General features: G+C 46.7%; 1 protein-coding gene across 1 annotated transcript; it reads left to right on the top strand.

Annotated features, from left to right (window-relative positions):
• The first annotated feature begins 9,041 nt into the window (after positions 1-9,041).
• Positions 9,042-53,244, top strand: Gypc (glycophorin C (Gerbich blood group)). Its single transcript, XM_057788872.1, has 3 exons — positions 9,042-9,264; positions 49,276-49,326; positions 51,403-53,244. The coding sequence occupies exons 1-3, from the start codon at positions 9,225-9,227 to the stop codon at positions 51,597-51,599; spliced, it is 288 nt and encodes a 95-aa protein (XP_057644855.1). The 5' UTR covers positions 9,042-9,224; the 3' UTR covers positions 51,600-53,244.
• The last annotated feature ends 18,845 nt before the right edge of the window (positions 53,245-72,089 follow it).

Here is a 72,089-nt window from a genome sequence, read left to right on the forward strand (position 1 = left end):
ACAAGGCAGACTTTTCCAAGATTCCCAAGCCACTGCAGACACCGAGGACCTCCTCCTCTGTTAGTAGTGGATTCACTGCTGTCCACACATTTGCCTGAAGGGCACCATTCACAGGACGCCTCACCATAATGTTTCAGGAGCAGAGACCTGCAAGTAAACCAGATAACATGGAACAATTTCGGCAGGGGACAGAGGGGCTTTTGGATGGACGAACATCTTCGCTTGTTTTATTATGAAATGGTTTAGAAAACATTTGATTAAAATTAAAATACTCTATAGACATTTGCAAATATGATGACTTGCATAGAAAATCCTAATAAGGCTGGGGAGATGGCTCAAGCAGTAAATACTGGAATTAGAAGCACAAGGCCCCAAGTTTTAGACAAGTCAGGCATAATGGTACTGTAATCTTAGCAGTGGAAGGGGAGACCGGTGGGTTCTGGGGTTTTGCTAACCAGATGACCTATTTGACAAGCTCCAAACCAATGAAAGGCTGTCTCAAAAGAGATGGATAACATTTCTGAGAGTAACATCTAGGTTGCCCTCTGACCTCCACATGCGTGCATATACACTGCTTTATGGAAAACACACACACACTCACACATACTTATACATTCACACAGATGAACTTATTTAAAAAGTCAAAAAAATAAAGAAAATTGTATTAAAACCACAGAATCAAAATTATACTGAATTTTCATATCTAATAAATAATTGAGCAGGGTTATTTGCAAGCTACAAGGGCACACCAAGGAATAATTTGGCTTTCTGTGAAAAGCAATGAGCAATTAGAAAAGATGAAAATTTAGCCTTTGTCAAAACATAGTTAAATACTTAGGAATGAAATTAATGAAAAATACAGTGTAGTCCTCAAGGATAAAATATTCTTCAGAAAGGAATAGAGGGGCCATGTGAAATGATAATGCCTGAGAAATATTAGTAATTATGGACTGGCACCAAGCTGTCTGTCTAGCAAAGAGAACACCAAGGATAGATATATTACACACAGGTTGTAATAGTCAAAGATAAGCTACTGGCAATCTGAGATCTCAGACGTGCTAAGCAGGTAATCTGCATCCCCGAGCTACATCCCCAGTCCTCTTTACTTTTTATTTTGAGGTAGGTTTTGCTAAATGGCTTGAACTGCCCTTAAACTCCCCCACACACACTTGTAACCCAAAATGACCCAGACCTTGGAATCCTCCTGTCTCAGGCTCCAGACAGGAACTTCTCAAAAGAAATCACAGGAGAGACACCTTGTCTGTAGAGGAACAAAGATGAGGATGACATTAGGCTTCTCTCTAGGAGTGAAACCATCAAGAGGGTGTGAGGTCAAGATGCTGAACCAGCTGAAGAGAAGCACCCATCTGCTCAGACAACCGTACAAATGCAAAGGAGCAAAGGATATCTCTCCATAAACAAAGGCTGAAGGATGGCATCACAGAAAAACAAAATTCTTAAAAGTATTCAGAATAAGGAAAATCAGAGAGATCAGAAACATGATAGTGTTGGTGATAAAAAGATGTCTTGGAGGTTAAGAGCACTGACTGCTGTTGCAGAGAACTGGAGTTCAGTGCCCAGTGCCCAGTGCCCAGTGCCCACAGGACAGATAACAACCATCTACAACTCCAGCTCCAGGAGCTCTGATGCTTTCTTTTGAACCCCATGGGCCATGTACATACACATTGGTTCATAAATAAAATAAAAATACATTTTGGAAGAGTGTTAGAGAAGAGAGCTAAAAGGATGTTTTCTATATATTCACATTCAACACAGAAATACTGACCAGAAACATGGATTTAATCCCAACCCAGGTAACTCTCCAAGTTCCTGCACGCTACAGCTAGCTGTCCCCAATTCAGCTTGATTCTGCTACTTCCTGGGGAGTACAGATTCCACAGCAGTGTCTCACAGGACCTACTTCAGATGCTGGTCAGTCCTAGGTTGTTTCGAGACTGCCCACCATTCCTACCCAAATTACCTACGAATCAGTGGTTTTCATAATTCTCTCTTGGGTTCAATTATTTTCTAAAGTAGATCAGCCATTGTCCTAAGACTCAGCAATCAGCCAGCCAGGCAGGTTGGTATAATACAGCAACCCCAGCATGGTGTGGTTGACAGAAAGAGAATAGGGAGCTTGGAGACAGCTTGGGCTATGTGGAAAGCTCAGGTCATCCTTGGCCTTTCAGTAAGACTGTCTCAGTCACAGAAAGCCAAAGAATGGGAGAAAAATAAGAGGCATGGTTTAGTCAGTAAAGTGTTTGCTTTGCAAGCAGAGGGACCTCAGGTCGATGGCCAGAAAATACATCTTAAAAGGCCAGGTGTGGTGATACACTTATGGAATGCCAGCTCCGGGGAGGTGGGACAGACAGAGCCCTAGTGCTTGCTCCTTGCTCAGACTACCCTACTTGACGTGTTTCAGGTCAGTGAAAGGCCTTATCTCAAAACAGAGGTGGACACACTATAATGTCAGAGAGTACACACCTCACACTAATGCACACTAACATGTCAGAGTGCACACAGTGCACTGATGCATGCTAACATGTCAGAGTACATACCTCACACTAACGCACACTAACATGTCAGAGAGCACACAGTGTACTAATGCACACTAACGTGTCAGAGAGCACACAACACACTAATGTACACTAACATGTCAGAGCACACACAGCACACTAATGCACACTAACATGTCAGAGCTCACACAGTTCACTAATGCACACTAACATGTCAGAGCCCACAGCGCACTAATGCACACTAACATGTCAGAGCCCACAGCGCACTAATGCACACTAACATGTCAGAGCACACACACCACACACTAAGTCAGAGAGCCTACACAGCACACTAACGCACACTAACAGCTCTGAACACCCACACACAAGCTGGAGTCTTACCAGAGCTCCCTCCCCCATGAGTCCTGAATTCCTTTTTCTCTCCAGCCTTAAAAAGAATGCCATTAACTCTTTTCAGACTCCCCAGCTGTGACTGTCCACAAGCAAAAGCCTCAGCAGAAAAACCGATGCCAGTGTCAGCTCTTCCTGTCATCATCTCTTTCTACAGAACTGAGCCCCTCAAAATTGCCTGCCTTAATAATTCTCTATACTGTAAAGCCGATTTTCTTAATGTTGTGCCTGTCATAATTTTTTACACTTTATGTATGCACATGTGATGTATATATGCTGTGCATGCTTGCGTGTGCTCAGGCACATGCATCCCATTGCACATATAGAGAGGTCATAGGACAAGCTCAGACATGGTCTTCACTTTCTATTTCCTCTAAGTCCAGCACACCAGATTAACTGGCCCACACGCTCCTGAGGCATCTCACGAGGACTTCCTTCTTGCCACAGAAGCCCATGGGTTGACTTGCACTTGCTATTGCATCTGGCTTTATGTGGGCTCTGAGAATGTGAACACAAGTCTTCACACTCTGTGAACAAATGTTTTACCCACTGGACCATCTTCCTGGTCCCTCAAATTGGGAACTCCATATGCTAGAAAAGTCCAAAATGAAAATTACCAGTTGTCAGAGAGCTCTCAACTATTTCAAGTTTATCTAGCAATAAACTTCACCTAGCAATCCCATGTTCGATTGTCTTTCTGAAGTCCCCACAGAAGTACGTGAAGATGTGCTGTTATTGCAAACATGGTTGAGATGCCACTATTTGCCAGACATAATTCTTCGTATTTTGTATGAATTACCTCATCAATTCTTACAGTGACACAGAGATAGTAGACATATTCCGCTGTGGACTTCAGTTAAGAAAGGCAGCAAAAGCCAGAAGAGGACTAGGTTATGGGACAATGTGCTGTTGCCTCAGATGCTCATCAGTAGAGACTGTTTTCTGCTTTGTTTTTTAATGTAAAAACAATTTAATATAGACCAGACATAGTTCAGAGGATTGGTGTCTTAGTAAATCCTGTTGTTGCTGCAACAAAATTCTCAACAAAAACAACTTAAGGGGAAGGCTTATTTAGGCTTACACTTCAGGGGGTACAGCCCATCATGGCAAGGAAGGCATGGCCACAGGCGGGCACGGTGCATCCACATGCCAGAAGCAGAAAAGATGAAGGCTGGTGCTTAGCTACCTTTCTCCTTTTATGTATTCTGAGATCCCAAGCATGGAATTATACAGCCCACTCTAGGGTGGACAGTCCCTCTTCAATTAGCATCAGCAAGACAATCTCTCTTTTCTGAGAAGTCACTATCTCCAGTGCCGACTCTGTCTGTGTTCAAGGCAACTCTATATTATTCCTCCTTTGTCCTCATGAGTGCCCTGGGTTGCCCATGAATAGCTGCCGAATAAATGACTGCAGGGTAAGTGTGTGGACAGATGAGTGAATAGTGGGTGGGAGGGAAAAGAACGGAATTCTTCACAGCTCGTATAAACGGTTTCCTTATATGTACAAAGAATGCCATCTATAGTTTACTGTTTCGTAAATATTTCTATATTCACACCCAGCTTGTCTCCATCCTTCAAGACTCTAGTCTCGTCTTCACACTTCAGGTGTACCAGTAGCCAGAAAACTATGGCTTTTATCCAGTCTTTTTCCTTTCAGTGTCATTGTCTTCCTTCAGAGCAGAAATACCTTTTGTATTGATTGTCCCATGCTTCAGAGAAAACAAACACTGTTTTCTTCAAAGAAAAACTCATCATAGGGATGAGCGTCTAGGCATCTGTCCACAGTCAGATCCACTCTTTTTTTTTTTTTTTTTTTTTTTTGGTTTGTTTTTCGAGACAGGGTTTCTCTGTAGCTTTGGTGCCTGTCTTGGAACTAGCTCTTGTAGACCAGGCTGGCCTCGAACTCCTAGAGATCTGCCTGCCTCTGCCTCCTGAGTGCTGGGATTAAAGGCGTGCACCACCACCGCCTGGCTGAGATCCACTCTTACCAGAAAAGAAACTCCACTTCATAGTCAGCAGTTTCTACTATTGCTGTAGACAATAAAATTAAGATATGTCCCAGAATGTCATTTCCAGCAGGTTCTGATGAGCAACACACAAGTCAGAACGGTGTAGGCTAGGGAAAGCTGAAGCAAAGGGCCAAGATCCTCTCCACGCCATGAGAATATTCCAGGCTTCGGCTAGATGCAGTGGCAGGGAGAGCCTCTAATATTCCTCCAAACACAGCAGATCTCTGGCAGGACTGGCTGGCTGGCTACAGACTCATGCTGAGGACAGGAAGAGGACATATTTGTTAGATGATATAACAAACCACCATGGGGGTTCATCCAGCAGGGAACTCTCCATTAAGCCTGACACTCACTGTTCCCCAGAACTCTGCCAGATTACTCTGACTTGGTGGGTTTTTTTTTCCATCAATGAGTAACACCACAAAGCAAAAATCAAGATAATAATAAGCCCCCACTTATCGAGTACCTTCAGCTTCCAAGCCACATTCTATGTGACACATTCCAAAAAAAAAAAAAAAACTGTATACAGAAGAGAGAAAAACAACCCGAGTATCAGCACGTGAGTCCATTCCTGTCCTGACTTCATTTCTGACCCGTGATTAAAACAACCTGACAAAGGTCAGCTTACACTTGGATTACAGTTAGAGTTCATCACTGTAGGGAAGCCAAGGCAGGGACGCAGAGAAACTAGTCATATCACCTCCAGGAGCAGAGAGAGGGTGAATGTGCGCATGCCTGGAACTAAGCTAGACTTCTCTGCTCTTACTCAGTTCAGGTCCCCAAGCCAGGGAATGGTGCTCCCTGTGCCAGTTAGGTAAACAAGATAATTCCTTAAAGACATGTGTACAAGGCAACATGATCAAGAGAATTACTAATTGACACCTGCTTCCCAGTTGATTCTCGGTTCTATCAAACTGGCAACTAAACTAGCCACCACAATACCAAAACCCAAATTCCTCAGTCCGTCTAATAGCCCAGGATACCATTTTGATCTCAAGTCCTTCGCTCACCTCATTGGGCATGTGACCTGACAGGTATCAATTTGTGCCAAGTTAAGACCACAGTGAGATGCTCCACTACCCGACATAGTCAGAAAATGTAAAAGAACCAAAGGAAAAAAAAAAGAACCACAGTACCAAATATTTGGAAGATAAAACACTGAGAACCCCATGCGTGTCTCACGACAACAGAAACTGATACATATTGGAAGACAGTCTGGTATTATCTAATAAATTCCATTTGCCTCAGCTGTAGTTATAGCAACATCTCTGAACTGGAATTACCCTAATGAACTCATTAATAAAAACAAGGTTGAAACTTAGGGTTTCTGCCCAGCCAATCCCCTGCTTCCAAAAATAACAATAGTGGAAATCCCCTTCAGAAAGCCTCTCCTGGGGCTGGGGGGATGGTTTGGTCAGTAGAGTGTTTGCCTTGCCATGCAAGCATGAAGGCTTGAATTCAGCACCCAGCACCCACGTGAGAGCTGGGTGCAGGGCCACAGGCTGTGATCCAACTTGGGGGAACCAGAGACAGGAGAATCACTGGGGCTTACAGTCAGTTAGTCTAATCAAATCAGCAATCTCCGGGGTCAGTGAGATTCCCTGAGAAACCCTGTTTCACAAGTGACTGAAGAGGATACTCAGGGTTGACCTCTGCTTTCCATCCACAGACAGACAGACAGACAGACAGGGACGGAGGGAGGCAGGGAGGCAGGGAGGCAGGGAGGCAGGGAGGCAGGGAGGCAGGGAGGGAAGTCTAACACCCTGTGCCTGGGTTACAGCTGATGTCACGGGTGCATTCAGAATTGTGCCAGGCTTCTTCTGTGGGCCTTGGGATCCACACTCACGAATTCAGGTTTCAACCACCAAGCAACATCTCCAGCTCCTCTCACACCTTTCTGGCTATTTGCTTCTTTTCTTTCTTCACTTTTTCTTATTGGAGAAAAGCAATGTAGACATCATCACGGTTCTCAGGCATGTCCTACCTCATAGTCACCCAGCTCATCTCTGTAGTGTTCTTTTGACTTCCTCCTAGGAGTTGATCAGTCTTCTAATCGTCCAGCCTCTGGTACTGAATTAGAGCCCTGCATTGTCTTCAGGCCTGGCCACAGTGGCCTGTACCATGGGGTTCTACCCTTTGACACTCTTCATCTTTACTGCATCCTGGCCTGTAACAGCTTGCTCTGTGTGAGAAGCCGGCATCTCTATCTTAAATCTCCAGAAAGAGACAGGAGAAGACCTGTCCTAGCCAAGTTATCCCTTAGTCGGGTGTAAGGTTTAAGGATCAACATCATCTCTACGTGCTGCCGCCACCCTCCCGGCTGTCACTTTGAGAGTATTATTTTGTTGGGATCTAGCATAGCATTATTATTGATGAGTTCCCCTGTAGGATGGTTAGTGTCAATCACCAGCTTGATACAGTCACCAGGAGACGGGCCTCTGAGCATGCCTGCGATAGAGTACCTAAGTTAGGTTAATCAGAGGTGTGGAAGATCCACCCTAGGCAGCACCATCCTGTGGGCAGAGGTCCCGAGTGGCAGGAAAAGGAGAAAGTGACCTTAGCACCAGCATCATGACTCACTGGCTTCCAGGTTGCTGATCCAGTTCCCCAGGGGGCCTGGTGTTTTCTCCAGCCACTGAGGCTTTCCCAGGAATGACTGTGTCTTTGAACTGAGAGTCCAAACGAACCCTTCCCTCCTTAAGTTGCAGTTGTTGGGATGTTGTATCACAGCTACAGGGACAGAGACAGATGCAGCTACAATCGTTTCTTATCATGGAATTAAGACCAGTCTGAAATTTAGGGTTTAATATTGGGAAGAGGCTCCAAGGCCACCGCTGGTCATCTTGACTGGAACTTGAATGACTACAGCAACAGCTCTGAGCACATCAAAAGTCGGAAACATCCTTCTAACCCTGATGCGGCCATGCCACATGTGGGGTGACGAATTAAGGAAAGATGTGAGATAAAGGGATTTCAGGTCACATGGGGTAGCGTGTGGGGGTCAGAAGTCAGCCTCAGCTGCTGGTCCTTAGATACCATCTACCTCGGTTTTTAAGACAGGGTGTCTCAATAACCTGGAACACACCAAGCAACCTAGGATAGCTGGCCAGCCAACTCAAGGAATTTACCCGCCTCCACTTCTCCAGTGCCAGGTTTACAAGCCTGTGCCACTACATTTGGCTTTGTTGTTGATTAGGCTACCACCTGTGAGCTGAGTATTAGCATCCCCCGCCCCCATTCTGCTTCCCGATGTAGATGCCTCAAGCTCCCACTGCCATGTCTTTTCTCAAATGATAAACTGTACCTTCAAACTACAAACCAGAATAAATCTTATTTCATCACGGCAACAAGAAAAGTAACCAAGACACTGGAATTGAACTCTGGTCCTCCTCATGCTTGCAAGGTGACAGCACTACTTAGATAATGATACATGCTGGTGACACTGTCAGGTGACACAGAAGGCCTTCCACCCTTCACAGACGTAAGAGTGATGTAAACTAAGCCAGACACAGAGCGTCAAGCACAAGTTTTACCTGTCTTGTAGAATCTACAATGTCATCTCAAAGTAGCAATTATTAGTGGCCAGTGACATGCAGGAAACTAGAGCAAGATTGGGTAAGTGGTACTAATACACACACACACACACACACACACACACACACACACACACACACTGAGCTGGATACCTCCAAAAGTAAAAGAGAGTAAGAAATGCTAATTGACCCCACAGCCTATGTACGCCCTGAAATATTGTGCCAAACCCTGTAAATATATACAACGATTAACGTTAATTAAGAGGAATCATTTTAAAAAGAAGAAATGTTTAGGTTGGTTCCGGTTGTACAGAACCAAGCATCCAAGCCACGCTTGAAACGCTTGTCTGCCCCTATTTGGATAGTGCCCAGCCAGGCCACCGGGTCTCACGTGGGACTTTTCCAGTGCTCACACGGGGGTGGGAGCGGGGGGGGGGGAGTGGGGAAGGGCTGTCTAACCCCAAGCTTTCTGATAGTGGCAGATGGAAACAGAAACACCGCGAACTGTGAGCTTTGAGCAGAAAGTTAGAGCGCAGAAGAAAACGTTCGGAAGTGGGCGGGTGTGTGTTTAAAAAAAAAAAAAATGGGTGGGAACCTCATGGCCAAGTTGTAGAAAAAAAAAGTTGAAGTGTGCCTATCTTGGGGCGGAGCCCCTCCCTTCTGCTCGCCGCGCGCGCGGAGTGGGAGTCCCGGCTACAACCGAGAGGCAGGTCCAAGGAGCTGGGGACCCCCGCCGCCGCAGTGAGCCCACCGCGTGTCTCCCCCGTCGCGTGGCGATGAGCAGCCCCGAGAGCACGCCGCCTCCCGCGCACCACGGTGAGTAGCGGGACTGCCCCGGATCCCCGCCTGACCCGGGGTGCACCGAGCGCGCGGGGTCCGAGTCCAGGAGCCGCAGGCATGGTGGCTGGCCCCCAGCCCAAAGAGGCCACGAGCCCTGCGGTGGCGCGCTGTTTCTTTGTGTGGGGTTTGGGAAGGGTCCGGGACCCGAGAGAGGGAGAAGCCTAGCCTTTAGCAACCAGGCACCCACCACACACTCCACCCCCAAGCGAACTCCTCACCCCCACCCCAAGGCAAGTCGCCGCGGTCTGGTCAAGTTCGCACCAGAGAACCCGGGCCAACTCCGGGAAAACTCCAAAAATCTCCAACAGTTCTTCCTGGCCCAGGGACAGGCACAAAACTTTGCGAAATCCGCTCTCCTAGACTCTTTGGGATTACGAAACAACAAACAAACAAAAACGGCCGTCTTTTTAAAGGCTTTAACTTCTTGGTGAGAAGAGCAGTCAGTGAGAGTCTCCGGATGTCGGAAACACTGATGGGCCTCTCCGTGCCTGCCCTCCTCTGCTTTGGGGCTCTTGCAACCTAAAATGTTGTTTTTAAAAGAACACAACTGTTTATCTGTTTTACCCCTTACCTCAGAGGAATTACATGGCATTCTCTAGCACAATAATAAGACAATAAGGGATAGCAGAGGCCTTTTAAACCTTATTTATTTATATTTTTGAGGCAGGGTTTTATGTAATCCAGGCTAGTTTGTAAATTGGACCAGGCCATGTAGTCAAAGATGTCTTTAAACTTCTGATCCTCCTGCCTTCACCTCTCAAGTATTGTGATCACAGACATGTGGCAACACAGAGTTTATGCCATACTAAAGAAGGAACTTTGTTCTCCGTGCATACTAAGCAAGTGTGCTACCAACTGAACTACACCCCTGGTCTGCCGCCACTCTTTGTTAAGTCTTGTAAATGTTGGCGATGGAGGCCCCTCAGGGCCCCTGTCTAGTGTGTTTGGATAGGTGACTTCTATTGGTGGTGTGTGGTCTGTGACTGTGTGCTCATCTCTGTCACCAGTACATGCTATCCTGCATGTTGCCTGTAATGGAACTGTGATGTCTCAGCTCCAGTTTCGGCGCACAAAGTGAGAAAGCCTCATAGAGCATTTCTCATTGGATTGTAAGAATGAGATGCATGCAAATGCTTGAGAGTTGAGGCTGCCTAGCACCCAGGTTCACACGTGTTTGTTTCAGTCTGTGGCTGACTCAGGTTCTTGTTTGTGGTTGCATGAGCACGTGTGTTCAGTTTCAGACCTTGCTTGGCCAACAATTGCAAACACTTCTCTTCCAGAGCTGATGGGGTTGCCTTTGCTCAGATCTTCAGGTTACTGTCCCCATTGGATCTGTGGCAGGGTCGCTGCAATGGGAGCCCTATTTCTTGTTGCTAACTCAGACAGGATGTGTCTGCATCCTGTCTCCATGATGAAGCTGTAGCTACTCAGTGCCTGAGGTCGGAGCAGAGTGAATTGACTTCCCTGTGTTGGGTCTGCCTAGATCCAGCAGGGTTTAGGCTTCTTCTTGGCCTGGTTGTCACCATTACCAACAAGTTATGCAGGGCGGTCTGGTGCCTTGCCCTTGAATGAAAGGGGTCACTGCTTAGCATAGAGATGCCAGGTTTGGCAGCTTTATATAGAATTTGCTGTCGCTGACAGAGGCAGAGAGGGTAGCCAGAGGTGCCAAATGAAATTATATCTCTCAACCCTTGTGCAATCCCTCTAGATGCTGGGGACATTGGGAGTCTCGTGGGGCTGGCACAGTAAGCAGCTGGACCTTTCCCAGGGTACCCTCAGTTGGACAAGTATTTTAGAGACTTGCAAAACACTCTGGGAAGCAGAGGGCTGTGGAGTAAGAGGCATTGTGTGTGTGTGTGTGTTTGTTGGAAGTGGGTAACTGTTTTCACAGTGAGTGGGGAGAGGTTAAGAAAACCAAATGAATTTATCTGTGGATGACAGAGCCATCTTTGTATGTGGAGTTTTACCTATATGTGACTGTAAGAGCTCAGGATAAAGTGTCCTATTCCGGGATTTAATCCATGAGACAAATATTTTGTGTGTTTAAAATATTCTTAAATTCTCAGGAGCTGTCCTCCAGAAGATCATGCCAGTTGTGTGTGTGTGTGTGTGTGTGCACGTGTGCATGTGTACATGTTTGTCCGTGTTCATGAGTGTTGAGTGTGCACCTATCTGTGCTGCCATGCATGCAGGCCCGTGTGCAACCTCAGATGTCATTTCTCAGGTCCTTTCCACCTTCTGTTTTGACAGGGCCTCTTGCTGTCCTGGAGCTCACTGAATAGGCTAGGCTGATTGCCCGTGAGTTTTACCTACCTATCTCTGCTTCCCCAGCACTGGGGTTACAAATACGTACCACCACACCCAGCATTTTCCCTTGGGTCCTGGTGATCAAAAGTGGGTTCTCCCTTGTGTAGTTTATGGACTAACTACCTCTCCAGTTTCTAATGCTCGTGACCATTATGAGGACAGCAGTCACCCCCAGACTTGCTCACTCTCACCATCTCAGCTGAATTGATGGGTAGGAAATGTGTATGCCTCTCTAATTACAAGAGACTCTAAGCATGTTTTATGACTGATAAGACACGCTATTACTTTGCGGGGGAGTGCCTGCCAGAGCCTAGTTCATCCATCCGTCTATCTGTCCTTGTGTGGTGTCAGACCTGGGCGTTCACCGGCTTTGGGGGAAATCCCAATATCTCAGGGCTTCAGCTCTCTCTCCCGTTGGTGGGTTTAACAATCAGCCTCACAGTGGCGGCTTGGGGGACAGAAGTCACCTGAACCCATGCCTAGCAGTGGTGGTTTAGGAGAAAGCAAAACTGACTTGCAGATGTGGGTACCCTCACTCAGTCTACAGCAGCAGGTGGCAAGGCTTTTGACAGTGTAGCAATGTTATTAGTGCTTTTATGCCAAACCCTGGTGTGGACCTTGCCTGGATCACCCCCAGCATGCTTGGTATTTGACAAAGGGAACAATGGAGGATCAGGGAGGCCTGCCTGGTTCAGGCTTCCAACTTGCTAAGTACTAAGCCAGGCTGGTGATGAAGGCTGTCAGACACAGGCAGCTGAGGTTCTCCTGTGGAGTCGGTGGCCTGCTGGCGGCGAGCGTGTGCAAGGCAAGGTGTTCTGCTCACTGCAAGGGCTGTATCTGGTTGACCAACCCAGAGCCCTGTGTGACAGCCACCAGGCATGCCACAGCTCCTCAGCCGGGCCTGTGTTCCTGCCATGATCCGTGACCACCTGTTAATACTGTCTCTCCGTTCCTGTGGTCAGACCTGCCCACTGTAGCTGCAGCCTTCCCCGATGGCCCTCATGCGTCTGCCCATGCTGCCTGCCTTTCACCTTCACCCTTCTGACCTGTATCCAGCTCCTAGATGTCCAGCTACCCTCCCCTGAACACATCTGCGTGTCTATCAAGGGCTTGTTTATGTAGCCCAAGTCATTAAAAAAAAAAAAAAAAAAAAAAAACCCACAGCCTTGGAAGTCATCCACCAAACAAACCTACAACGAGGCTACTTGCCAGTCCCAGTGGGTCCTGCATCTGCTCCTTCTCAAGAATCTGACCTCCTGAGTGACTCTGGGCCCACACCCTCCCTCAGCCCCCTATGAATTGTTGAGTGAGCCATTCAGAAACAGGTGGTGATTATATAGAATTGTCCTTGAAAAGTCACCCCTATAGCTCCCAGGCCAAAACTTGATGTATGCTAAAAGGCCAGTAAGGGAGACATTGAAGCAAGTAGAGGGGGCCCCAAACACACGGCATGCCAAGAGCACGATTGAATGGCATTCTGATCTCCTCCTCCCCTACCTCTCAGCTTGGCTTCGTTATATCATCTGACCTTCTGGGGGAGTGCTGGCCACTGCCCTCAGGTTTATAAATTTTAATTTTTATACATTCTTCTAAAACAATGTTTTTTGTACAACCCTCTGGCCCATGTAGTAACAGACAATGGCCTCTTTCCCGCCTGCTGGCTAGAGCCCAACCCAAGGCTCTGGATTCCATCTGGAGGTAGGTGGAGACTGGACAAGGCCTCGCGCCAGCTGCTAGGAAGCCCTGTGCACAGCTGCTTCCATGCCACAGGAAGCCCCCAGCTTGGGAAAGGACCTTTGACCTTTAACCCTGAGGTCCTTGCTCTTTCTCTTGCCTTGATGCCCCACACCCTTATCTCTATTACCTGTCATTCACCTCGCTCTCCATCCCTCTGCTCCTCTCTTCCCCTCTCCTTCATTCCTTCCATGTGTGTGTGCATGCAGTACGTATGCATGCATACCGTGTGGCGTATGTAGAGGTCAGAGTGTGTACACATGCGGTATATATGCATGCATACCGTGTGGCGTATGTAGAGGTCAGAGTGTGTACACGTGCAGTATATATGCATGCATACCGTGGTGTATATGTAGAAGTCACAGTGTGTACACATGCAGTACATATGCATGCATACCGTGTGGCGTATGTAGAGGTCAGAGGACAATGTGGGGTGTTGGTCTTCTCTTTCCATGTTTTTTTGAGACAGGATCTTTCTTGTTGTTTACCAGTTCCTAAGCCACACCCGCTGGCCCAAGAGTTTTCAGGAATACCCCTGTCTCCGCCTCCATGTCCCTAGAGCTGATACTGTCTCTGCCTCCATCTCCCTGTAGCCTCAATGGATTTGCAGACACCTACACAACTGCTTCTGATGTTTAGGGATTTTGCATAGATTCTGGGGATGCTTGACACGCTGGAGCCATCTTCCTAGCCCCTCACTGACACTGTTTGCTGATCCTTTTTTGCAGTCTAATCCCTGCTCATCTCCCTCTGCATTAAATCACACACTCCTCTGACTCCTTTCCAGGGCTAAGAGAAGGAACTTCTATTTCAAGTCTCCTGTGGTGCCCTCGGCCGGCAGCACTGCCCAGGTATCCCCTTCCACCCTGGCACACGCTCATTAGCTGGCCCCCTCTCTCTGCTTTGCCTGGTGGTACTGATAGGCACCTTTCACAGAGAGCCATCACCTAAATTCCCACGTTTCTCCTTCATGTGTGGTGCATGTTCCCGAGGGCCCACTCTTCCAGCTGACCTGCAAGCCCGGCTCCACGGAACTCTAGCCTGGAGAACCATCGCATGTCAGCAGTAGCAAACGGGCACTAGAGTCTGTCACATGGGAAGATAGGATGGCTACCCACACCAGACCTGGTAGAGCAGCTGTGCCTATCTGCCCTTTGTGCTGGGCCCCGAGTCTGCGGCTTCGGTGTCCACTGAGCAGGGAGTTCCCTTGCCAGGTATCCTCCCTCAGTAGAGAGGCTTGCGATGCTTCGCAGGGCTAGAGGCTTCAGATTACGATTCCTCTTCAGCAGCTGAGGCTGCATGAGTGTGTGGGGTTGAAAGTTCATGTAGGTATAAGCGTGTTGTGTATGTGTGTGGAAGCCAAAGAGCAACCTCAAGTGCCGTTCCTTGGGTGCCATCTGCCTTGTCCGCCCCTACCTTGTGTGTGTGTGCATAGGTTAGAAGACCATTTGGGGGAACCAGTTCTCTCCTTTCCCTATGTGAATCCCGTGAGGGTCCAGGTTCAAATGCCCTTACCCAATAGGTTGTCTGTTGGCCTCCACCTTGTTTTTTGCCCCAAGACTTTTCATTGACCTAGAGCCAATGAGTCCAGGCTCTCTGACTAGGGAGCCCTGGGAATCCTCCTAACTCTGCCTCTCTAGAGCTGGAACCACAAGACCTGCCATCACGTCCTGTTTTTCTCTTCTCTACATGGGTTGAGACTGTCAAACTGAGATCAAGCTCCTTGCCTGCTGGGCCATCTCTCAAATTCTCTTCAGTCATTTTAAAAAATACTGTGTAGCCTGAATAGAGATCATCAGTGTGTTAGTGATAAAGAAGTTGGCAGTGGGATTGGAATCTGGACCTGGTGTGAACCAACAACGAACTTAGGCAAGTTGCTGACCTCTTTATGTGACCCTTGCAGTGCCACAAGGACCTGAAGGTCGAGAGCAATGTTCCCTTGCAGTGCCACAAGGACCTGAAGGTCGAGAGCAATGTTCCCTTGCAGTGCCACAAGGACCTGAAGGTCGAGAGCAATGTTCCCTTGCAGTGCCACAAGGACCTGAAGGTCGAGAGCAATGTACTTACTTCCTGCTCTACTCTCTCTGTTTTCTTTGTGTATAACAAGGGGTCCACATTGTCGTGTTGCACTGAGTCCCGACATTTCATAGCTTATCTTGATCTTTGTAAAGGGATAATGATTATCTCTATATACAGGGTATATTCTGAGTACAAAGTATCTCCTGACAGATAAAATGGCCCCTAGGATTGGTGATAAACCATCAGTTAAAATGCTTGTCCTGAAAACATGAGACATAAGTTTGATTCCCCAGAATTCATGCAAAAAAAAAAAAAAAACAGAAAGAAAAGAAAAGAAGGGAGGAAGGAAGAAAGAAAAGAAAAGTAATACATGGTGGCTGAAACTGGGGAGCTGGAACCAGGCATACCTCTTCTGGGACTCACTGGCCAACTAGCCTAGCCTCCTGGATAGCTGATTAGTGGGAAACCCTGTCTCAAAAGACACCCGTGGACAGTGCTTAAAGCTAATTTGTGACTGCCACATGGATGTGTGCAAGTGTGTTCCTGTACACAGTCACAAACAAACAGTTTCCCACAGAATGATGCCAGGGCAAGTTCATGATCGCTCTGAATGAGAGTCTACTCGCTCCCCACACCCCACACCACCCTTGCTTCCCAGCTGTCTTCTGTACGACAGTTTACTGACATCCCGCCTCCAAGGAAAGAGCAAAGACTGTCAGGTTCTGCAGAGCTTCCCCCTACTGTCCCCCTCCTCCTGCGGCATGGCACAGTGCTCCCTCTGAACCAGGAGAGCAGCCCCCCCCCACAGCGTCCCCCTCCTCCCACGGCATGGCACAGTGCTCCCTCTGAACCAGGAGAGCAGCCTATCCCCCAGCGTCCCCCTCCTCCCACGGTATGGCACAGTGCTCCCTCTGAACCAGGAGAGCAGCCTTTCCCCCCAGCGTCCCCCTCCTCCCACGGCATGGCACAGTGCTCCCTCTGAACCAGGAGAGCAGCCTTCCCCCCACTGTTCCCCTCCTCCCGCAGCATGCCCCTTCGTGTTTTTGTCAGTCAGCTCTGTGAAGAGGAACCTTCATTCCTCTGGAGGCTGTCATGAATCCTATGTGACACCCTGCCCCTCAGTGGCCCCGGAGTAGACTGTGAGCAACTGTTGGCTCTGCCTCTTAACCTGCCATCTAACATTTAGGGTGTCTCCTAGCCTATGCACAGCAAAGGTTCCTCCCTGCTCCAGACCTCGAGAACCTCTGCCTTTGAGTGTCTTCTCAAGCAGCATTTCTCTGTTCCTCTGTGTTACCCTCTGAACAGTCCACAGCTGTGGCTCAGACTTTGGCTTCCCTCTCTCCAGAGGCAGGCCTCTTCCTCTCCCTCCCTCCTCCCCTTTCCCCCTCCTTTTCTTCCTTCTCCTCCCTTTGGGAATGGTCACTCTGCCTCTTCTTGAAGAATAAATACATCTTCCTCTTTCCCTTCCTCCTCCTTGTCTTCTTCCTGAGAAATGACACCTCCTCTACCCACTACCCCTCCTCCCCTTTCCTCCTTTCCCTCCTCCTTTTCCCCTCCTCCCCTCTTCCCTCCTCCCCTTTCCTCATGCTCCTCTCCCTCCCCTCCTCTTGTCCACACACCAGGTCCCTGAGGGCTCCTGTGAAGAAAGCCAGGCCTTTGCTTTATTGGCTCCTGCCCTGGGGCTGGTATGTCCTCTGAACGACTCTCCTTCCATTTCTGCAGAACCTGTCATTTTAAGAAAATTAATGTCAGCTATGCATGTCCTTGTTTTCCCCGTCAGTTTCATAATCTCTCTTAGTTTTCGCTTTTCATCCACTCTGTTCCTCTCTTGACCCCTCCTCCTCCTCTAACCGTAACTGGTTCCATGACTCAAAGCAGAGAGGAGACAGCGCCTGTGTGCAGCCTGCGTTATATCTCATGTCACCCCGAGCAGCACGTGTGCAGCCTGAGTTATCTCCTGACACCCCGAGCAGCCTCGGGAGGTATTTTTATCTCCTTTTGTGTGCATGCGATGGCACTGAAACCAGCGAGGTGACAGGGGACTTCGCAGGCAGCCCTGCCTGTCCCCTCCTTCTCTTTTCCTGTCTCCTCACCCACTACATTGAGAGTGTGTAGGAGGGCTTCAGCCAGCTCCACACGCCCCTAGAACCCGGAATTCAAATTCACAGTACTGCTTGAGGGTCACAAAAATCAGAAGGAAGAGAATGATCCATTAAAGACGAAGAGTGCGGTTATCTTTACAGCTAGAAAATATAATCTTTAATATTTGTCGGAAAGAAAAGATCCCCAAGATCAAAGAATTGGGGCCCAATAGTAGGCACCCTGTGGCCCAAAAGCTGGGCTGCCATACCCCACTTAACTATCTGTCTGTCTGTCTGTCTGTCTGCCTGTCTGTATTCCTACCTCTGTGCCTCTGTCTCTATCGCGTTCTCTTTCAGCTTCATTGTAAAGATTTTACTTGTTACTGTTGACTGGAGAGGGAACATGTTACAGCACACATGTGGAGGTCAGGGGACAGTGTGTGGAGGTCAGGGGACATGTGTGGAGGTCAGGGGACATGTGTGGAGGTCAGGGGACACATGTGGAGGTCAGGGGACATGTGTGGAGGTCAGGGGACAACGTGTGGAGGTCAGGGGACACATGTGGAGGTCAGGGGACATGTGTGGAGGTCAGGGGACACCATGTCGAGGTCAGGGGACAGTGTGTGGAGGTCAGGGGACACCATGTGGAGGTCAGGGGACAGTGTGTGGAGGTCAGGGGACAGTGTGTGGAGGTCAGGGGACATGTGTGGAGGTCAGGGGACACATGTGGAGGTCAGGGGACAGTGTGTGGAGGTCAGGGGACATGTGTGGAGGTCAGGGGACACATGTGGAGGTCAGGGGACATTTGTGGAGGTCAGGGGACAGTGTGTGGAGGTCAGGGGACAACGTGTGGAGGTCAGGGGACAGTGTGTGGAGGTCAGGGGACAACGTGTGGAGGTCAGGGGACAGTGTGTGGAGGTCAGGGGACACATGTGGAGGTCAGGGGACATGTGTGGAGGTCAGGGGACATGTGTGGAGGTCAGGGGACAGTGTGTGGAGGTCAGGGGACAGTGTGTGGAGGTCAGGGGACAGTGTGTGGAGGTCAGGGGACATGTGTGGAGGTCAGGGGACATGTGTGGAGGTCAGGGGACATGTGTGGAGGTCAGGGGACATTTGTGGAGGTCAGGGGACAGTGTGTGGAGGTCAGGGGACATGTATGGAGGTCAGGGGACATGTGTGGAGGTCAGGGGACATGTGTGGAGGTCAGGGGACAGTGTGTGGAGGTCAGGGGACAGTGTGTGGAGGTCAGGGGACATGTGTGGAGGTCAGGGGACATGTGTGGAGGTCAGGGGACATGTGTGGAGGTCAGGGGACAGTGTGTGGAGGTCAGGGGACATGTGTGGAGGTCAGGGGACATGTGTGGAGGTCAGGGGACATGTGTGGAGGTCAGGGGACATGTGTGGAGGTCAGGGGACAGTGTGTGGAGGTCAGGGGACATGTGTGGAGGTCAGGGGACAGTGTGTGGAGGTCAGGGGACATGTGTGGAGGTCAGGGGACAGTGTGTGGAGGTCAGGGGACATGTGTGGAGGTCAGGGGACATGTGTGGAGGTCAGGGGACAGTGTGTGGAGGTCAGGGGACAGTGTGTGGAGGTCAGGGGACAGTGTGTGGAGGTCAGGGGACAGTGTGTGGGGGTCAGGGGACAACTCTGAAGAATCAGTTCTGTCCAGTCACACACTGAGGCACTGGCTCTCTTATTTCTGCTCTTTGTCTTCCAGACTAGCAGGTCCAGAAGCCTCCGGGGCAGCTGCCACTCTGCCTCCTGTTTCACTGTAAGGGTACCGAGATTACAGATGTGAGCCACCACATCTGTCTTTTTGTTGATTCCAGTGATCTAAACTTTCCTCACCAGGCTAGGGCTACAAGTACTTTTACCCACGGAGCCATCTCGCCAGCCCCTCCACTGGTTTCCTTTTCTTTTTCTTTCTTTTTTTCTCTTTTTTTGTTTTTGCTGTTCTTTTTTTGTATTTTTTTTATTGATTCTTATTGAGCTCTGAATTTTTCTCTGCTCCCCTCCCTGCCTCTCCCCTCCCACCTTCAACCCTCTCCCAAGGTCCCCACGCTCCCAATTTACTCAGGAGATTTTGTCTTTTTCTACTTTCTACTTCCCATGTAGATTAGATCTATGTATGTCTCTCTTAGGATCCTCATTGTTGTATAAATTCTCTGGGATTATGATTTTTAGGCTGTTTTTTTTGTTTTTTTTTTTTTTTTTTTTTTTTTTTTTGCTTTATGTTTAAAAACCACCTATGAGTGAGTACATGTGATAATTGTCTTTCTGTGTCTGGGTTACCTCACTCAAAATGTTTTCTAGCTCCATCCATTTTCCTGCGTAATTCAAGATTATTTTTTATTGGGTTACCTTCATTCAAAAGTTTGAGGTTTGTGGTTCATTATTCCAGAAGCAATGGTGTTCACTGAAGAATTGTAGGTCAGTGGATGGAAGATGGTGTAAGAGGATTCTCTTCAGGGAAGACAGTGGTATACAGAGATGAACAGAAAGGACTAGCTGGGAATCCTGATGGACAGTCTAGGGTAGTGATTCCCAATCTTCCTAATGCTGGGCCCTTTAATACAGTTCCTCATGTTGTGGTGACCCCCACCCATAAAATCATTTCATTGCTACCTTATAACTGTTTGAATCATAATGTAAATATCTGCTATGCAGGATATCTAATGTGTGACCTCCAAAGGGTTTGTGACCCCCGAGCAACCCACTGGTCCGGAGTTGCACTGATCACTTGCCTTGGGCGTATCATCTAGGGTGTTAGTTACTTTTCCTGAAACTGTGATTATACCTGACAAGAAGTCACTTAAGGGAGTAAGGTCTTACTGGGCTCACAGTTCAAGGTGAATTAGTCCTCACCATTGGGAAGGCATGGAGGCAGGAGGAGAGTAATCACACTGTTACTATAGTCAGGAAGCAGAGCACAAACAGGAAGTGGGGCGGGCTGTAAACCTCAAGGCAGTCCCTCCGAGGGATTTCGCCTATAAACTTTAGGCAGTCTTTTCCAAACCTAAAACAGTGCCACCGATGAGGGACCAAGAGTTTTTAAACACACAAGCCTGTGGGGGACATTCACATTTCAATCACCACAGTGAGAGACAGGCAAAGCCCAAGGCCAGGACCTTAGCCCGTGCACACAAGGGAAGGCAGGGAGTGGCACATGGCAAGGGCCCACGCCGTCCAGCTCAAGGATCCACATGCAGTCCTTCATTCAACCACAAAGTCATCTACATAGAACTTAAGACCAGGTTATCATGGTGGCAGCTGGGGATCCAAAACACCATATCTCCCATGTCCCCCGTGTATCGTCAACACTCCAGCCTTGATGTTAGATGTGTCTCCGCTTCCCCACAGCTTCTTTGGTTAGCCACCATGCTGGGACCTTCTGCTTGGCTTCAGTAAGACACAAGGTCGTTCCCACATTTCCAGAAGGAAAGGCCTTTATTTCTTCATCTTCTCTTCTTTTCTTTGGGTGAGTTGTGGTGTACGTGTGTTTATGGATTCATGTATGAAGGCATGTGTGTGTGCTCATGTGCAATGGAAGCTGCCGGTCAATGATTTCAGTTCTCCTCAATCCTTTCCTATTTATTTTTCAAGATAGCGGCTCCCATTGATCTTAGACTCGATGTGGCTAGACTAGCTTGCTGCAACTGGAGAGCTCTATCTGCTGCATTCTGGTGCCGGGATTATACATGTGCACAACTGGCTTTCTACATGGGTTCTAGGGATCAACACCAAGACCTCGTGTTTGTGTGGAAGGCAGGCACCTTGCAGACCCGGCTGCCTCCTGAACCCTTTTCCTTTCTTGTGACACTGGGATCCTGTGCGTGTTAGTCACCTGCTGGACCCACAACCTTCTTTTTTTCCTTTTTTGAAAACGACAAGGTCTCAACAATTCACCCGGGCAGGACTTAAACTTGACACTCTTCTATTTCAACCTGCCAGGTAGCTGAGACAAGAAGCCTGTGCTACCAGCCACAGTACAAAAAAAAAAAAAAAAAAATACCCTTACTTCGACTTACATCACTCAGGTGCCTCTGTTCCCGTACTCACCTTGGCTTGTCCATCTGTGACCAGCAGTTGTCAGTGCTGTCTGCAGAGAATATACAGTGACCATTTGTAGTTATGTGTGCATCCTGTCAATGAGTCCTAAGGGGGCAGCAGTGGGCAGCTGGCCGCTAGGGTTACTGTCTAGAGAGATGAATGTCCTCTGCTTGTTCCTGGAATACCCCCACGCCAGGGTCACTACGTGCGATGCTCTGTGGCCATGTGTAAGTGTGTGTGACAGCATGCAATGGCGCAGATGTGTAAATCAGAGGACAGTCTCGGGTGCCAGTCCTCACCTTTTACCTTGTTAAGGTCTCTTGCTTGTCTTCACAGTGCATGCCAGGCTAGCTGGCCTCCAAGCATCCAGGGCCTCCTCCGTCTGGACCTTTCCTCCCATTCTAGGAGAGCTGGGCTTGCAGACAAGCTGCGACACCCAGTTTATGTGTGTGCTGGGGATTCAAACGCAGGTTCTCACACTTCCGCAGCAAGCACTTCACTTACTGAACCATCTCCCAAGGTTGAGAACAATGTCTCTGACCCAGTGGGTCCTTTCTGTGTGATGACTGTAGGAGACACGGGGGCATGTGGCTAACCATTGGCCGGAGCCCGGTCAGGAGGTCAAACTCCAAAACCATGAGAGAACCAAGGAAGTCTGTATCACACATAAACAGTTGGCACAGGCTCCCCTACTCCAGGCACATCTAACAGAGTGGCTCTCCTGGTCACATGTCCCTGCAATTTCAAAAGAAATGGCTTCACTCCTGAGGTCCCCATCCAATGTCACAGTCCCAATAATGATGGTATTATTTCAAATCTCCACTGCAATTGTTTCTATTTTTCGTTATCTTTCCAGTGCCAATGGTGGCGATTCTAATCTCATTTTAGTTGATGTAGAGAAATACACAGATTATGTCCATGTGAGACAGCTGAGTAGGGGGTGAGAGGACTGGGGACCACATCTCCTGGGGACATGTCTGATGGCTCAACCCTGAGATGGATGTGAAACTTGTTTCCCAGTACCTCTCAGAGCCAGAGCCATTCCTCATTGTTAGCTTTGCTCCCCATGAAGACACCGTGTGCTTGGATCTCAGCGGAGCCTTCTAGAGAACTGGTTTCTACCATATGAGGCTGTAAAGCGTTTTCAGCGTGGTTCATTGTTCACCTTTTGACCAGACCCCTGTGTGTCATTCTGCCAATGAATCCCATGAAGAAAATTCTTTTTTTTGTTTGTTTGTTTGTTTTGTTTGTTTTGTTTTTTCAAGACAGGGTTTCTCTGTGTAGCCCTGGCTATCCTGGAACTCACTCCGTAGACCAGGCTGACCTTAAACTCAGAGATCTGATTGCCTCTGCCTCACAATTGCTAGGATTAAAGGTGTGCGCCACCGTTGCCTAATTCATGAAGACAATTCTTAACCTCACCTCAGAATTGCAGGTTGAGACCATGAAGAAACTTTGGAAAGCATGGGACTGGTGAGATTGCTCAGTGGTTAAGCGTGCTTGTTGTTCATGCATGAGGACGTGCATGAATGTGTTAGGGTACGCATTCAGGTCAAAGGTGAACCTTTTAGATCCCAGAACCCACATCAGGTAGCCCTTAGCCTATAACTCCAGCTCCAGGATATCCGACGCCATCTTCTGATCTCTGCAGGTACCTGCACACACATGTGCACAGACACATGTGCACACACCACACATAAATGAAACAAAATACATCCATTTTAAAAGTTAAAGAAAATCTGGAGAGTTGAGAGAGGAACTGGATAGAGAATTCTAGGGTGGAAACCATTTATCCACAAATGTTAGTGAACTAGCTCATGCATCCCTACCTCAGAGTGTGCAGAGTTACGTGGGCCACCCTGCCATGGTCCTCCAGGCTGAGAAGTGAAGATAATTGCTATCCCTGCCCACAAAGCAGCAGGTACCCGTTGTGATTGGACTACTACGCATCCAGTTCTGTTGAAGGGCATTCTGTCACAGACTCAGCTTTGGGATCAGATGGTTTACTGTCTCCCTGTGGCTGAGTTCATCGCTAGACAGGAACCCGGGTATTTGAAGAGTGACTCCATGCAGTATACTCACCCAGGTCCCAACTTTAGCTAACACTGGCTTATCCTGAATCTCTTCTTCACGTGATACAGTTTTAACCTATCAGAATCAAAGCTCGGCGTGTGTAGGCTGAGGAGAAAGATCACTAGGGAAAGTGCTTGCTATGCAATACAAGGACCTGACTTTAATCCTTAGAAAAGCGTGATACAGTGATACACATCTGGAATCCCAGTGCTGGGAAAGCAGAGACTAGTGGTTTTGTGGGACTTGCTGGCCAGCTAGCCTCACTCGCTTGAGAAGAGAGTCCCAGGCCAGAAAGAGGCCCAGTCTCAAATGAGGAACATTTCAGGTCACCTCTGGCCTGAAGACATACCCCGACGTGTACATGCACACCCCCACACATGTGTGCTTGACACACATGCACAAATCCCCTTGTGTATAAAGAAACAAGCTTTCGGTTCTTCTATGTTGGTTGATGTTGTAACTTGGAGAATGACTGAAGTCAGGATGAGTTGGAAAGATACCAAACAGGAAAGGGGTTGGGACTGGTATGCCAAGTCCTTGCACTGTGCAGAAGCTGCCTGGCCTCCAGAAACAGCAACACGGTGCCTGTCTTTCTATGTAGTTGGTGGGTGGCACCCTCTGATCGAGCACAGAACCCCTCTGAATGCAGCGCAAACTCCCTGAGTGTCTTTGAACCCCTCCACAACACCAGCCCTCACGTGTGCTGGAAATGAGGTTTAGAAAAAGGAGTTTTCGTTAACAAGATTGAAAGAAAGTTCCCTCACACAAGCTAAGTACGTTTGTTTATGTCCGGCTTTGGTAATAACCTTTGGGTCATTTCCTACTCAAGAATCTCAGATCCTTTAGAGCCAGCTCAAAACAGTCTATTTTTAAGCATTTGGGTGAAATGATGTTTGTTGACCACAGAGAAAACAGACAGTGGTGAAGGAAGGGAAATGCATTTTTGAGGACTCCACAGTCAAAGGCGGGTGAGGCTGATGGTGTCTTAAACACACAGATGCCCCGGGAGCCCTCATGAGCGCCGTGGAGCCTTCATTGACAAGAGTGTATTCCTTCCTTGGAGACAACTAACGTTCTTCCCTCCCTCTGTATTCAGGCTGGTGCTTCCTTACTCTCCTTTCTTCTCTTCCTCTTCTTCTCCCTTCTCCTCCTCTTCCTTCCCTCCTCACCCTGCTCTCTGTTTCTGTGTCTTTTTCCCCCTGTGCTATTTCCCTTCTGCATACAGCAGACTACCTAGTGTTCAAGTTTCCCAGGATTCTCTTGTGTTTACTCCGAATCCCACCTCAAGAACACTGAGGTCGCAAATGTGCTCCGTCTGACTTTGTATGGACTCTAGGGATCCTAACTCAGGTCACCTGGTTTGCATAGCAAGCGCTTAATCCACTGAGCATGCGCCAGCCGCCAGCCCCCGGGGGGGGGGGGGTTCCTCTTGATAAATAACTCTCTCTGATGGAACCCTCCCTGGCCACATGTCACCCGCCTGGTCCCCAGGACTGTGAGAACAGAGGAGCAGCTCTGTGGGCTGAAGCAAGTCTGGTTCTTCCACCCTGCCTTTTGTACTGGGAAGCCCTGAGGATACCCGAAGAAGGCTCTTCTAAGAACTCCCTCCTTGTGGAGCCCTCCCCAGGACAGAGGGGGAGCCCCTTCTGAGGCAGCATACCTCCCACTGAGGATCCCGAGCTCTAACACCTCAGGCTTGGAGTCAGGCAGGCCTGGGTTAAAGATGCAGTGTGAGCACTCTGTTCCGAAGGCATAGGTGAGAGGCCAGGCCTACCACATGGCACATACTCAATGGATGTTACTATGACAGGCAAAAGACAAGGAGATGTGGGCCCAAAACCAGAGATCTCTAAAACTGTGGACCAGGGCCCAAATCCAGCTACTGCCTTGTTTCTTTTGTTTGTGTTGTTAATGTATGTGTGGGGGCAGGTTTGTGTGTATGCTCCTCTGTGAAGGTGCATGTGTGTGTATACTCATGTATATAGACCAGAGAACAGTCTTGGGTTTCATTCTTGGCAATACCTGCATTTCCTTTGAAACAAGGTAGCTCCTTGATCTGCCATTCACCAGTTAGGAAGTCAGCTGGCCAGAGAGCCCCAGGGCTCTGACACTCCCTCTCCCCCAGCTCTAGGATTACAAACTCTGGGATTACATGCATGCACTATCATTTTTGCCTGGGTTCTAGGATTAAACTCAAGTCCCTGTGCATGCAAGGTAAGCCGTTATCCCCAGAGACATCCTCCAGGCCATGTTGCCTGTCTTTGTAAAGTATTGTTAGAGCACAGTCACACTCACTGCTTCACTGTGATGGCTGAGTTCAACCCTTGCCCACACACTGTCCTAGCCTCGAACTGTTTGTTCTCTGGCTCTGTAGAAAAAAATAAAAACAAAAAACAAACAAACAAAAAAACCTTCCAGCTCCTCACCTAAACTAACAGAGGGCTATAACTTCCAAGTCCAGATGCAGCCTGGCCCATTGCAGCTCTCCAAGAAGCCCAGCTTCAGGGACTGGTAACTATGGAAGGGAGCTGAGATTAGGCTACAAGCAGAAGCCTAATGCTGCCCAGGCTACATCTGGCTAATTGGTCCCCCAAAACACATCGATGCCTTCCCTGATCTGCACTGCCCAGGCTGCCAGCCAAGGTCCACCTTCTTATAGTTACTCCTGGACCATCCCATCACCTCCTCTGCAGAAACACGCTCTGCTATTGTCCTTCAGAGAACCCTCACCTCACCAGAGCAGGCTCAGGAGGAACTGCGGAGCAGGGTTACTGCCTGTCAGCCAGGCTCCCCCAACCCTAAAGCTGGGGCTCTGCCGTCCCTCTCCCATGTTCACAAAATAGTACTGGTCACCCCAGGATGGGCAAACTTTCCACATGGAAGGTGCCAGAACAGGGTTCGTTCATGTCTACTACTGAAAGGGACGCCCACTCAGGAAGCAGTCCTCAGACTTGGAAGTGAGGACTCTGAGGTTAAGTGTGCCTGTGTCTGCCAGTTGTCAAATGATGGCTCCCAAGAACAAGCAGGATTCTTCCCGACCCTGAACTGGTCTTGTCTTGCCTGTTGTGCCTGTGACGCCGTGTGTCATCCCTGATGTGACAAGTGTCACAGGTTTATTCATGAGATCCATGCATGGAGACGGGAGAGCAGTCTGAGATAAGACTACCGACGGTAGAACAGAGTGATACTTTGGGGTTGAGGAAAGAGTGAGGGCAGCCATTGGAGGTCAGGAAGTCACTGATGGTCTGGGCATATGTTGTGGAATTTCATCTACAGGTACCACCCTGAACCACACATTAAAGGTGCCCATCTGAAATGTGTGGCTGTATATACACTTGTGTGCAGGTGTGTGCACCTGTGTAGTCTAGGAATGCGACAGCTACCTGCACGGTTACTCTCTGTCTTAACTCCTTCGAGGCAGCGTCTCTCACTAAGCCTGGAGTTACAGTGGTGGACGGCAGTGTAACTGAGGGGACAGGTACAGAAGCAGCCACACTTGCCTCTTAACACGGATCCTAGGATCTAATCTCTGGTCTTCATGCTTGCACTGTAAACACTGTTCCCACGGGTCCGTCTCCCTGGCTGCCAGGATGGATGACTTTTAAAGTCACACAAGGGCTGATGAGATCACTCAATTGGTAAAGGCACTTACTATAAAGTGAAGCCTTATAAACTGAACTCAATCTCTGGTACCCACATAGCAGAAGACAAATGCCTACAGATTTCCCTCTGACCCCCACATGTTCTATAGCATGTCCATACCTACACATAAATAGGTAGACAGACAGGTGTTAGATAGATAATAGATAGATAGATAGATAGATAGATAGATAGATAGATAGATAGATAGATAGATAGATAGATAGAATTACCAAAAAAATTTAGATCCACCCAAGAGCAGTCACTGGTGTAAGTGGGGTAGGTGCGGAGGGATGGTTTAGGAATAAGAGCACATAATCTATTCAGGTTTGCCATCAGTTTCCTTTCTAGTCTCTTCAACCAGCACCAGTAAGCCTGTGACCCAGAAGTCACATATTGAGCACCAGCTATGTGCTAGGCCCCCAAGATGTGACAATGAGCAAACTGGCAGTGATCCTCAAGAAGAGTTAACATTCTAGTGAGCATGGACAGACACACGGTGGAAGGTTCAGTCCATCGGGTCGTGCTAAGGGTTAGAGAGGACATGCAATCCAAAAGAATGAGGAAGATGGAGAAGAAAAGGGATGCTAGTGTGTGTGTGTACATGTGAGTGAATGGTCATGTGCATGCATGTGTATGCATGTGCATGTAGAGGTCATAGGGTGACCTCAGTTGTCTTCCCTCAGGCACCATGCACCTTAGGTTTTGGTTTGGTTGAGTAGGACAGGGTCTCTCACCAGCCTGGTTCTCACCATATAGACTAGACTGTCTGCCTAGAGCCCCAGGGATACGCTTGTTTGCTCCCAGAGCCCCGAGATTACAGGAACACCATCATACTTTTCTTCAAATGTGAGTTCCAGGGATCCAACTCAGGTCCTCACACCTGGAAGCACGCACTCTACCAACTGAGCTGTTTTTCTCCCCAAAGGAGTGCCACTGTACAGAGTATGGTCAGAGGCTCTGTCACCAGGGGAGGTGATGTTTGAGAAAGATCTATCTGAAAGAAGAAAAAGAGCCAAGCACTGGGTCTCCGAGATATAGCATGACCTCACAGAGAGGAGACAGTTGTATAGCTCAGTACACTGCTATAGCATAGGTCCGGGACAATGAGACAACTGACGGAAAACTAAATCTTCCCAAACCTGTGAGTCGGCTAAACCTTCTCTTCAGGAATTTGTGGTAGGGATAAAGGCTGATGCTTGCAGCTCTTTATAAATTTGGTACCACATGGGAGAAGCAAAGAGCAACTGTGGCAGGGCCCCAAGCAATAGTGAGTGGTAGACCTAACAGGAGTTCACGCTTTCCACAAAGTAGGTCACCCACAGGTTGCCCACGGTGTGTGTTCTCTTTCCCTTGGGTCACAGTGTGCTTCAGACGATCTTGTATAAAAGGGCAATTGACTTCATGGCAAGTACCATGCCTGTATCCTTGCTACACATATTTGTGCACACTCATGCATGCACGCACGCTCACACTGTTAAGGAGACTCAGCTGGCTCCACCTGCAGGGCTTGGCCTCTGCTGGGCTTCAGATCCCAATTGGCTCTGAAGCACAGCTACTTCTTGAGTAGGGATGCAGGTGGCATCTTGTCACTTTATCATGAAGGATCTGGAGTGATCTATAGCCGAGTGAAAAGTGAGATGGATCATGCACACTTGCCAGGTGCAGAAGGTAGCCACAGGGACAGACAGCCACCATGCCAGTGTGTGAGTGAGACGGTTTTAGGTTTCCTCAGAGGGCCCTTTTCCCTCCCTCCTTCTGTTGATGGAAGCGGCCCTCCACCTAGGTCTACCACTGATAAGCCTGGAACAGTAGCTGAGCCTCTTATCAGGCAGCTGCAGGGGGTTATAGGGACTCTGCGCTGCACACTGGGCGCTGATAAAGTGGGCCTGGGCCAGACATTCAGCAGCTGCTGTCTTGGACCTGTCCCTAGAGCCTCAGTTCTCAGAAACAGGAGACTCAGACCCAGGAAATCTCTTTCATTTCCTGCACACCACAGCAGGCTGAACTGCTGATGGCCTTGGATGCAGAGTGTGCTTAGGAACCTATAAAGACTTGGCCAGGATCCTTGGTGGAGCAGAGGTACTGAGGGGCTCTTGGGTGCCAGCGTGACATTATGGATGGGGACCCAATGGGATCATGGGGTTGGTTGTGAAGTGTGAACTGTTCATAATTCCTTGTGAAGCTGGCACTACCATCCCCATGTTAGTGCTGAGATGTTAGATTCCTGTAGAGGTGTCAAGGTATTTCACCTACCTGGTCAATTGTTCTCATCAACTTAGACCATGAAACCCAATATGAACAAGTTCAACAGAACCGCCATATACGGGCTGCCCAAGCATGCTTCAGCATTGTCTGGGCATAAATTTCATTTCATTCATTCATGATCAGATTAGATGCCATGTTGGCTGGTCCCCAGGTTGACTTCCCCTATCATAGAAGGCCAACTAGAGTTTTCATTGTCTTTTCATACATACATACACACACACACACACACACCCTGCTTGACAACATCATAGTCTACCTTCAAATTTCACATTAGCTTCCAACCTTCTCCGACTTAGCCCATCTAGGGATTTCAGGTGAACGTCTGTGGGTTCCGCAGACAGTACCGGCACTGAAACAGTCTTGTTTATTTAATATTAAGCTTATCAGGGATCTTGCAACTTCAGCCAGTAGTCCTAATAGGATAGAACCTAGACAGAAGTGTTTGTTTTGTTTGTTGAGTGGTGCCAGGGACTGGACTCAGAACCTCACACATGCCAAACACATGTTCTATCACTAAGCTCCTACGCAGCCCAGCACAGTTGTTTGTGAAAGAGTTCTAGGTAACGTGTGGAGAGCCGGTAGTGAAGAGTTGCCCCTCTGAGTGTGTTGTTCATGGGTCCCAGTCCTGGTCACCAGGCACAGAGCCCCCAGGTCAGGGGAGCCTCCCCGGTAATCTAAAGCAAGTCTCTGGGGAGTATGTCTTATCATCTGTTGAGTTCACTTCAGGGATTGGAGCCCAGGGCCTCACATGTGCTCAACCAAAATTCTCACTTAGTGACACCCCCCCATCCATAGTAATGTATTTCATGTGAATTTGAAAATCTGAAATACCACCTTCATTTTTAATACTTGAAATGATTATTGTGAATTAATAATTCCATTTACAGAAATATAGAATAAGTTATCCATGACCCTCTTGCCTCTCCCTCCTTATGATTCCTTTTACTAACTTCCAATCACAATCCTGCTACAACTTCTGGCCTGGACTCCTGACCTTTCAACAGTGTTAAAGTTTTCCTTCCTGTAGCCTTGACCTCAACATGTGGGTCCTGAGGGTTGCAATCAGGTTTATCAAGCTTGGTAGCAATGCCTTTACCTACTGAGCCATCCTCCTTGACCCTGGAAATATTCTTCCTAATTGTAGTTACCTCTTCTCCAGCATTTATAAAGAATCCCTTTGTTTTAGGGTTTCTTTTGCTGTGAAGAGACACCATGACCATAGCAAAATTTATAAAGAAAAACATTTAATTGGGGTTGGCTTACAAGTTCAGAGGTTTAGTCCATTATTTTCATGATGGGAAGCATGGTGGCACCCAGGCAGGCATGGTACTGGATAGGTAGCTGAGAATTCTACATCTGGATCTATAGGCAGCAAGAAGAGGGAGATACTGGGTCTGAATTGAGCATTTGAAATCTCGAAGCCCACCCCCAGTGACACACTCTCTCCAACAAGGCCACACCTACTCTAACATGGCCACACCTCCTAACAGTGCCATTCCATTCAAATATGAGTTTATGGAGGCCATTCTTTCTTTCTTTTTTTTCTGAGTTTTTTGTTTTGTTTTGTTTTGTTTGTTTTTGTTTTGTTTCGAGACAGGGTTTCTCTGTGTAACAGCCCTAGCTGTCCTAGAACTAGCTCTTAGAGACCAGGCTGGCCTCAAACTCACAGAAATCCACCTGCCTCTGCCTCCCATGTGCTGGGATTAAAGGCGTGCGCCACCACCTAGTCAAACTACTACACCCTCTTTCTAGAACCTCTCTCCCACAACATCTGCTCACTGCTCACATGAAAAGACTCAGCTTTTGTATCTTTCAGGATCTTTCATTGTCAGACAAATGGTAAAAATGTATTAACAACACCGAGCATGATAGTGATAGTGGAATAAGTATTAGGACAAGAAAAAGGAAGGGAGGAAGATGAGCTCGTGGTACTTATGGGTTTTACCATTCGTATCTTCTTGTTCTTTTCTCCTAAAGTCTCAGTTTTTAATTACCAAAACAAAATTCAAAAGTAATAATTTGAAAGGTATAAGATAGAAAATTAATTTGTTCCTGTGTGAAAATATCCATACTTTAAAAGAATACAAGAATGTGAAATCTATTCTGTTTTAGATTGTTTCCCATCAGGAGTCTTTAATCTTGATCGAATAATGAACCCAATCCTGCAGCTGCCTAGTGACTTTCTTGGTAACTTATTTTATTCTTTTATTCAGTTTGATTAAACAAAATCTCATGTTTAATAAAGAAATAATCATGGCAGTCTGTCGGGAGATGCTGTTTCCATGACTCTCTTTCCCCGGAGCGAATGTGTCAGGACTCAAGGAATGAGATCCCTGGTCAAGTGGTGAGGGTTACATCATTGCAGCAGAAATTGTATGAGTCTGCCCATTTCCGGGGGTTCAGATCTCAAGCACACCGCCTTTAAATTCCTAAAGTGAAAGTGGATCTAAGTTTGTTGACTTTCCTCTGACTAGTAGTGGAGCGCCGCGGGGAGTTGGGGGGATCCATCCTTTTCTACGACCGAAACAATTGAGATGGTGACTGGCTTGTGTTATGGAACTTCAGCTGACAGGAGGAAGAATTATATGTGCGTTTGTGGCTTCTTTGGTTTTAAAAAACTAATGTGGGCAAATATAAATCACAAGACCTGGATAGGGAGTGGGGAAGATGGAGCAGGAGCTCGCCAAAGTGACAGACAGAGACAGGAGTTGATAGCGCATTCCATCAGCTAGGGAAAGAATGGGAGGAGGCAGTGAAAGGTTAGCAGGACTGGAATGGGGGAGAGAAATGACCGATCTCTCCTGAAGCAGACAAAAGACAGGTCAGGGGTGGGGCCATGGGCTGGTGCTTCCTGATTCCATCCCAGATACAAAGAGGAAGTGAACTGGTGACTCACATGGGTGTTTTTCCTGCCCTGATACTTAGCAGACAGGATTTGGAGGTGCAGAGAAGGGTAAATAGCACCATGGGAAACACTCAGGAAAGCCGACTGGACCCTATGATAAGGAAGCGCTGGCCCTGAACATCCTGTCATGGCGTTCTCCACAGCAAAAGTCCAGGCTTCTGGTTTCTGAAGCCCTGTTGTACACACGTGTGTATGTGTGTGTGTGTGTCTGTGTGTGTGTGTGTGTGTGTATACTTAGGAACACGTGGGCACACATGAGGAGATCTTGTGTAGTAAGTGCCATCCCAAGGGAGCCATCCTGGATATTCTCATGTTCGTCTCTGCAGACCAGAGCCCATGTAGCTGGGGTGGACAGGGAGTCAAGGCCCCTGTCCCCAAATTGTAGGCTCCCTGTGTCCCCCACTGGAAAGGGCGATTTGATTTGCACATTGCTGTCTTTACCCGCACCCAGCCAATGTGCTCCCAACATTTAAACCCAAATGCACTCTGTCTCCTGCCATACCTGTTTCAAATGCAAGTGTATCTTGTAAGCCAAACTGTGGGGTTGCCCAGAGACGCCACTATGAAAGAAAGCACTGTTTTTTCAAAATGAATTTTCATCTTGAATATTCAATTCTAAAATACCCTAAGATTCTGGATGTTTTTCCTAAGGTCTTCCAGGAGAGCTGAGTTCAACTGAGAAATCTTCGGAGGCATTGGCTTCCAGTGTGTAGAGGTCTGAGCAGTGTGCAGTGTGGAGAACGATGGGTCCTTATCGGTCTGGTTTCCCGAGAGCTGGGCTACAGGCCTAAGAGGGAGTTTTTCCTCTGCACACTCAGCCCGGGTCTTGTAGCCCTGAAGCTCTCTCCGAGCCTCCGGGTCACAGGAAGAAGAGAAACAGTTCAGAAAGGACAGGGAGGACACCCACTTCCTGCTCCCCGGTCTTTCCTTCCTTCCAGGGTGCTTTCCCAGTGCACTTTTCTCTGTTGGGCCACACTCTGCTTTGCTGCCTTGGGGCACTCGGCCCTCCTTTGCTTCCCCAGCCTGTGGGAGCTCTGCTGTCTGTTTTGGACTGTGGAAGCTCAGCCTCTTGTCCTGACGCGCAGTCCAAGGGCTAGGGAGGTCACTGCTAGCAAAGTGCTTACTACAGGAGCTTAAAGGCCCAAGTCTGCTCCTCAGAACCCACGTAGAAAAACTGGCAGGCTTGGTGTACACTTAGAATTCAAGCATGGGAGGTGGAGGCAGGAGGACCCTTGAGACCTACTTACCAGTTAGTAACCTAGCTAGTTGCAGAGCCCTAGGTCTTGGTGAGAGACTCTGTTTCAAAAGTCAAGATGGACAGTGTACTGGGAATAAAACCTGAAAGTGACCTCTACCCTACAAGCCACCCAAATGCACGCCTACCCACATGCACGCACGCACGCACACACGTGCATGCTCGCTCTCTCTCTCTCTCTCTCTCTCTCTCTCTCTCTCTCTCACACACACACACACACACACACGCACACGCACACACACTCATACACACAAGACTGTCTATTCTGCTTGTTATAGACACAGGATCTGCTATTGCCCGGGAAGGAAAGAATACCTCCCGGCTCTCTGCAGAAAATGGGCCTCCTAGAGTTAGTTATCATGGCTAACTAAATTATCATTATTTACAGCTACAATCTGATCAAGGCCATTAATCCACATAATTACGTAATTAGGTGCCTAATTATGCTGAAAATGTAATTCTATTCTTAAGTGAATTAAGTCCTTTAGAGAAGCAGAAAGCATGAGCGCACAAGGCTGGTTGGGAAGCAGGGTGATGTGACTCCAGGCTGCACAGGGGCTGCTGATTTGTACTTGAGTCACATGTATGTGTGTTTAAAGCCCACATAGGCACACGTGCATGAAAAAGACATACCTCTGCCAGTGCCCATGCCAGAGACTTTAAAAATGGCAGTCATTAGTGTCTCTGGAAGCTTAATATTCCTGTGGGCTCTGTTTAGAGAATCCCAGTGTATGCTAAGTAGTTGCATCGGCAGCAGTGGTGATGGGAGGCTCTCTGGGAACCGTTAGAGGTACAGTGTGCAGTGGCATTCATTTGGTCACTGGGCCAGTGTCCGGCTAAGCCATGAAATGCTGCCATTGTGCTTACGGGAGCTCAGAAAGCACAGAGCCTACCGTGAAGCACATGCCCCTGTATGGCATGCACTTGGAGAGGCCAGACGACAGCGTGGGGTGTCATTCTTCAGGAAGCAGATTTGTTTGAGTCAGCGGCTTACTAGCCTGGAAGTCTGCAGGTAGACTAGGCTGGCTGGCCAGTGAAGCCCAGGAATTCCTGTGCTGGAGTTACAGGTATGCATCTGGCTTCTTATTCTTTTAAATATAGATTCTGGTGCTTGACCCCAGTCCTTACATTTGCAAGACAAGTTTTATTAAGTCACCTCCTCCATCCCTACAGAGGGTTTTATATAAACGATTCACTCGGTAAGCTGCAGTCTGTGACCTGGGCTTGTACAGTCAACCAGTCAAGAGCAGCCTTTCCCTTCCTAAATGTTTGTGTGTTCGTTACCCTTACAGCTCTGTAACAAAATACTTGAGAGACACAATTTAAGGGGTGTAAGGTTTCTTTACTCTTGTAGTTTCAGGGGGAGCGGCCCGTGGAGGCAGGGTAGCGGCAGATATGTGAAGTGGACGTTTGGTCATATGACCAGGAACCAGGACTGGACATAACCTTCCAAAGCTCGGTGCAGGAGTTACTAGGGTTAGAGAGCAGGTCTCAGTTGCTACTATACACCAGGCTCTGCCTATCCTTCTTAAGCCAATTAAAGAGGCAAATTAACAGTAAGTGCAGAAAAAAAGGCAATTTCTGTGACAAAGGAGATAGGGATCCAGTGATTCCTACCCTCACATAGCCATCTTCCTCTGGTGATACTTATATGAGGTGCAGACTTAACTTCATGGCAAGAAAAATGCACAACTAAGCAGTCCCGGTCACAGTGGGGTCCTGTACTGACCCATTATTGTCTGGCCTCCTCTCTCTCTCTCTCTCTCTCTCTCTCTCTCTCTCTCTCTCTCTCTCTCTCTCCCCTCTCTCTCGCAAGGTGATCTGGTAATTTGTCAGAACTGGGTGAAATGTTTTCCTTCAAAACAAACTTCTGCTCTGACTGGTGCTGGGCTTCAGCCTTCTTGTTCTCCTAGGATGTGACTCCTGAGGAAATGCTCCCGGGAATCACAGTTTCAGTCACCTGAAAGACAAAGGGAAGGGCACAGGAGTCTCTTTGGACCATCTGCCCTACTTCCCACCAGTTAGGACCCCACTCCCCACATAACTCCACCAGGTGGTCCCCCGCATGAATGTGGGGACAATATTTCAAACCCAGAGTGTGATGGGGCAGCAGCTGTGAATGGGCTTCATGCAAGCTTTTCATGCCGTGCAGCCAAAAGTCAAGGCAAAGCTTTTGCAGGACATTCAGATCTGAATGGACTGAGGAAAGGGGAGAGATTTTCAGAAGTTAAGGTTTCTTCCAAAAACGTGATCGAAATATGAAAAATAGTATAAGAAAATTGACTCTCCCTCATCCACCATCAACTGTCAGCATCTCATCAGCTAGAGTTGGGGCCTCACAAGATTGTACGATGGGGCCTGGACTGGCTTGGTTGTGTTCAGGACTTGTGGAGGCAAGTACAGGTGCTGTGAGGTTACAGGTGCAATGGCCTCAGCATGTCCGGAAGACAGCGTTTAACAGGACTCTCCGTCCTGCAGCTGGGCTCTCACCATCTCTCTACCTTCTTTTCCAGAAGGTCCCCTGAGGCTTGCAAGCATGGGGGACATTAGTAGAGAAGTCACATATTCTCAGTATTCTGACGAGTCTGTGTGTTAGCCACTATCCACTGCAAAAAGACGATTCTCAGATGAGTCACAGTCATCTATGGGTGTGATCATAACTATTTAGAAGACATACGAAAACATGACTGTTTAATAGAACAACAACAGTAGGTTTCCAGGGGCTGATAGCCTCTACATTCATGGGCTTCTAGCCAGGCTTATAGTATACCAGGTATGAATTTCTCCAGTGGTACAAGCTCAACGTCTAATCCTCAAGTGGTTGGTTAAGCCCATAACCTTCATGCCAGTAGTGCACCAGTAGGCAATCTTGTCTTGAGGTTGATATTATATCATGCAGGATCTAGCACTGTATAAGGCCACTGATGACATTTCTCCCTAACCCCACCAGCCTGCACAGAACCTTCCAGCATCATGCAAGCTAGCTAACAGTGAGAAAGTTTGTCAATTCTAGATAGAGTTCTGTTCTGCAACCAAAGTGTATAGTGTCTTCAGCAGTAGCATCTTACCATCTAGCTGTGGTGGGCAACCAAGAGCAATAACAATGTCCCGTATTGTTTGGGGAGGCTCTAGAACCTTCCTTATGAATAATCAGACAGAAGTATCTCATGACTGATACTGAAATTTTTATTTAATAATCCGTGTCTTCTGAAAGCAACATTGTTCACCCATTCAGGGTACCTCCATTTTACTCATATTCCTTTTAAAAATATAGTTTTTAATTAGCTTACAAAGTAGTGAGTTTCAGTAAGCCCTTTCATACATCTTTAGTTGTGATTAATCCTCCTCCTCTTTGCCACCCCACTAGAGCCTTTAACCTCATATTTTGCTTCATCTCTTTCATCACTATCATCTCTGTCTTAGCTACATTTCTATTATCGTTATAAAACACCATGACCAAAGCAGCTTATAAAACCAAATGCTTAATTTAGGAGTTACCGTTTCAGAGGATTTTAGTCCATGATGGCAGAGCAGAGCCATGATGGCAGGAACAGCTGAGAGCTTACTTCTTGCTCTACAGATAGGATGCAGAGGGAGAGTCACACTGGGAATGGTATGAGTCTTTTAAAACCTCAAAGCTGGGCCCAGTGACACACCTCCTCCTCCAACAAGGCCACACCTCCTGATCCTTCCCAAACTGTTCTACCAACTGGGGACCAAGTATTCTAACACAGGAGTCTGTGGGGCCATTCTCATTCAAACCACTGCAAGCCCTATAGCCAGTTTGTCCCACGAAGGATAGGGTGGTGACCAGTCAATGACTTGGACAGAACTTTAAAACAGCTTAAGATTCTCCCTCTTTGAATATCTCCTTCCTGAAACTTCCCTTACATCCCGGTGGTTCTGCTTGCTAGAACTGGCTGCGCTAGGGTTCCTGTAGCAATTCTACTATGATTTTGTTCTGTTCTCAGAATAAAACTCTAAGAAATGGGGAATCACCCCCAGTGGTTTATTCTTCCAAAGCATTCCTTAAAAATCTAATGTATCTATTTCACCATTATTACCCTTGACTTCATCTAAAATCTCATTAGATGAAGGTAAGATGCTGATGTTTGTTTTTTACTCTTTATTCTTTTGGCTTTGGGGAGAGGCCACCACCCAGCTCCCAAACAGATTACACTGAGGCTTTATTATTACTAATGAATGCCCAACCTTAGCTTGGCTCGTTTCTTGCCAGCTTTTCTTAAATTATCCCATCTACCTTTTGTCTGTGTATCTCACTTTCACTCTCACTCTGTGGCTGTCTGGGTGCCTGGGTGGCTGGCCTCTGACGTCCTCCTTTCCTTGTTCTCTTGTCCCTCTCTCCTTCCAGAGTCCTCCTTCTCTGCCTGCCAACCCTATCTAACTTTTCTCCTGTCTTGCTGTTGGCCATTCAGCTCTTTATTAGACCATCAGGTGTTTTAGACAGGCAAAGAGCCACAGCTTCACCGAGTTAATTAAACAAATGAAGCATAAACAAAAGCAACACACCTTAAAATATTCTACAACAGCGAGACTCCACCGGAGGTCATTGGTAAGATGGAAGCAGAATCTTTCTTGAAATTTGGGTGGGGAATTCTGTTAAATCTCAAAAATTAAGATTAGAAGAATACTGTGTTTTAAACGTTCAGCCATCCTAAGAGTGTGTTTTGTATATCCACCTGATTCTTTGCTGTTTCTCAGTATAATTTTCTTCACATAGGTACAGATCCTATATACTTCTTAATAGATAAAAATCCCAGTCTGCTGTCTAAGCTAACTGTGGCTGTAATTTCCCTATACCTCCTATTTTCAGCGTATGTTTACCATAGGTACTTTATAGGAGTCTTTTGCCTTCTTACTCCTCCTGGGCTCTTTAAAGTAGAATGTCTTCCTCCTCCCTCCACAAAGCACAAAGTGGCCCCTGTGGGCCGCCATGTGCTGTCTCTCTCATAGGTGACTCCTGCAAGCACACATAGGTAGTATCCCTCCATTGTGACCATAGATTCCATTTGACTTTGGCCACATAGTCTTGGCTCTTGTACTAGATGACATCAGCAGTGAGGACTCCACTCAGTGAGTCGGCATGTCTCTCACCCTGCTTGCTGCCAACCTCAGCTCCTTCTAGCTTATCCTCCTCCAATTAACATCTCCACTTCTCAGGTCCATGGGCATCCCCAGACCAGTGACCCAACCAAGCTGTCCCCATGACACTGCCATGCCTTTGTTTCCTCACGTCTACACCATTGTTATGCCCAACCTTATCCTTCCTTGCCCATAGACCAAACCGCTTTATTACTAACCAGTGAGAGGAATGCATCTTCACAGCATACAGAAGGGTCACCCACAGCAGAGGATAGAGGGAACTTAGAAAGTCTGGTCAGTTTCTAGGACTTTCTTAGGTGTTTGGAGTGGTGGACATCCTGGGCTTAATGAGCCTTCCTGCAGGATGGAGTGTTTTATCCCCCTTAGCATGGCTGTTGTCTCACCTCTCTTCAACACTTCCAGATATGCCCTCTGTCTTGTTTCTAGAGGCAGGGTCTCTTACTGGCCTGGTATTCCAGCTACTAAGTCTCCGGGATTTGCCTATCTCTGCTTCCCCAGCACTGAGATTATTAGTGTTTACTAATACTACCATAACTAGTCTTTTTAGCGTGGATTTTGGGTATCAAATCCAGATCCTTATATTTGCATGGCAAATACTTTACCAACTGACTTATCCTCAGTGCCTAATTTTCTGTTTCCAAGCCACGATGCAACACACTTCCCTGAACACGGACCTTTTTCCCATTCCAAATGATTTCTCCAGATTCCATACCTAGAGGGTTTATTTCATCATTTGGGTGACAGATTTGCCATATGCTATATAAAAACATCGATTTTGCCTATCTTTTAGAATTTTATCAGGCTTAATTGTTGTGCTATTGCTTTGAAGAGGCACCACGAATAAGGTGACTCTTATTTTTAAAAAGTGTTTAATTGAGGGGTTGCTCACAGTTTCAGAGGGTTAGACTGTGACCGTCGTGGTGGGAGGCAGACAGGTATGGCACTGAAGCAATAGCTCAGAGCTTTACATCCTGCCCCACAGGCAGCAAGTGAGAGGAGCCGGCAGACACATAGACAGACAGACTGGGCCTGGTGCAGGGTTTTGAAACCTCAAAGACCACCCCCAGTGACATAGCTCCAACAAGGCCACACCCACTCCAAGGCCATACCTCCTAATCCTTCCCAAACAGTTCCACTCTCTGGTGACTAAGCATTCAAATATATATAAGCCTATGAGTCCATTCTCCTTCAAACCAACATACCATCTTAACCCAGGTCATGACAACACTATTGGCAATGATAATAACTAATATCCGGATGGTCTGACCTATGCCCGGCACTGTACTTGATCCTCAGCACGGACTAACAATAATACTGCATGGTTGGGCAACCATCTTGAATGTGCAAAAACATAAGCACCATCTCACTCCCCGAGGACAGTTCAGGCCTGAGTGCCAGAGCTGAGCCACCAATCACTCACCAATCTGTTTGTGTATAGCAAGTGTGCTGACCTTGCAGGGATGTGCACTGGGCAGGTAGAGCCTATAAGAGCATCTCATGGCATCCTCAGCATCTTCTCTCTGTAAGTGCCTGGGTGGGGCTGTAACAGATTGTGTCTAGGTCTGCCTGAGCTACATCATCTCTAAAGAAGCTCAGAGCTGTGAGGCTAATGCTGAAAGGGATGAATAATCCCCTCCTGTCCTCATGACAGCTGGGGATATCTGTCTCCTTTGTCATTTGGGAAGTGAAGAGCCCTTCTTTTGGAGAAGCATTTCTGCACCTCCTCTTCACAACTCAGATGCCCTTAAAGTAACAACAGTGTTGGTTCCCCGCCCCCATTGTCACAGTGTGCTCAGCAGTGCTGGTTCCTCCACTGTCTCAGTGTGATTAGCAGTTTTGCTGGTTCCCTTCATTGTCTCAGTATGCTCAGCAGTGCTGGTTCCTCCACTGTCTCGGTGTGATCAGCAGTGCTGGTTCCCTCCACTGTCTCTCTGTAGTCCCTTACCGTGTGTATTCAGTGCTGTGTGTATTCAGCTAAGGTCTTGCTTAGCCTCCAGAGAGCAAGGCTGAAAACACTGTGATCTCATAAGCCATTGATCAGAAGGATATGAGCATTTATCAGAGTTATGTATAAGAGTTATCTCCCCTGTCCCCAGCAACAGTTATGGGGGCAGGCAGAGAAGAGGCAGGTGACAGATTCTCAGTCCTTGATTGTGCTAGGTTTTTAGTGACATTGACTGGTTCCTGAAAAGAAAGGGGACTCTAGTCAGGAGTCATGATGGAGAGAGGTGTGATGTGATTTCATTTTTGTTTGATAGGAGAAGTATGGGGACCTTTGGGTCTATTTACCAAAACCTGTTGTCACCCCTTTTCAGGCTGGGGTGTAATGCTTAGCATTCCTGCAGTCTATAGATGAGTAGCCTTGAGCACAATGGTCCTTAGATTCAGGCATGAGCTCAGTGATTCTTAGATCCAGGCTCCAGCAGCAGCATATATGAGAATATATGAGAACTGTGAGTTCTCAGATCAGATGGGGAGATGGCAGAGTTGGTGAAGGGCTTGCTTGAGAAATGAGGACCTGAGTTTGATTCCCCCAGAATCCATGTTTAAAAACAGCCATGCGTAATGCCACATGTTGTAATCTCAGCACTAGAGTAGCAGAGTCAGGAGGACTAGAGAATCCCCAGAGCTCACTAGCGAGCTAGCCCAGCCTAATCAGCTAGTTCCAAGTCGATGAGAGACCCTGTTTCAAAAACCAAGGTAGATGGATCCTGGAAAATGACAGCTTAGATTCTCCTCTTAGTCACATAAGGACCTCTAAGTACTCTGTCCCCTATCACTGACTACCTAGGGTCTTGGGGTAGAGGCAGGCTGATCTGTGGTTCTCTAGGTTCTCGGGGGATTCTTGTGCATGCACACTTGAGCTTGAGGGTGAGCTTGAGGGTGGGTGCATCGTTTCCCACCGTTCAGGATTTCCTACCTCTGCTTTGCCAAGAATGAGAGGAGTCTCTGAGAGGAAAGAACACTGGCAGGAAAAGTTTTATACTACCCCAAGGTGTAATCCCACCTCAAGAAAGATAAGGGGGCACTGGAGAAGGACACCATGATCCAAGATTATTAGCTCCTTCCCTCCACAGTGCTTACATACCGTGTTCCACAGATGATCAAAGTGGTATCCCCTTCCTTTACTATTCATAACCAAACAAATTCTCATAGTGAAACATGGGGGCACCAACATTGCCCCACCCTGCCCCCCTCGTCTACCTAAGGAAATCCCCTAGATCTTTCTGGTCATTGATTAAAGCCAAACCAGGTTTCACAGTGTTGACACTGGAAAGAATTTCAGGAGTAGCTAGGATAATGAAGAGGAGATTTTATTAAAGATATTTTAATATAGCCTTAAGCGTGGAGGTTAGAAAAAAAAAGGTACTCAAGAAGATGCGTGTGAGAGCCTGAATGTGTGGCTTCTTAAAATGCACAGAAAGTAAGAGGATTTCCAAGTCTCTCAAATCTCTAAAGGGTGAGTCACAGCTAATAGTGATGCTATCTATTTGTATTAGCCAGGGTCCTCTAAAGAACCTGAATTCAGAAGGAGTGTGTGTATTTAAAGGGTTTTCTTTGTCCATTGACTCATAGGATACGGTCCAGGTAGTCCCAGTAATTACTGTCTCATAAGGGAGCGGTTGAGAATCCTGTAGTCTCTCAGGATTGAATATCTCAGGAATTTCAGTCTGGCACTGGAGTGCTGGAGGATTCCTGTAGTCTACATTGGGATCCCAAAGAAGTAGGTTCTAATATTTGTGATGGATGCTACACCATCACAGATAGACTTCCCAACAAGAGTGATGGCAACTGGATAAATGGCATAGTCTCCTTCTTCCATGTCCTTTTGTCCTGGCTACCTCCACAAGTGTAGACCAGGTTTAGGGTTGGTCTCCCTGCCTGATCTGATGAAGAAAATCCTTTGCAGATGTGCCAAGCTGCCTTAGATTTAGCTGATTTCAGATACAGTCAAGTTGAGAATTGGGAACCAAGATTAACTGTCATACCATACACACCATTTCACTGGATCTCAAGCTAAACCACTAAAGATTGCTCAGAAACTCTTTTTCCTTCTTGGTCTTTTGCTAAGAGTTAGATAGATAAGTGAACTGATTCTAGAGATGTCTCGGATAGAATTGTAAACTGCTGAGGTTAAAAACCAGAGATCACTAAGGTTGCACAAATAGTTTGATACATTTCCTTTCCTTGTAGACAACATTTCTGGTGAGATTTCTAAAGAATCGCAGGTTTATAGCTGAGAAAGATAAAGGCTGTAAGAAATTAGGATCTATGTTATAATTCTTGTTTTGTTGATGAAAAGCTTCTGCTGGATTCCATAGTGAGCAGTTCATCTCTTTCCTCATAACATGCCCTGCATTTTTCTCGTTTTCTGAGTTTTTTATTTATATAGTGATTTACTCTGTGTGCATCTGTGTATATACATATATGTGTGTGTGTGTGTGTACGCACACATATATTGCGAATGTGGAGGCAAGAAGACAGCTTGCAGGAGCCAGTTTGCTTCTTCTACCATGTGGGGTCCAGGGATGAAATTCAGGTCATCAGCCTTTGTAGTGGCAAGCACTTTTACCCTCTGAACCACCTCACTGGCCATTCCCCACTTTCTGTCCTGCCTCGCGGCCAGGCTCTCAGCCTTCTCTGATTGTGTCCAGGGAGGTTGGCCTTTCCCAAGCATGGACAGTGGATCACTCCTGTCACACGGCAACTGCTGTCCCTGACTTCAGCTCCCAAGCAACTTGGTTTCCTTTCCCTGTGGTGCTCAGTGGATCAGTCAGCTTGACAGCGAGACTCATTGTCATGTATTCCGCATGCCTATTCCTGTGTGTTAAAGCCACACCCGCCGCTCCTGGAGTGGGCTTCTCCTTGGCATTGTCCAGATATCTAGCCTGTTCAGTTATCTGATGATACTAACCAACTTTCCACAGGCATAAACAGTGTGGTGTTGATGTAGCTCCAGCAGATTCCTGGTCCCCCAGTTCCCCCAGGAGCCTGACATCCAGCAAAGCTTTACTGGAATCCTTTCTCTCTCCTTCCGTCTTTTTGAGTTTCCTAGAAATTCTGTTCAGGCCGTGTCTGTGGGGGTTGGAGCTAGGGGACACAGTATCTTCTTCTTTGTTTACAGTCCTCCATGAATATATGAGAATACTTGGCACCTTCTTTGTATGTGTGTGTTCACACATGTGCAGGTGCACATATGGGAATGTGCGCATGTGGAGGTCAGAAGACAACTCTGTCATCCTTGGCTACCATGCATTGCGTGTTTGTTTTCAAGACAAGGTCTCTCACTGGCCTGCAGCCGAGTCCATTGGCTTGGTAGCCTAGGAATCCACCTCTCTCCATTTCCCCCCACTGGGATTATGAGCAGATGCCACCACACCTGGGCTTGTTTGTGTGTCCTTTTGTTTAATTCAGATAGTGAGGATGAGACTCGGGTTCTTGTCTTCTGAGGCCAGGATTTCACTGATGAACTGTCACCTTAGCCCTTACTGCCTTTAATACCCTGTATGCCTCACAGTCCACCCTTAACACGGGTCCTCCCTGGACGAGAGCCTGTATGACAGAAGTGGCTCCACACTACCCATTCTTCAGTTGTATAGGGCTGCTGTCCTGGACTCGGGATAAGAAGATGCTGTTTTATTCTCTGTCAGAAGATTGGTCACAAAGTCTTCTTCTTTTTCTGTATGTACTATCGCTCAAGTGAGCTGGTCAGTTGTGAGGTAAATGTGAGTGCCATTTGTGTGTGTGGTGTAAACGAATTTCTGGACAGGGTAGAAGGATAATAGCAGAGGAACATGTAGCAATAGCCTGGGCACCTAAATCTTGAGTTGTGAGTTATGGCATCCTGCTCCCCCCCCCCCCCCCCGCGGTCCTCTTGTGAGCAAATCCTGGGCATAGAACCTCCTAAGCATGAGTCCAAGTGGCACTTACTAGTTATTTCTCTGTTGTGATTAAAATACCATGTCCCAAAGAAATTTTCAAAGGGAAGAGTTTATTTAGGTTGACAGTTCTAGAGGGCTAGTCCATAGTGGTTGGGGAGGCATGGCAGGAGACCGGCATGGTGGAGCAAGGAACTGAGAGACCATATCTGAACAGCACATAGGAAGCAGACAGTAAGTACTGGAAGTGGGGTGGGGCTGTGACTCTCTAAGCCTGCCCTAGTGACTTACTCCTCCCCCACAGCTCCTCATCCTAAAAGTTCCATAACCTTCTCAAACAGTGCCACCAGCAGGGAACAAAGAATTTAAATCCATGAGCCTATGGGGGACATTTTTCTCATCCAAACCACAACAGGTACACAGGGAAGGATGCCCATCCCGACATGACCTTTGAAGCCCAAGTCTATCTCCTCCATGGTGTCCTATGTCTCCCTGTAACAGGACTATGTCCTCCCATAATGGAGACACCTGTCTTGGCAATCTGGCTTTGCTGAGACCCAGGGTTCCACCACAACTTACAAAATTCATATAGATAGTATAGGGGTGCAGGAGGGAATGGCTGAAATCCAGGCAAGAATCCAACGACCCTCCCCACTCCCTACTTCTATGAGAAAATGTCAACAGACCTAATCTTGAGGGTCCCTTGAAAGTAGTCATAGCTTCTGTAGTGAAGATGGTGGCTGTACTGTGTGGAGGATAACATTGCAAATTATCATGGGATTCCTACTGCTATTTACTGATGCAATAAGAAGACCCTCAGCAGATGTTAGCACCACGATCTTGAACTCCCAAGCCTCCAGAACTTTGAGCTAAATAAATATATACTTTTATAGGTCACACAGAATTCCAACCGCTAAATCCATTTTCTCATATGTGCATGCATCCGTTCATGCTTTAGTTTTATACTTATTCAGTATTTCCCAAGTGGACAGTCTCAGGCTATCCCAGGCAATAGAAACCCTAAGACAGAAATCAGTGCTAGGTTCATGGTGTATTGCTGTTACAGACCTGACCATGTGTTTTGGGGAGGATTGTGGAGGCATTTGAACTTTAGATCAGAAAATCCACTGAGTGCTGAGAGCCCAGTGGGCTGTTTCATGGGAACTTAGAGAATAATACTGAGAGCAGTACAGGTGATGGAGGTCTGCCTTGTAAAGTTCAGAGGGAAGCAAAGACTCCATTAGGGCCATTTGTGTGCTATTAGGAATCGGAGGTTCTGGTCTGCTTGTAATGATGAATCAGCTGTGACTTCCAAGAGACCCAGAATGACTAACGTGAAACCTTTGCCTTGTTGGGAAAATTGCTGCTTGTCATCTGGGGCTGAGAAATGACTGGTAGTTAAATGAAACCAGAATCTCCGTGGTAAAACCTTCTGGAAGGATTCCTTCAGGAATCCAGCACACAGGAGCTGTGATCCAGTAAGGGCCAAGGCTGCATCTCATGCGGGCAGCCAAACTTGGCGATGTGGAAGAGTTTTCTAGCGGGTTACTGGTTTTGCTCGTGGACAGCAGCTGAGGCTTGGCACTGTGGGAAGCTAGAAGAGACCACTGGTGAAGGTGCAGCGTCCATTGCAGTAAAAGCCCGAGGATTGAAGGGATCCTGAAGAGACTGGGAGTCTTGGCACCATGTGATAAGGTCACCGCCCCTGGAGAGAGCCTGGGAGAGGCTATTGGAGAAGGTGTAGCCAAGTTGCAACAGAGTTCCAACATTTTGGAGATGACACCAAGGAAAGAATCTGTGGAATGGATATAGTCTGAGCCTAGAAGACAAGCTGTGTGGGGGTAGGTGGGTGGCAGAGCCAGGGAAGCAGACCTGCCCAGGCCCTTTGGCTGACCCCAGGCTCCCATCCTGGCTATGTTCAACCCACTGCCCCGCCAGACTCTAGCAGCCAGTGTTTTATCAGAATCAGGCAAGTACATGGTAACTGCCCTGGGGAGAAAGGTCTCATTTCACTACAATTGCAGCGATTCCCTGAGCTTGGTGTGTCCCACTCTGTTTCAGCTTGTACTGAGATTTCTAATTTAGTACTGCTATCTCCAGAGTCTAATGAATCCCCTACTCCCCTGTGTCCCCAAGGAGAGGAGATGTCACTTGTAGTAGCTAGAGGAAGCACTAAAGGAGGTTGCAGTGTGCCAGATCCAGAAGCCACAGGCAAGTACTAGCAGCAACCTCAGTAACTTGGATAGCTCCATAGGATGGGCCTTTCCCACTGTACAGTTAATACAAAGATCTGGGTTTGGGGAGCAAACTCGGGGAGAGACTGAAAGTATACACCAAGTGAGTAATGAAGTCCCAGGCTGCCACTGAATGAGCAGTGTGACCAAAGACACATCACATCCTGAGCTTGAACGTTCAACCTGTGGAATGGCCGATGGTGACCAGCATCTCTCAGGAAGACCATTGAGAGAACAGGTGTAAGGCAATAACAAAGCCAGACTTGGTGTGAGCAGACCATCAACTGGCCTGTGTTAAAAACACAGTGGTGCCGATCTTCATCCTACCACAGATGAGTGTCTAGCCAATGTGGGCTTCTGTGACCGGATGCAGTGGTATTGCGCTAACTTTTCCTAAGAAGATATGAACAGTTATCTGTTTGCCCCAGATATGGCTCCAGTGGCAGACTGAAGTAGTGATTCCATCAAAATCCAATTTGAACAGCCAGTGAGTTTTGGGGGGCTTCTTGTCGAGAGCATGGGTAAAAGTTTACTTAAAGGAATGTGGATAACCCAAAAATAGACACATCAGGGGCTGGGGGGATGGCTCAGCTGGAAAAGTGTCATAAGAACTTGAATTTGCATCCATAAAATCCATAAAATGGGCAGGTGTAGTAGGATGCATCTGTAATCCTAAAACTAGAGGGCCAGAGAAAGAGGAGTCATACAACCCAGTTGTCAGCCATCTTAGCAGAATTAGTGAGGTCTAGGTTCTGTTACAGGTAGGTAGGTAGGTAGGTAGATGATAGATAGATAGATAGATAGATAGATAGATAGATAGATAGATAGATTTTTGTCTCAAAAAATAAGGTGCAAAGTCACCAAGACAGATCTCTGACCTCCATACACACACAAGTACACAGGTACCTATTAACAAACATGCACATAACCATACAAACATATACACATACCACACACACATATACACGCAATCAGTCCCATATCTTGAATTGTGTACTCATGGAAGCTGTATCATGGAGTCTTTTGGTTAACCTTCTGTGTTATAGAATAATCCTCTTGGATACCATGATGACTTGTCGCTGGAACTGGTTTAATAAAATACTGATTGGCCAGCAGCCAGGCAGGAAGTATAGGAGAACAAACTAAAGATGATGGGAAGGAGGGTGGAGTCAGGAATCACCAGCCAGGTGCCAAGAAAGTAAGATGGGCATGCCGTACTGAGAAAAGGTACCACCTTGTGGTAGAGCGTAAATAAGGAATATGGTTTAGCTTAAAAGTTAAGAGCTAGTTCATATTAATCCCAAGCTATTGGTTGAGCATTTATAAGTAATATTAAGCCTCTGTGTGGTAATTTGGGAAGTAGCTGCTGGGTATTTGGGAACAGGCGAGTGGGAGAGAAATGTCTGGTTACACATGGCTCCCTACAGTGGGCGGCAGATGAAGCGTGATCCTAATTAGTCTTAACAATACAAACTCATACTCGGATATCAAGGGTGAAAACTGAAAGATTAGAGGAACGAAGGAACAGTCACTTCTTACCTCTCTGGATTCTCAGGGCCAAGATCCCGTCTACACCCCGCCTTATCACTTCCTCTCTCTGTCCCGTGTTGTCACTTCCTGTCTCCTCCCTGTACAGACCTCCTGAACTCTAACTCCATCCTCTGAACTCCAGGCAAGCTTTATTTGTCAGAATACAGACAAACTATCACAACACTTGTGTGTCCTGTGTGCCTTAGTATCTCCAAAGATCACTTGGATCTGGGAAAAGCTAGAAGAGAGTCATGACCCAATCTCAGGTGAAGGTCTTTTTTTTTTTTTTTTTTTTTTTTTTTTGGATTTTCGAGACAGGGTTTCTCCGTAGCTTTTGGTTCCTGTTCTGGGACTAGCTCTTGTAGACCAGGCTGGCCTCGAACTCACAGAGATCCGCCTGCCTCTGCCTCCCGGGTGCTAGGATTAAAGGCGTGCGCCACCACGACCCGGCTCAGCTGAGGGTCTTAAGACCTGCTCCCTCCTTCTATTAGAGGGTATCAAAAGTCCCATTGCCATTATCATAAACAAACATAGCTACCTTCGTTTTTTCTGTTCATTGCGATGCCATAGATACCTGGCCAAGGTAGTCTTCGCTCCAAGGTGGTGAATATATTATACCCAGGGGGAAAAGTCAATGGGTATCTACAAGGTGTGAGCATTGGCATCTGTGCTGGGGTTTAATGGGGAGTGGCATGGTTCTGGAGTGCCCTGGGATTCACGGGGTATTCTCAGCCTGGTTCAGTAGCCATGCAGAACTGGGTCTGTGTGCACTGTGCTCTTCTCTTTGCAGGCAATCACCAAGCTGCTTACAACTGACCAGGGGGTGCATACTGGTTTCTGATTGTGGGGAGTCTTCCTTTCTCACCATAGGTTTTCACTTGTGTCCACAGAGCCTAACCCAGGGATGTCCTACAGCGTGATGGAGATCGCCATCATTGCAGGTGAGCTGGCATGGGAGTGCCCTTCTAGAAGCCAAGAAAGACCCTGAGCAGAACTGGCTTGAGGACCTAGGTGGAAAAGGGATGGTAATGTCTGGTGCTTCTCTCCTGTTGTAGTTTGCTTCTAGTCGCTGTGATAAACACCTCAACCAAGAAAAGCCCAGGGAGGAAAAGGTTTATTTAACGTAAACTTCCATGTCACAGTCCATCCTTGAGGGAAGCCAGGGCAGGAACCCAGTCAGGGGCAGAGGCAGGAACCATGGATGAAACCATGTCCCTGCCCCTGGAGGGGTCTTTGGGGATAGAAAGGAATACTCCCATTCTGGTTGGAAGTGTTACATATGGTGCCTGGTGGACTGTGAACAAAAAGGGGCTTGCTACATGTATCAAAAGACATCCTGTCTCTGGACCTTGTATCCCCAGTGGCTCAGGCTAGAGAATGAGCCATCTATGTGTTACAAATAAAAAAAAATAGTGATAAAACCAGATTAGTAGAAAAGGAAACTGGGACAAAGTCCATTACTGAAGAGCTTTATTTGGGGTAGTGTGGTCGGAGCGCCATGGCTATAGCGGCCATGAGAGGTTCTGAAGTGGGAAGGCCTTAGGAGACGGAGAGGTGCCATGTGTAACAGGGTAGGGATTCTGAAGGGAGAAAGCCTCCAATTCCAGAAAACAAAAGCAGTTCTGACTCTTAGAGTTTGGGGGTGGTGAAAGGAGGTAGAGGTTCACACCACGTGACCTAGTCTGTGTGCCAGGAGTCTCAAAGCAGGAAGGCATTAGATAAAAGTGGGGTTATAATCCAAGGTTGTCAGAGTTCTGGGCATCAGCTAGGCTTGCTCCCAGATTCAAAAGGAGCAGGGGATTCAATTGCTTGTGAGGGTCTCGTCTGCTCTCCATGGCTGCATTTGAGAGAGACTACAGGAGGATTGCTTGGTTTGGGAAGAAAAGAAAGCAGCTAGCAAGTGTGTCCTAACCCTGTAAGGCAGTTTTGGGTACAAGTCGACAAGCTAGCCCAGGCTTTGAGGACTTCACATCTCCCTCATCCCACACTGTCCTGACTCACACCTCCATCTAAAGGTTGGACCCTGGGCTGGTGGCTCCCCACTTGTGGCCCAAGAGCAAGCAAGTTTGTGGTGTGTCTCGCTTTGCTCCCTCTTTGTGATCCCCTCTTCTCACTCACTGGTGCAGAGCTCAGAGATCATCTTCAGTTAAAAATAAAGAAGCAACAGGAAGCCATCAAAGACACCTGTCAATTTTGTCTAGCTGATCATTGTCTCGTCATTTGGACCCTGAGCCCTACCTTTTCTCGACAGTCACAGGGAGCTTAGGAAATCGTTCCTGTGACAGTCGTAAGGAACTTAGGAAATCATTTAATACAAATGAGATATGGGAGCTATATTTCCCAACATTATTACTCCAGGAACCCTTCCTTCTAAAGTGAAGATAGTTAAATTCTACAACTTCAAACCTAGTGAGCAAAGATGAAACACTTTCCATGGGATTATTGCCCTTGGGCTTCTAAATTTCTAAGTGACCATTTGGTACTAGTCAACCAGCTGGTGTACTTTTCCTTGAGGAAGGCCACCTCTCCCACTCACAGCTTCCCTCAGTTGCCTATAGGTCTTTGTGTAGGGTTGAGACCTCATGGGATTTTTTATTTCAGTCCAGTTTGGCAAGTTCATGGGGGGCATCCTTGTTCGGCTCATATTTGGTCAGTCATTGGGTGAATTTTGTGTTGATTGATGGACTCTGGCTATGTGAGCCTTTGTATGCTATGCATGTCATTTCCTATGATGCATCACATGCATGCTCAATCATGCATAGACATGAGATAGCAAATAGAGATTGTTCTTCCCCGGTGATTCTTTGGGATCCTTTCTTCCCCTGTCAACCAGGAAAGGTCAGTAGTTCCATAGACCCAGATACCGCTGCCTTATTTCACTGACTGGCCATGGCTACCCGGCCTTGCCAAGGTGAACTCTACTCCAAGATGGCAGGACATTGTGCCCAGAGGACAAAGTCATACTGCAACACTGCCCCTGTCTGCCTTGACTAACTTGCATCCTGTCTTTCTTGCAGCTGTGATCACTGCAGTGGCTTTGGTCCTGGTTTGCCTCCTCTTCCTCATGCTTCGGTACTTGTACAGGCACAAGGGCACCTACCACACCAATGAGGCCAAAGGCACAGAGTTCGCCGAGAGTGCCGATGCAGCCCTGCAAAGCGACCCCGCCCTCCAGGACGCCGGGGACAACAGCAAGAAGGAATACTTCATCTGAGGGGTAGCAGTCTTCACCTCCCTGCAAGGTGTTTGTGGCTGTCGGAGAGAAAGCACACCCACTAAGTGCCACCACTGTCAGCACTGGGAAGCCCTCAAGGGCACCCCAAAACTCTTACTGCAGAACGCTGGGTGCCTGCCAGGAAACTGATACAGATATGAAGAATCGAGGTGCAGAACACCTCTTGCAGGGACTCGATGGCCACCCAGAGGCTGGCATTGGTTCTACAAGGAATAGAGAACATCTGGATACACAGGTCTCCATGTACAATGCAGGTCTCATCTCACTAGCATGCAAGTTCTCCTCGGTGAGCATGAGATGGTTGGACCTAGGTGAGGATGAACAGAAGTATGACATTTGTAAGCAGATTGAGGATAATGGCATCAAATGTCAGTCCTTGACATTTGGGGAGAACGGCAGGTGCCAGAGTTAAAAGGTACCTTCATCTCCCATCAACCCAACACAAAACGTTAACAAATAAATTTGAAATGTAACTGAGCATTCTTTATCAAGTGTCTAGGAAACAGTAAATGCCACCTATTGGTGGCTTTTCTCTTGTATAGCATTGTATCTATGTTCATGGGGCAAAAATTGTCCAGTTCTGGCAAGAAAACAGGAGGAAGAATGACCTTTTCCCCTCACTGGTACCAGCTATATAAAACAAATGGAAGGATGAAGCTCAGTAACCGGGCCACTGGCTGAAACACTGATTTCTTGATAAATAGTATTTCAAGATGAGAGCTGTGTTCAACAACCACGAGTGAACTCCATCAGCCCTGGGTTTGGGTCCTAGCTCCTCTGTACCGGTCTTGGGACCTTAAGCCATGAAGTTGACTTCTCTGCCCTTAATGTTGGCATTTTGTTGGCATTTTTCAAGTGGAACTGTTGCTAATTGTATTACCCCTGCTTCCTAACTCCCAGCTTTGTGGGCAGGAACAGAAGAATCAGATACCAGGCAATCACTGTGTTCCTGTGTCATTAACTCACTAGATTCATGGCTTGCCTGTGTGGGCTAATGAGAATTCATCATCGCCCCACCTCTAAACGTCCTGAGAAGCCACCAATTTAAAATGAACAACAGGGAGAAAATGAACCAATTAACCAACCCCGTCCAGGTGAGATTGCCAGTGCCCTATAATCACTCTGAGACCAGTGTGGCTGAGTTTAAAGACTGTCCCCTACTACACCCAGGTCCTCTCAGGAGTCTCTTCAGCTGTGCTATCTCCACTTGGACTCCATCAAAAAAGACCCGTGTCATGTCATGTTCCCTGGGAAGCTAACGAGGATATAAGCTTAGTCGAATATGGCCACCAGCCAAAAGAGCTGAAAGGCCCAGGAATGCTGTGGGGAAGAGAAGCAGGGATTGGCCAAGTGCCAGATGTCCCCAGATTGGTGGATGTCTGTGTTCTCATCTATGAAGTAAAAGACTGGCTACCGATGTTACCCATTGATCTAGAGACCTGGTCTAAACCCCTAGTGAATGCTTGAAACCAAAGGCAGTATTAAACCCCTTGTATCTGGCTTTTCTGCACACACTTATGTTAAGATTTAATATATAAATTAGGCACAATAAGAAATTAGCTGCAATAACTCACAGTAAAATGATATAATTATAACCATAAGCTGGAATAAAAGATTCTTGAAACCGTGATTTGTTTGTTTCTGGAGTTTTTGATTTACTGTTCTCAGATGGCGGTGAGTAAGTACAACTTCAGAACGGACCTACGCATGGGGGCAGCTGCTGTTATCTGCCCACACCTGAGACTGTGCTACACAACAACAGCCTAGGAAAGCAACTGTAGAACAAATCAAACAAAAAGGTGCAGTCGGGTGCAGATGGACGCTGGAGGTCAGGCTGCGTCCAACAACAGAGGAACACCGGGACCCAGTTGTCCCTCTTTTAGGGGGGTGAAGACGATCATCTGGGGCTCTACAAAGAACAGAGCAGGAACACCTAGGGCTTGGAATTCTAGAACAAGCAGTCGAGCACCCCAAGCCTTGTATCTGTTCTCCATCCCCTTTGTGCATGAACCCTGCCATCCTAGGATACCATTCCCATCTCTGGCGAGAGTGGACCTAGAGTGAGAGACCTTTCTGTGAGGGAGACCATCACGCAGGGCAGCTGGGCTGTCATTGGGAGTATAACTAAGAGGATAACAATATCTATTGGGTCAGTAACTCCCCATCATGCCTCAGGATTTGAGGACAGCCCAGCCCAGTTTCACATTCAAAGAAGATAGAGCACTGGACGGGAAGCATGGCAGAGTAACCGTGCCAACTCTTTGAAACTGCTTGTGTTACTTTCTAGAAAAACAGCCATCCTGCAACGAAACCACAGCTGCTCCTTGCCCTGTTACTCTATGATCTGGTTTTGTTAAACCATTGTCAATTGAAGATTTCATTAAGTCAAATGCATTTTGGGGGATAAATAGATGGCCCCGCCCCCCAGTTTACCCCGGATATCTTGATCTTTTCTGCTTCCCCTTCCCAGGACAATCCTTGCATCCCTCTTTTGGCCCTCCTTGCTATCTAGCCTCTCCGGGCCTGTGGATTATAGACAACCCACATTTTAAAAAGCTGCACTTGGTGGCGTACATTTATAATCCCAGTGATGTATAAGGCAGAGAAGTAGGCTTGCTCACCACCAGCCCTAGATGACTTGGATAGACCCCAGGCCAGTAAGAGACTGTGTCTCAAATAGCAACTGGGCTAACAACAAATGAACAACACCCAACATTGTCTTTTGGTCTCTACACACATACACATGCACATACAGAGAATACATGCATACATGTGTGTGAACACACGTATCACTGGCTCTTTAAATGACTTACCATTACCACTCTCTCAGAAATCAGGCCATGCCCCTGTAGTTCCCTTTTTTCTCTGGGAAAGATAGTAAGTTGTGTGATAACCTTGAAGCTCCTCCCTTTAGTGGCTTCAGTGTAAAGTTGTGGTCCTATCAAGTACCTGGCTCCACATGGGCCAGGAGTCACATAAAATCCCATGGTGTAAAACTCCCCACTATTCCTTAGAACCTTTATTTAAAAAATCATATATTCCCTTAGTTCTGAGGAGGGTTTCTCTGACGTAGCTCGTAGTTTGTCCACCTGCTCTCACCCTCAGCTGACCCTCCTGTATGATATGGGCACTCAGAACACTTCCATCTCTTGGCAGCGGAGCTGGGTAAAATCATCTAACGCAGTGCCTTCATGTAATGAAGCGTTGACTGCCGTGTGCAATTTCTTGGCTATTGTAGTGCAAGCAAAGAACAGAAGAAAACAGGATTGGGTGTGTTTACTTTCACCCTGCCATACAGCAGAAAACTATTAAGCTAGAGCCACCCAGGATCAGGAATCATCTGTATTCAGCAAGGAACTTCAAAGGCAAGTGTGTGTGCATGCACACAGAGACAGTCACACATTTACTAGGTATTTGTGTAATTGCAGATTACAGAGCTGGAAACAATATTTCTGCCTTCAAGAGTTTGAGGCTTAGCCGAGAAGATATATAAATAATGTGCAAATATTCAAAGCCCTCAAGTATGGTAGATGCCGAAAGCAAAGAGATGGCAGATAAATTTGAAAACTGAAAAGAGAGACACAGTTTAAGAGTAAGGCAGGCTAATGAAGAGCCCAGAGAGGAAGGAGGTTGGGTCAGCAGAACAGGAGGCAAGAGCTGGACCATAGAGGAGCCGAGCCCAAGCTAAGGCAGTTGGAGTTTGCTACACATGAATCAGGAACCACTGAAATAATGATTGACATCTACGATAAGGTGAAGGCAGCGGCCAAATCAGACAGGACTCAGAATGGACCATGGAAATGTACAGAGAGAGGGCAAGGGGGTGGGGAAATAGCACAGCCAGCGAAGTACTTGCCTTGCAAGCATGAGGACTCTAAGTTTGTCCTCCAGAACCCACGTTAAAGGCGGGATGAAGCTTTGTCTTGCAGCCCTGGGTTGAAGCGTTTGTGCCATACTCCCCAAACCCCAGAGCTCAAGGAAAATCACAGAAAGATGGGGTGAAAGAGTGTACTAGGTCGTGTTCAGAGAGGACAGCTGTCAAATAGTGTCTTCGGAGCATCCACGTCTCTGTGGCTGTCTGAACAAAACCTGCATAAGATCAAGTCAGCCAGCTTTGCGGAAGGGGCTGTGGAGGGACCCTGAGGCCCTGCCCTAGGTGAGGAGCGGTTCCTAGTTGAAGGCTGTGGAGGAGAAAGAGTTAGGAGTTTGTCAAGAATGAGGCCCCAGGTAAGCTGCCTGTCTTCCAGCGGTTGGGCTCACACCCTGCAGGCTGCTCTAATTGAACTCTGGGCTTATTTTTAAAGAGAGAGAGAGAATATAAAGTTGGATACAATCAAAATACACTGTACACATGTAGGCAATTCTCAGAGAATAAATAAAAACACATGTTTAAAAACAAAGCCAGACATAAGCGGGACTACACTTGTAGTTCTAAGGGTGGGGAGGAGAAACAGAGAGATTCCTAGGCCAGTCTGAGTGGGAAGCTAGAAAGAGATCCAATCTCAAAAGCACAGGTGTAGGATCTTATTTCTCTGTAGCTCATCCTTTCTCACCCCTAAATTTGTATTTGGGAGGAGACATTCCAGGGCAGAGAAGCAGTGGGTCTATGTGCTCACTCTGCTGCTATCGAGAGATTCTGAGAGGTTTCTGAAGACGGAGGACAGAGTTAAGGCTGAGGTCAGACCTGAAGGATGAGAGAAGCTATGAAGAGAAGGGCCTGTGAGGGAGCACACTATTGCAAAGCCACAGCTGTGGCCCTGTGGACCCTAGAAAGACCAGCTAATCCCACAGACAGGGAATGAGGTTGACGCTCTAACCAGACAGTAACTGTAAATGCATGAAGGCTGAACTCAGCCGACTTCCTGACAGCCCACACCGTGTGTTTATACCTCTCCTTCCCTCACCCCTACCTCAACCCTGAAGGACAGGAGAGCTACTCTTGAACCTAGATATTAGAGGGTCCAGAGCACACCGCCACTCTTGAAGAGATGTTGCAGAGGTGGGGAAGTTGGGCCCACACAGACTGAATCAGTCAACTCTCCAAAGAGCAGCCATTCTCTTCTCTCTTTCTCCTCCTTACCTATATAGAGGGGACTATATAGGGGTTTAAAACAAAGAACCTAAGAAATAAGACACTGCAGGTTCGCCTCTGACCCTACCCACATGCCATGTACTTGCACCTTCACACACAGACACACACACACATGTACGCATGCATGCATGCACACAGGCTGAACAAGGCTCACATTCCGCTCCCATGATCCCATTGCTGGGGCTGGATTCCATGGTGTTCATTTATCCTGTCAAGCCAGGAGTGGATTTCAGCCTTTCCAGGAGGCGGGACAGTGGGTCAGGGCTCAGAGCCCAGCACTGTGTAAATCCCAGAGGAGAAGTTTATCTCCTTGGGAAGAGCTCCTGACACGTTTATCTTACTTAAGCTGTTCAATTGTTTTCCATTCCTTTCCTGAACATTTTCTCATCAGAGCGTCGGAATGCCTTCGGGCCAAGAGGATTCTAGCGGGCTCCATGTCAGGAATAGAACTGCATACATTTGCAGGTTTGCAGCTAAGCATATCAATGCCGTGTTAAAGAGGAGAGCTGTTCCGAAATAGGCTAGACTCAGAAATCTCACCTCGGGCCCTGACTAGCTACAACTTAGGAGGGAGGAGTGGACTCTCCCATGCTCCAGAATCTCATGAACAAACCAAAAGTTTGGAACTTTGGGGATCTTGAATATTTCATCTGGGGAATGGGGGTGAAGTATACATATGTGTGGGAAGGTACATGCTCAAGTACACAGGTATGTTTGGCAGTCAGAGGACAGACAACCTCAGAGGTCATTGTTCATGGGCCATACACCTTGCTTTGTTGAGACAGAGTTTGTCTTTGGCTTGAGGCTCACCAATTAGGATAGGCTGCCTAGCTAGGGTCCTAAGGATCCACCTGCCTCCACCTCATTGATGCTGAAATTAAAAATGTGTCACCAGTCAGGCGGTGGTGGCGCACGCATTTAATCCCAGTACTTGGGAGGCAGAGAAAGCGGATCTCTGTGAGTTTGAGGCCAGCCTGGTCTACAAGAACTAGTTCCAGGACAGGCTCCAAAGCTACAGAGAAACCCTGTCTCGAAAAATAAAAAGAAAGAGAGGGGGAAGAGAGGGAGGGAGGGAGGGAGGGAGGGAGGGAGGGAGGGAGGGAGGGAGGGAGGGAAGGAAGGAAGGAAGGAAGGAAGGAAGGAAGGAAGGAAGGAAGGAAGGAAGGAGTGTCACCATGCCCAGCTCATTATATGGGTGATGGGGAACAAAGTCAGGTCCTCATGCTTGCACAGCAGGGATTTTAACAGACCAAGATATTTCCCCAGCCTAACATTTCTTTGCACAAAGATGTTGATCCTGCTTAAGTTCCTATCCTGACTTCCTTCAATAATGGACTACAATGTGGAAGTGGGAGCCAAATAAGCCTTTCCTCCCCAACTTGCTTTTGGTCATGGTGTTTTGTCACAACTGAAACTCTAATAAAGACACAAGAGAAGGTCATTCTACCTGAACTTCCAATCCCACGTAAACCCTAAATGCTACAACATGGGTTTCCTTCCCCGGAGTACTAGCTGCCTGTTCCATTGCTGCAGCAGGATGCCAGGCAAAGACAGCTCTTGGAAGGCAGAGTTACTGCTCACAACTGGAGAGTATGGTTCATCCTGATGGCGAAGTCACAGCAGCAGCAGCAGCAGCAGCAGCAGCAGCAGCAGCAGCAGCAGCAGCAGCAGCAGCCAGCAGCCAGTCAGGAAGCAGAGAGAGAGGAGTATTCATGCCTGAGTTGGTTTCTCCTTATTTGATGTGGAACCCCAGTCCATAGAATGGTGACTTTCCATTCAGGGTGTTTCTTCTAGCTTTGATGAACTGAATCTAGATAATCTCTCACTGACATGCAGAGCTTCTTTCCATGGGAATTTTACATTCCATCGAGTTGACAATCCAAACTGTTCCACCACAGAAGGGTGGATTGCGGCGTAGAGACAGATGAATACAACAGAGCAAAGACTGCAGGAAGTTAAGATCAAAAACACTGATGACAACTTATGCTGGAGAGGATGTGGGTAAAGGGAGTGCTCCTGCATTGCTGGTGGGAATGCAAGCTGGTACAGTCAGTGTGGCGATTTCTCAGAAAATTAGGAAACAACGTTCCTCAAGACCCAATAATACTTTTGAGTATATATGCAAAGGATGCTCAATTGTGCCACAGGACATGTGTTCAACTATGTTTATAACAGCTTTGTTAGTCATACCCAGAACCTGGAAACAACCTGAATGTCCCTCAACCAAATAATGGATAAGGAAAATGCAGTACATTTACACAATGGAGTTCTACACAGCAGAGAAATTTAATGACATCTTGAAATTTGCAGGCAAATAGATGGAGCTAGAAAACATCATATTGAGTGAGGTAACCTAGACCCAGAAAGACAATTATCATATGTACTCACTCATAAGTGGTTTTTAAGCATAAAGCAAAGAAAAATCAGCCTATAAACCACAATCCCAGAGAACCTAGACAACAATGAGGACCCTAAGAGAGACATACATGGATCTAATCTACATGGGAAGTAGCAAAAGACAAGATTTCCTGAGTATATTGGGAGCATGGGGACCATGGGAAAGGATTGAAGGGAAGGGGAGAAGCAGGGAGGGGAGCAGAGAAAAATGTATAGCTCAATAAAATCAATTTAAAAAATAAAATTGATTTTGTTGAAAGTACAAGCACTTGAATCCCCAAAACCCATAGGAAAGAAGTCAGGCATGGTGGAGTGTACTGGGAACCTGTCTCTTTGGAGTGCATTGTGAACCTGTCTCCATGGAGTACACTGGTAACGCAGTCCCTGTGGAGTGCACTGGGAACCCATCTCCATGGAGTGCACGGGGAACCCATCCCCATGGAGGGCACTGGGAACCTATCCGTGCAAAAGGCACAGGTCTTATTTTAAAGGGAATAAGATAATTTATTTTGGAGCCATTTTGCGTAACCATGCCCTGGGAACATAGATTTAGGTTGCCCTGAATTCCATTTTCAAACATGGAAGCAGTTTCATGGGGTCTTTATAGTGCTACAGAGCAAAGAAAGCCATAAAACAAGAAAAGTTGGTTTGGTTTGTGGGGTGGTATGTGTGTGTTTGTTACTTTACTATGAGCTCAAGATATTGTCTGATTACTTTCTCAGCCTTTGGATTGATGGAAGGAGGTCTGCTAAGTTAATAGATTCCAAAGGGTTTCTATTTATCGGTTGCAAGATATTAGTTCTACTCCAGAGGTGGGCAAGGCATGGCTGTCCTGGAGGACCAGAACTAACCTAAGACATGGCAATTAGACTCTGGACCTGCAGTTGCACAGTTCCTAGGATACTGTAGCTCTGATCAATCAGTCTCTGCAGACGCAGCCTCTTTCCTGGTTTCTTATTCACAAACTCAATGGGAAGACAGAGACAAGCGGGTCTGGGAACTTGCTGGCTGGCCAGCCTCGCCTGCTTGGGCAGGTTAAGGTAGGCAAGAGACCCTGTCTTTAAAAAGACAAGCTGGATGGTGACAGGAATGACAGCTGAGTCTGCCCTCTGACCTCTGCATGCACGTGTGTGTCCACGCACAAAATAAAATTAAGTTCAAAAATAAAAGTCACTCCCCATGGAGCCTGGCAAAGACACTTCTTGCTGAGCTCTGCTCACACAGCAGTTGTAGGACAGTTTATTTCGGTCCTTCTCCCAAACCCAGAGATGTCGATGGCACGTTCATGTCTGCGGCTGGTGCCTTCTCTAACCCTGACCCAAGTGCAAGAGGATAAATTTCAGATAGGACTAGGTTGTGTGGTCAAACATCTGCACCAACCAAATGCACAGCTTTGGTCAAAGGCTGGCCCTTCTCTCGGCACTATTTTTTTTTTTTTGATAATTACCCAGGGACCCTGAGATTTAAAGGGGGAGAGAGAAGGATACAAAGCTATGCTGGAAGCCACAATAAGACACCAAGGAAGCCTGAGCACATGGCAGGGGCTGGAAGTCTAGTCTGATCGGTGTATGTCCATAACTCTAGTAGCTTAGATTTAATCTTGCCAATAATAGCCAGGGTTTCAAAAGAGAAGCAATAACCAGATCTCCCTAAGCAATTTTCAGGGTCTTCAGATAAAATAGGAAAGCCTCTAATCGAGAACAGGCAAGTAGACGGCTTTCCAAGCTGACTGGAATGGTCACTGGGAGGCCAGCTGAGGAAAGAGGGATGAGATGAGCAAGGCAGGAGGCACAAAGGGACCCAGAGAGAACAGAGGAGGAGAAACAGGAAGGGGAGAAGCAGGGCAATGGTTAGGAAGTCATCGGTGGGGTCAGCGGCGACAAAGGTTAGCACTGAGGAAATGCAGCGCCGCTTACTTCTCTCAAGGAGTCATACAGGCGGGCATGAAGCTGGGCATCTGCAGGAGGTTGGAAAGGAAGGTTTGTGTGCACGTTCCCAGGTGGTAGCCGGCTCACAATCACATGCCTCAGTGAGGTCTGGACCACACACTATCCAGACTCCAAGGAGGCAGAAGGAGTCATGGCTGATGCTTTGGAAAGTGAGCCTTTACACTTTGGAAATGGGAGTCCAGGGTCTGTCACTGGGGCCAGAACACAGAACCAGGAGACTGAGAGAGTGGTTTTGTGGTAGCTTCCCTGGAGTGGGTCAAGACAGTTGCCCTACAAGGTTTCTTTGGAGACGAGCCCCGCTAAGTGTCAATCCTTAGACCTGTTAAAAGACAAAATCACAGTTGAGCATTGGTGGCGCACGTCTTTAATCCCAGCACTCGGGAGGTAGAGGCAGGCGGATCTCTGAGTTTGAGGTCAGCCTAGTCTACAAAGAGAGTTACAGAGCAGCCAGAGCTGTTACATGGAGAAACACTGTCTCAAAAACAAAAAAAATCACAATAAATCTAATGTTGCAGATTTTAAAAATATCACTTGTATTCAGTGTGCGTGTGTGTTTGCGCGCATGCCCATGTCACCTCTTGGATATCTGAAGATTCGGTGGAGTTGCAGTAAGGGACTATTGTGGACTACTTGCTGGGAGGTGCTGGGAACTGAACCTGAGTCTTCTGCATGAGCAGCAAGGGCTTTTAACCTCTCAGCCATCTCTCTAGCACCTGATTTTGCAGGATGACTGGCTTTACTTGTGATTCTAGAACCACCTGGTAGCAATTGCCACCAAAACAACACCGCCCCCACTACTTCCACACGTTAAATTTATAGTCAGAGAAAAGGGATGGAAGGAGAGAGAGTTTGATTGGTTACAGATGTTTTATTTAAGCATGAGCTCAATAGTTCGCCGCTTGCTATTGGCTGAGGCATCCTATTTGCTGTGCCTCTGTTTGCACACCAGTTGGCAGTTCATTATGTGCAAAAAAAAAATCATTTAGGTCAAACTTAGTACAAGGGTGGGAAGCGGCAGGACTTTCTCTTTTACATCAATAGGCACACACCCTTCAATCTGGTTGTCTCCCCTGGGGCAGTGTCAGCCTTGGCAGTGTGAAGAGAGGGAAACCCTCTTCCTTAAGGAGCCCCCAGCAAGCATGGAGACAGGGCCAAGAGGACAAATGAAATCAGCATAGCAGATAAAAGACACAGGAAAGAGCAGGGTCCCCTAGTAAAGGGGAAGTAGAAGGGTATGACCCAAATACACCGTATACATGCATGAAGAAATGAACAAATGCGTTTAAAAAAAGAAGATGAAGGTTGCCTAAGACCAAGACTGGGGACTTCTCAGTCAAGTCTATATCCCACCTGGATTCAGCAGCACCCTTGGTAGGTTCCATCCTTGGCTTTCCCAGACACCAAGTGGTTTGCTGCTTCGAATTCTCGAATCTGGTCACACTGTTAGGACAGTTGGCTCTAGACAAAGTGATTTCTGGGAGGAGAGCACCTTGACACCTTCTCAACCAGTTGGTGCAGTAGAGAAGGCAAGATGCCATACACTGTGTCCTCATACCCACACACCCTCACGTGCACGCCTCCAGTGGCGGCAGGCACTCCCTCAGCTCTCCAAGCTGCAGTCCTCAGCCTCAGGTATTCCAAGAAGGGCCAGGCCGGTAGGCAGGGAAACTCAAGACAGTCGATCTGACCCTGAATCGGTGCCCATCTCCAACTGCCCGTACAGAAACTCTGTAGGCGCGGCTGGGAAGCTTCAGAAAGTTCAGAAGCGTGCCCTTTTCCTATTTGGCAGCCCTGGACCTGCCTCTAGGGTCCTTTAGAGCCTGCCAGATGTGGGGACAACATTGTTCCCACGGTGGGAAGAGAGGAGCAGGGAGTATGTACTCCCAGCACAGAGTCCTCCCATCTGATCAGCCGGTATCCTCCAGCTAGGGTCTACAGAAAGGCTTGATATTGCTCAAGCTTCCCTCTTTTTTTTCCCCTTTACAGGCCTGACTGCCCTCCTCTCTGGGTATCCCGAAGGCGTTCTCCAATGTTACAAACGCCCCCATAGCCGTTTCTCAGACCCTTACTCTCCCGTGACCCTGGGCCAGCCACTTCCATGGTCCTGGCCTCAGTTTTCAAACCTGGGCAGCTAGAAACTGAAGAACTGTTAGCTTGTTGAACATTGCAGGGCAGATTCAGGACATGCTTGTCTAGATGAACGAGCGACGCGCGCCCTCTAATGTCAGATCCCCGCCTTTACACTGTCTTCTTACCAGGCCAGAGAAGAAAAAGAGGGAGGAAACAGCTCTCTCTGGAAATTCACTTTTGAGAGCTGATAATCAGAATCAATAGGAAAAGAAAAATGGTGGAGGGGTGATATGTAAGGATACTGAGCTCGTTAACACATGTATGAACCCGCACTGAGATGAACGCAAGTGCAGAGTGAGAAGGGGACAAAGAGGGTCGACAGCCTTGAGGGCAGCTCTTTTCAACTGCGTCACGTGGAATAAACCAATCAGTTTGCAGACCACCATGGTGTGATTCTGGGAACCAAGCACCCCAATGCCTTCCAGTGTCTAATGCCTAGGCACTTTTATTTTGTTGTATTTACCCATTTGTTTGTGTATGTGTGCTGTATTTGTATGTGTTCATGTGTGTGTGTGTGTGTGTGTGCTTACACATGCATGAAAATGTGTGTTTGTGTGTGTACATTGGCATTTGACAGTCAAAAGTTGCTATTGATGCACTTAATCTTATTTTTCGATACATCCAACCTTATTTTTTGAGACAAGATTTCTCCCTGAAACAAGCTTGCCAATTTGGCTAGGCCAGTTGACCAGAGCCATCTAAGGGTCTACCTACTGCCCATTTTTCCCAGCATGGGGATAACATACACACTACTGCACCCAGCTTTTTGCCTGGATGCTGGCGATCTGAGCTCAGGTCCTTATATTTGCTCAGCCAGCCCTTGGCAGCCCAGCCATCTGCCCAGTCCTGTTTTTCAATTAGCATACAGAGTGTGTCAGGGCTGAGAATGCAAGTGTTTGTGTTCAGGACCCCAGGGCAGCACCAAGCCTTTCTCAGGGTGAGCTTTTAAATCACTCTGAGAAATCCTGAATTGACATACTTCAGTTAGCAAAAACAGTTAGCCAAATGCAGAACCACAGAAGCCAAAAAACAAGGCTATTTCATTTAGAGACTTTTTCAGAACCGTGGACTTTGATGGGTGAGGTCTTTGTTTTTGTTTTGACACAGGGTACTGTCTACAAATGGAAGACAGTGTAATGGCCTGGAGTCGTTGTGCTAAGGGCTGGGGGCTGTTACACTTGATGGAGAATCACATGGAAATTAACCCAACTCTACTGTTGAACCCTAGGGCAAGATACTATAGCCTTAGCTTCTGTTAAACTGCTTGCTTGCACAAACATCATCCCACAACTGCTGAGTGAGATACCAGGATGTGGGTTTTGCCATTGAAAGTCCCTTTATCTAAGTCAGTTGTTCTCAACCTTCCTAACACTGCAACCCTTTAATACAGTGACCCCAACCATAACATTATTTTTGTTGCTACTTCATAACTAATTTTTCTATGAATCATGATGTAAGTATCTGATATGTAGGATATCTGATATTTGATCACTGTGGAAGGGTCATTCAACACCCATCAAAAACTTGATTCCCCTCTGCATGCCATGAATATTTTTTATTACCATTGGTTATTAAAGAAGCCGTTTCAATTATTGGCTTAGTAAAGCCAGGCAGGAAATCTGAACAAAGATAGAGAAAGTAGGCAGAGTAAGGGAGACACCATGTAGCTGCCGAAAGAGAAAGACTACTGGTAGGCCACAACCTCATGATGATTCACAGATTAATAGAAATGCGTTAATTTAAGATGTAAGAGTTAATTAGAAATATGCATAAGCTATTGGCCAAACAATGTTATAATTAATATAGTTTCTGTGTGATTATTTCAAGTCTGGGTAACTAGGAAATGAACATGCAGTCTCTTACTACAGAGGGTAGTTTCAGCCAATTGAAATAAAGACTTTCAATTGGCTGTGAACTGTTCCTAAGTGATCGTCTTTGGTCGGCTCCCCATAACAAAGGTAACAGGTTCCCTCAGAGTCTGCACGTAGCTGTGGTTGATCTTCCTTCTGTCTCCACTGCCTCCCCATCCCCACCCCATTCTTTCCTTCTATTTCCATGCCACAAGTGCCCTATTACCCTCCCATATCCCTCACTTAAAGCCTTTCCGCATCTCCCTGGGTCCCTTTTTTGTTCCCTAGCCAAAATAAATGCACATTGGTAATAACTACAAGCTAGGACAAGCATATGTGGGGGAATAGGCAGCATTTGTCTTTCTGGGTCTAGACTGCATCACAATCAAACATTATTACATCATTGAGGCCATTAGGGAAATTGTCTTTCTGCCCAAGAAAATGAAGTCTTTGGCCCTGGTAAAGACCCAGCTGGACTGTCATTGACCTGGTGAAGGATCAGGAAGGCAGATTTGTAGTGGCATTTCAGTGATATTTTAATAAATAAAGCTTGCCTGAAGATCAGAAAAGTAAAACAGCCACACTGGTGAGCCCTATAGACCAGGTAGCAATGACACACACCTTTAATCCTCGTAACCACACTAGCTTACCATAGAAACCAGGCAGTAGCAGTGTATACCCTTAATCCCAGAACTAGAGAGGATTATAAAATGGGAGGAGGCAGCTCTCAGTCTCAGTCTGAGGTTTCCTGGAAGCAGGATCACCATTTTCGGACTGAGGTCGAGGTAAGAGCCAATGGCTGGTCTTTTTGTTTTTCTGGCCTTCAGATTGAACCCCAATTCTGTTTCTGAGTTTTTATTAATCATGCTTCACAGATTCGTGTTAAAGCAAGCATAAGAGATAGGAAGAATAGCTACCCTGTATTGAAACACTGTGGTTTTGCTCCCCAGACTCCCTGGCCTCTAGCACAGGCCCTAGGAGTTGCCTTGCTGTTTTGGGGGGATACACCAGCTTTTGAGTCCTGACTCAGAAAGGTTTAACTTTCTTTTTCCTTCTGGCTTTTGCTTCCAGATACTGGCTGGAGACTGTTTTTCTGGTATTTGGGGGTTTCTCTCCTTATTCTCTGAAGCCCCCATCCCTGGATTTTGGCTTCTAGTCTGTTCTGTGACTGAACTCCATTCAGGTTTAACTCAAATGCATTACTTTTTTCCTTCCTTTCTCTAGGAATCCTAGACTCCCTGTCTAGGCACCTGAAAGATTTAGTTTGCCCGGCCTGGGTTTTCTTTTAGATTGTATGAGATTGTTCTTGGGTACCTGTTTATATCTGTTCTTAAATTCTTTTCTTAATGAGACTAAAGAACCCTAAGAGGGGTCTCTAATTTCTGTATTATGTGACAACCCCACCAGGACTCCCCAAAATTTTCAATAATTATTTATCCAGTTCCATCCACTTTCCTGCAAATTTTATAACTTTGTTTTTCTTCACAGCTAAATAAAATGACAGTGTGTGTGTGTGTGTGTGTGTGTGTGTGTACCACATAGCCCTTAGTCATTCATCTGTCAATATCTTGACTGATCCCATTGCCTTGCCATTTCAAACAAGGATTCATGGGAAGAAGCTGTGTCAGCAAAGCCCAGTTGACAGCTTAAGTGTGTGGGAGTTTAGAATGCTGCTGGTCCAGAGTCTAAATACAATTTTTCTTGAGCTATCTTTAACCTCCTAAATTCCTCATCCACTTCTGTGTCAGACTTAAGATTACGCGACTAATAGGTAAAAACTTTTTTGAATGGGTTAACCTAACAAAACCATAGTGTCTACCAACCAAAGGGCTGACAGTCATCATATAGTATCCTGCTTCTACAGGGAGATTTTCTGTTTTCTTGATACATACTCTGGATTTTAATGGGCATCTACCTTGAGTTCTGAAAAGGCTGATTCTGTAATTACACATTTATTAAAGGCAATGGCTATAAATGGGCATAGTGATACAAATTGGAAGTGATAATGTCCCTACTTATGTTTCAAGTAAAATGAAACAATATTTTGTGCATTATAACATAAAATGCCTTACAGGAATACCGTATAATCCTACAGGACAAGCAATTGTTGAACGATTTAATTGCACTCTAAAAGAGGTGCTTATAAAACAGAAGGGAGATATGAGGAGAAGGGAGATTCCTGGGGGCAGATTACATAATGCTTTACTAACTTTACATTTTTAATGCTAATGAAGCAGGAACAATAGCTGGTGAAAGGCATTAGTCAGCCCGTGTACTACAAAGACAACTGGACATCAAAATGGAAATTAGGGAAGGTGTTACAATGGGGCCCAGGATAGGCTTATGTCTCTGCAAGAGACAAACAGTTGTGGATAACACTGAAATTGAGAAAATTCGACATGAGCAAGAGAAGGCTCTTGGATGCTTTGGCTGCTGACCTGCGTGACATGACTCTGGAAAGAGGAGGCACAGAAAGCTTGTGAAGTGGATGGCTGATCCTCCTACCTGGGGACAGTTTAAGACCTTGTGTGACAAAAGAAACGTGATAAAGGGCCGGGGAAACCTTTGAATGCTACAACTGTGTTCATTGCTATGCTGTTTGTGGTCACTGTACAGGTGACAGGGACTAATCATACTTACTAGGCTTATTTTTCTAATCCTCCAATTCACAGAGGGGTAACTTGGGGAGGTATGGATATTCCTGCTGTGGTCAATGACTTCCTCTTTGCTACCTGGTCCCTATGACCACAGAGGAGCTGCTAAACCTAAGAAGGAGGGTAAGAAAATTATAAATTATTCTGTGGGAGTGTAAGGAATTCCTATTTTTATGGGTAATGGAACTCACTGTCTAAACATAATTTTTCAAATTTGGCTATCTACAGTTAGTCATAATGGCCCAGTATTTTTATAATAAATTTTATTGCCTCATGCATCTGCTTTTAGAAGACAGAAGATCATGCTACTAGTTCCATAAATCTGTTATTTTGAGAGACTTGGGTTACCAGTGAAGAATCTGACTGGGCACACTGGCAACAATACAAAAGTGAAAGATCTCGAGTGCTTATTAATATCTCCCATGAAGATGTCATTGATTGGAGCCCTTATAGCTTCCCTAGAGAAAAATATTACCACTCAGAATTAAGATGGCAACAGTATAGTTTGAATGGAACTGTGGTCATTAGCTCTACTGTTGATGAACCTATCCAATGGCATGGAGTTGGAGGGTCAGGTCCTATGTTGTAGTTTGGCAATTCGGTTCAGACTAATTCTTGAAAACTGGCAAATACTACATGCTCCTAAAGTGTGGAAAGGAAAGTTAAACATTAATGATAGTAAGTACACTTTGTTCTTTAGATTGAATCAAAGTCACCCTTTATATCTTATTGGAAGGGCCTTTATGAAGGCACGCTAATAACTATCATGTCACTTGTGAACAGGTATTTTCATACATGTATTAGTGCTAGTATGTTACTGATTGTCACTTTTGAAAGTTTATATACTTTTAGAGCTAGGCCAACAGTCTGGATGCCACTGAAGCTGTCAAGACCATGACAGGACTCACCTGTGATGATTCTAGCCCAGGAACTCACTGCGAGAGTATTAAGAACAGCTCGTTGGATGGCTGGACTGATTGTGGCTGTGGTTATGGGAATTGTTGCACTGACTGCTAGTGCTGCAATAGTTGGACTGGCCCTTCATAAGGGAACTCTGTTGATTTTGTCAGAGATTGGCATCAGCATGCTGTAGACCTTCAAGCTCAGCAGACTAAAAGATAGTGAGATTGTTAATGAAACAGCTGACTTGAGACAAGCTGTGATACTTTCGGGAGATCAGCTAGAGACTTTGAAAGAACCATTAAACTAAAATGTGATTGAAATATCACCTCTTTTAAGGTTTAATGAAAGCAAATATAATTGGGAAAAGTTAAAATGCATTTGTTGAGTCACCCTGGTTCTTCTCAATGACTTACAATTTACAAAAAGAAATTAAAGAAACCTTTTCTAATAAGTTGCTTAATACATCTGGGATGGATAGTATGGAAAAGTCTTGCAGATACAATAGCCTCATTTAATCCTATGCATTATTTCAATAGATATCTTATCCTATTGATTGTCATACTTGTTTTGCTATAATGACTTTACTGACTTTAATGTGTATTCAGGCTTATCTACATAAGACTATGAGACATGATAGGGAAAAGGCTGTCGTTGCTGTGTGCCAGCATAATCATCAATGTACTTCACATAGCTTAAACAAAAGGGGGAAATCTAGCTAAGTCACTGTATCAAGGGTAAACATTAGAACAGCATAGTTGTTTCTACTACCTAAGGTAAACATCAGAATGACATTTGTTTTCTAGAAGCGCTTTGACCTTGAGGAAATCCTGGTGGAAATCTGATTGCTTTCTGTGATTTATAGTTGACACTCTGAAGTCGCCTCACGGCCTTCCATGGCTTTAGTCACAAGATGGTCCTGACATACCTGGAGCTCCTGAATTGCTGGGTACTGCAAATGGTACATGGTAAGGACTAATGTGCCATGGGCGTGATACTTTCCTTCAGAAAAACATTAGCTTAGATGAGGAATTTTGGTGTGAAGAACTTATTTACCCAAAACATGACTTTGTGTAGCCGTCCATTTTCTGGTGTCTTCTTCAGTATCTTTCTTCAAAGACTTAATGTTCTTGTAAAATAGGTCTTTCACGTCATTGGTTAGTGGTACCCCAAAATATTTTATGTTATTTGTGGCTATTGTGAAATGTGATATTTCTCTGATTTCCCTCTCTTTATCCTTTGTGTACAAGAGGACTACTGATATTTTTGAGTTGATCTTTTATCCTGCCACATCACTGAAGGTATTTATGAGCTGTAGGAGTTCTGTGGTAGAGGTTTTGGGGTCACTTATGTATACTATCATATCATCAGCAAATAGCAAAAGTGTGACTTCTTTTCAGGGATCTTGAATCCCTTTGATCTCCTTTGGAAATCAGTGTGGTGATTTCTCAGAAAATTGGGACTCAGTCTACCTCAAGACCCAGAAATACTACTCTTGGGAATATATCCAACGGATACACACTCATATCACAATGACAGTTGCCCAGCTATGTTCATAACAGCATTATTCATAATAGCCAGAATGTGGACACAACCTAGATGCCACTCAACCAAAGAATGGATAAAGAGAATGTGGTCCATTTACACAATGCTAAAGAACAATGACATCTTGAAATTTGCAGGCAAATGGATGGATCTAGAAAAACCATACTGAGTAAGGTAACCCAGGCCCAGAATGACAAACACAGTATGTACTTACTCATAAGTGGATATTAGACATAAAGCAAAGGACAACCAGCCTACAGCCTACAATCCCAGAGAAGACAGGAAACAAGGAGGACCCCAAGACAGACAGACATGGATCCCCCTGAGAAGCAGAAGTAGACAAGATCTCCTGAGTAAAATGGGAGCATGGAGAGAGGGAGGAGGGTGGAAGGGGAGTGGGGAGGGAAGAACATGAGGGATTGAGGGAAAGACAAATAGGAAGAGCAAGGAAAGAGATATCTTGATAGAGGGAGTCATTATGGGGTTAGCCAGAAACCTGGCACTAAGGACATTCCCAGGAATCCACAAGGATGACCCCAGCTAAGAATCTAAGCAATAGGTTAGATTCCCTTTCTCTGTAAGCAGATTGGTAACTATCTTAATTTTAGAACCTTCATCCAGTGACTGATGGAAGCAGATGCAGAGATCCACAGCTAAGCAGTGGGAGTCCAGTCATAGAGAGAGGGGAGCAACAATATGAGCAAAGGGGTCAAGACCATGATGGGGACACCCACAGAAGCAGCTGACCCAAGCTAGTAGGAGTTCTCTAACTCTGGACTGACAGCTGAGGAACCTGCATAGGGCTGAACCCTCTGGATGTGGGTGACAGTTGTGTGGCTTGGGGAGTTTGCAGGGCCACTGGCCTTGGAACCAGTATTTATCCCTGGTGCATGAACTGGCTCTTTGGAGCCCGTTCCCTAAGGAGAGATACCTTGCTCAGCCTAGATACAGGGAGGAGGGACTTGCTCCTGCCTCAACTGATGTGACAGATTGTTGACTCCCCATGGGAGGCCTCACCCTCTCTGAAAAATAGATGGGGAGTAGGGTGGGAGAAAGGTGGGGGGAGTGGGAGGAGGGGGGAGAGGGGGAACTGAGATTGGTATATAAAATTTAAAAAAATTATTTTTTTAAAAAAATTTAAAATAGAAGGAACAAAAATATTTCAACATTGAGCCAGGCAGTGGTGGCACATACTTTTAATCCCAGCACTCGGGAGGCAGAGGCAGGTGAGTTCAAGGCCAGCCTGGTCTACAGAGTGAGTTCCAAGACAGGCTCTGAAGCTACACAGAAACCCCCTGTCTTGAAAAGAACAACAAAAAAGTTTCCAATGTTGGGGGTTGGAGAGATGGTTCAGTGGTTAAGAGCACCAGCTGCTCTTCCAGAGGACCCGCGTTCAATTCCCAGCACCCACATGGCAGCTCACAACTGTCTATAGATCCAGTTCCAGGGGATCTGACACCCTTATACAGACGTTCACACAGGCAAAACACCATTGCACATGAAATAAAAGTAAATCATTTAGATAGATAGATAGATAGATAGATAGATAGATAGATAGATAGATAGATAGATAGATATGTTCAACATTTTAAAGAAAGAAATAGACAGGGGTAATTTCTAGATGAAGAGATGAAGGCCCAGCATTCCTTAAGTCTCAGCCATTTTTGTTTCTGCTTCCGTGAACTCTTAGTTCTGTATCCTATTTTTAAAATGTGTTATTTGTTTTCCTGATGTCCAGTTTTGCTAGTTCTTTATATTTTTTATATATTAATCCTCTGTCGGGTATGTAATCTTTTCCCACTTGTAGCCTGCTGCTTTGCCCAGATGAAAGCATCCTTGACCACACAGAAGCTTTTCAGTTTCATGGCATCGCACTTACTAATGGTTGTTCTTAGCCTGTGCTATTGGTGTCCCGTCCACAACTGGACAATGTGCAAAGGGTGACAGAGGGA

This window comes from Chionomys nivalis, chromosome 14 (genome assembly GCF_950005125.1).
Source record: "Chionomys nivalis chromosome 14, mChiNiv1.1, whole genome shotgun sequence".
Classification (NCBI taxonomy): Eukaryota; Metazoa; Chordata; class Mammalia; order Rodentia; family Cricetidae; genus Chionomys; species Chionomys nivalis.

Bases quoted from the DNA above. Each gene is read 5' to 3' on its own strand.
- Gypc (XM_057788872.1), top strand. From the start codon at position 9,225: ATGAGCAGCCCCGAGAGCACGCCGCCTCCCGCGCACCACG. The intron at 9,265-49,275 runs GTGAGTAGCGGG...TTGTGTCCACAG, and splicing joins GCCGCCTCCCGCGCACCACG to AGCCTAACCCAGGGATGTCC. The intron at 49,327-51,402 runs GTGAGCTGGCAT...TCTTTCTTGCAG, and splicing joins GGAGATCGCCATCATTGCAG to CTGTGATCACTGCAGTGGCT.